At 52.9% G+C, this 52,500-nt stretch overlaps 3 protein-coding genes across 4 annotated transcripts; 1 reads left to right on the top strand and 2 right to left on the bottom strand.

Annotated features, from left to right (window-relative positions):
- Nucleotides 1-18,386: 18,386 nt before the first annotated feature.
- LOC117047624 (elongin-C-like) lies at nucleotides 18,387-19,102 on the bottom strand. The gene is given in 2 exon segments (XM_033150952.1): nucleotides 18,387-18,772; nucleotides 18,775-19,102. Coding segments are annotated over 2 exon segments (333 nt in total). The 5' UTR covers nucleotides 18,962-19,102; the 3' UTR covers nucleotides 18,387-18,626.
- A 4,425-nt stretch (nucleotides 19,103-23,527) lies between these two features.
- On the bottom strand, nucleotides 23,528-25,668 carry FAM43A (family with sequence similarity 43 member A). Its single transcript, XM_033150951.1, has one exon. It carries the CDS (start codon nucleotides 25,651-25,653, stop codon nucleotides 24,277-24,279), a length of 1,377 nt encoding a protein of 458 aa, XP_033006842.1. The 5' UTR covers nucleotides 25,654-25,668; the 3' UTR covers nucleotides 23,528-24,276.
- A 14,632-nt stretch (nucleotides 25,669-40,300) lies between these two features.
- On the top strand, nucleotides 40,301-51,265 carry LSG1 (large 60S subunit nuclear export GTPase 1). 2 transcript variants are annotated; one of them, XM_033150950.1, is made up of 14 exons: nucleotides 40,301-40,420; nucleotides 41,642-41,768; nucleotides 41,848-41,968; nucleotides 42,875-42,961; nucleotides 43,278-43,364; nucleotides 44,266-44,326; nucleotides 46,114-46,293; nucleotides 47,217-47,612; nucleotides 47,731-47,832; nucleotides 48,479-48,622; nucleotides 49,090-49,213; nucleotides 50,154-50,233; nucleotides 50,429-50,605; nucleotides 50,874-51,265. In XM_033150950.1, exons 1-14 carry the CDS (start codon nucleotides 40,325-40,327, stop codon nucleotides 51,042-51,044), a joined length of 1,953 nt encoding a protein of 650 aa, XP_033006841.1. In that variant the 5' UTR covers nucleotides 40,301-40,324; the 3' UTR covers nucleotides 51,045-51,265. The 2 variants fall into 2 exon arrangements, with proteins under 2 accessions (XP_033006841.1, XP_033006839.1); XM_033150948.1 differs by lacking the exon at nucleotides 40,301-40,420 and adding an exon at nucleotides 40,756-40,798.
- The last annotated feature ends 1,235 nt before the right edge of the window (nucleotides 51,266-52,500 follow it).

Here is a 52,500-nt window from a genome sequence, read left to right as displayed (position 1 = left end):
CTTGTTGACCATCTATCTCCCACTCCGAGTCAGCAAAGCCCTCAGCCAGAACCAGACAGCCTTTGTTGTGCTTTCAGATCAGGACTCTCCACGTTCTCTTTATTACGAAACTGTCATATGGAGGAAGAGATTAAACCCGGAGTTCCTTTGGAGAGGCCCCAGAGCCAGGATCAGGTGGGGCGAGGCAAAGGGGTGCATTCACCTCCCCCCCATCACTTGCAGAGCTTGTCCCTTGTGGGCTGTGGGTTATTCCTCTTCTCAGGTGTCCAGCACCCAGTTTTTGATCCTGGGGAGGCTCTGGCCAAGGGTTGAGAAGGCAAGGAGCAAGGCACCAGACCTTTTGGAAAAGCCCTCTCCTCCGAGACCATGGCAAGGTCTGTGGCCCTTTCCTGGAGTCGCAAAGGGCTGTAGTCCTATGGGGCAGGCAGGACTCGGTGCTGGAAATCCAGGCTCCTGGCCCACGGGGCTCTGCAGTCCAGAGGGGCAAGGAGGTCCTGGGTGTATCCACAGACCAAGCAAGAGGAAAGGGGTAGCGACATGCCCCTTGCTCCCCAGAACAGACAGGGAGAGTGGCTGTCATAGGGACAGAAGGAGAGCTTGCTGGATCAGCCAAAGGGGACCCATCTAGTCCAGCATCCTGTTCTCACAGTGGCCAACCAGACGCCCAGGATGAGAAACTTGCAAGCAGCTTCCAAGCACAAGAGCCCCCCCCCCATGTGGTTTCCAGAAAATAGTTTCCAGAAGCATCGCTGCCTCCAACTGGGTGATCCTGGCTAAGAGCCACCCAGAGCCATCAATAGCCCTCTCCTCCTCCTCCTCCTCCTCCTCCTCCTCCTCCTCCGCTCCTCTTTTATAGCCATCCAGGTTGGTGGCCATCCCTGCCTCCTGCAGAAGGGAGTTCCATAGTTTGACTGCAGGCCATGTGAAGAAACGTTTTCTTTTCTCTGTCCTGAATCTCCCAACATTCGGCTTCATTGGATGGTCCCGAGTTCTGGTATTACAAGAGTGGGAGAAATATTTTTCTCCTCCCGCTTTCTCCACCCTGCACATCATTTTACAAGCTCCTCTCCGTTGCCTTCCCCCTAAGCTAAAAGCCCCACATTTCTTCCCAGGAGAGTCGCTCTCCCACACCACCAGGACCCAGACCCCTGGGAAGGCCGAGGCGCTCTGCTGGGTGTCCTGCTCCCTGTTCTGCCCAGGCCTCTCCCTCCCTCTCCCTCTGCTCCCTGTGGAGCCAGAGATGAGCGTCTGGCCTTCCTGCAGGGATCACAGCGAGAAACTGGAGCGAAAACAGCCAGGCTTATGTAACCAGGCTCCCTGCCCTCGGAGAAGCAGCAGCAGCAGCAGCAGCCGCCTTGGCTGCTTAAATAGGGCAGACAGAGCAAGGACTTGAGCAGCGAGTTGGTTATTGAATACACACACACAAAGGAAATTGACATTCGACTCTTGCACAAGCCTCTCAAGAAATTTGGGGCAGGTAACATTTCATCGGTTGAAAGACATTTTTTTGATGTAATATAGAGCCTTTTATTCTCAGTCCTCCTTGGGCCTCTGGTGGTTTCAGTCACAGGTTTATGTTTCTTGCAAGACAGGTGTGCCTCACCTCTTGCTCTCGTTTCTTATGACGCTCCTCTCCACTTACCTGTCTGCATCTTAGCATGACTAAGCTAGCTCCATACATTTCAGTAGGTCTACTCTGAGCAAAATGTGGCTGGCTACCGCCCACAGAGGGTTGTTGTTGCTTCTGTGACGCACATTGCACATTCCTAAAGCGCAGGCTCCAATAGGAGGCAGCATGGCGTAGTGGTTAGAGTGAAAGACTAGGAGCTGGGAGCCTCGGGTTCAAATCCCCACTTGGCCACAAGGCTCACCGGGTGTGTGACCTTGGGGGGACAGTCACTGCCTCTCAGCCTAACCTGCCTCACAGGGTTGCTGTGCAGAATAAATGTGGAGGGGGAGAAGTCTGTTCACCACCTTGAGTGCCTGGGCGGGGGAATGGATATAAACGCCAATAAATAAATAAATAAGAGTCAAACCTGGTCTTGGATCCTGCCCCTTGCGTCCTGACAGCTCACACTTCTGAAACACAGAAAGCCACATCCTGAAGAGGGCTGGGAGGGGGCCGGGGGGCTCCATCCTGTGTTTTTTTGGCAGGGGGGCTTACTAATCTCCAAAAGTTTAAGTGGGTCTTCCTGTTTTGAGCACAAGGCAGCGCTTCCTGCCAGGAAAAGGCATCTGGCCGTGGAAAAAAAATGCTCAGGAAATCTCCTCTGGAAGATTTGAGAGAAGCTGGAGCAGATGCTGCCAGAAGGGGCTGAACCTGTAGGGAGCCCAGCAAGGATGGAGTTTGTGGGGAGGCAGGGGCTCTTCAGTGAGCCTCCAGCATCTCTTCCCCAACAGGACCAGCATTCTTTGCTGCACAATGGGGGAGAACATCCCATGGATGAGAGACGCAGTGGGGAGATGAGGCCCCCCAAGGCTTCTGGGCCGCTGAGGATAAAGGCATCAGGGCGCTGCAGGGAGACCCTGTGGCAGGAGAGGGGGAGGCAAGCAGAGCCTGCTCATGTCCTCCCTAGAATCATAGAACTGTAGGGATGGAACTTGGAAGGGACACCGAGGGTCATCTAGTCCAACCCCCTGCAATGCAGAAATCTCAGCTAGATCACACATGACAGAGGGCCACCCAACCTCTGCTTAAAAGGCTCCAGGGAAGGAGAGTCCACCACCTCCCGAGGAAGTCCGTTCCACTGCCAAACGGCTCTTACCATCAGAAAGTTCTTCCTGATGTTTGTTGAGTTGGAATCTTCTTTCTTGTAACTTGAAGCCATGGGTTCGAGTCCTACCCTCCGGAGCAAGAGAAAACAAGCATGCTCCCTCCTCCATGGGACAGTCCTTGAGATATTTGAAGGTGGCTCTCTTATCTCCTATCATTCTTCTCTTTTCCAGGCTAAACTGACCCAATTCCCTCAATGGTGGTTGTCCCAGGCATGCCAAGTTGTGCCCAACATGGGGGGGGGGAGGGCAATTGCCAGTGCATGACGTCACACACACAATGCCAACTCGGCCTGCCACCCCCCCCCCCCACCAGCCGCCTTACCTTTTGGAAAAGGATGCTTGGGGCGAAGCATCTTCACTCTGCACATCCCTGATAGAGATTGGCAGAGCACCTTCCAGGAGGGTTTTCTGGCCATCTTCCAAGAGATGCATGGGGCCCTCCACTCGTTCCAGCCCCCACCTGGCCCCTGGGCACTGCAGGGGATTGCAGCCCCTTCAATATGGGGGGGGCTCACCTTCTGCACCCTATACTTAGCACACCTGCCTGGGACTTGGGGGCCACTGGTGCTGCTGACCCCCTGGGGAGGCCCCCTCCCCCTCTCCCTCCCCCATATCCCTGATCCGAAGATCCCTCATCACCCACAGGCCTCATTAGTGGATCCTGTTCTTCCGGCTCTGCCTGAAATTAGCTCTGACCGACTCCCCAAGATCCCGGGGGTGGCTGTGGAGCAGTGACACGTCAGCCTCAAGAAGCCAGCCCTGGGATAGATGGGTCAAATGTCACTGTTTTGAAAAGCTCAGGGAGGCCTGCAGTGTAGCTCAGATGCAAGAGGGCAGGTGTCAGTCTTGATCCTGGGCGTGTCCAGACTTAACACTGTTTTTGGGTAGGATCCAGTCACATACCAGCAGCTTGTGCAATGGAAGCGGATTTGCAGCTCTTGTGCCCCAGAGCCCCTCCCTTGGAAGATCAGACTTATTTTTTTTTTGGCACAAGGACTGTGATGGGGAAATGCCCTGGGAAGTGTGTGTGTGTGGGGGGGGGAGTGTTGGCCTTGGTGCAAAGGTCATCTCGCCTCCATAGCCCAACGGCCAGCTTGGGTAGGGAGGGGGCTGACCTGGGCTGAGGCAAGTGAGTGGTTGGTAGCATCTGCATCTGCACAAACCTTGGCAAGCCACAGCTGCCAGCCAGCCAGTTCTTCCTGGGCCAGCTTGGCACTCTGGTGCACAAACCCAGGCTGAGCCGCTCAGGAGGAGAGGGCAGCAGCCAGATCCACCGGAGCTGCAGAGCCTGATGCAGAAGATCTTCATTCCTCCTTTGCTCCTGATGTAGATCTTCCCCTGGCCGTCTTCAGCAGAGGGATTCAGCTTGCCAGAGTGGAAGCCGCAGCAGCCTCCCTGTGCCTGGCCGTCCTTTTGCTGGCGTGGGGAACCGGTTGTGCTTCCATGCTGGGGGAAGAGGGTGGGGCAACCTACATACCAGCCAAAACGCGTCCCTCCCAGAGCCAGCTGGGCAGAGTGGGAGGCTTCATCCAGGGCTGCTGTGTCCCAGAAGAAGAGGCTGCTGGATCCAGCCAATGGCCCAGCCAGTCCGGCCTCCTGGTCTCACAGAGGCCAACCAGATGCCTCTAGTCTAGGGGGAAACCAGAAAGCAGGTTTGGAGTGCAAGAGCAACTCTCTCCTCCTGCGGTTTCCAGCACCTGGGATTCAGATGCTTTACTGCCTCCAACCCTGGAGGCAGAGGGTGGCTGCCCTGGCTGGTAGCCGCTGACCACCTTGTCTAATGCTCTTTAGAGTCATGCATGTCGGTGGCCCTTGTACTCTGCCCCTTTGAGGGCAGGCAGTCTTGTTCCCATCCAGAGAGGGAAAGGGATCCCATATCCCATTTGGCTGTGCTGTCTCACTTCCCCTCCCATCATGCTCTGCTACAGTCCCCCCTTCAGAGCTGCACGTTGGTTGTTTGTCTGGCTGCCTTGTGTCTCTTCCATGAGCCGGCAGAAGGAGGAACTGGGATTTCCTGTTTTGACAGAGACAGTCCCAGCTTTCCCTCTGTTATCGAGAGCGGGAGATAAAACCCAGGGCAGTCTGGAGACTCCATCCCATAGGAAATTCCATTCCTCACCCGCCGGCCTCTTTGCGGCTGCTCTGCTCCCCTGAGAGTTGCTCGTGGGGCAGGATCAGGGCGGGAGAGAGCAAGCAGCCGCTCTGAGCTGCGGAACTGAGCTCAGGGCTGGCCATGGGGCAGGCGGCCAAAGCCCAGCTGCAAGCGCCACCAGCGAAATGGGTCAAGGGCCGAGGGCTGCCTGTGGGGGAGAAGGCAGCAAGGGCGCTAGGGAAGAGAGCCCGGCAAGCGGCATTGGCACAACCCTGGCACAGCTTTGCCTTGACCGTGGCATTGGCGCTGGCTGGCGATGGGCATCCTTCCATTTTTTGGTTGCTGCCTGTGAAGACGGCCATGATCTTGGAAAACCCCCCACCCCCCCAATCTGTGAAGACAGCCATGATCTTGGACACCCACCCTCCCACCCATCTGTGAGGCCGCCTCCTCTTCCTTTGTAAGGCTCAATCTGGGGTTGGACGTATACCGTCCATATGAGAACCTCAGATGAGCCCGCTGGATCAGGCCGAAGGGACCCATCTAGTCCAGCCTCCTCTTCTCACAGGGGCCAGCTAGATGCCCAAAGGGAAACACGCAAGCAGGATTCGAACACAAGAGGACTGTCCCTGCCTGCGGTTTCCAGCAACTGGGATTCAGAAGCGTTTCTGCTTCCAGCCCGGGAGGCAGGGTAGAGCCATCCTGGCTAGCAGCCCTCCATAGCCCTCTCCTCCTCCATGAATCTCTCTAATCCTCTTTTAAAGCAATCCTAGCTGGTGACTCCGGTGGAAGGGAGTTCCACAGGTCACATCAAGGGTATCTGAGCAGGCTTCTCAGGGCAAGAGGCCCCCAGTTCAATGAGCTCCTTCTCCTCAGAGCTGCCCTTGGGTGAGGATGGAAAATGATCTTCCCAGCTGCCTGCCCAGGGCTGGCTTCCTCCCAGGATGAAGGGGGTTCATTCCTTTTGCTGCAGGTCAAGGCGGGGAGGGAGGCAAAAGTTCAGAGGTCAATGGAGCCAGCAGGAGGAGGAAGAGGAGAAGCAAGCTTGCTTAACAGGATCATCTCCAGAGAACAATTAACTCTGGAGGATCAAGGCCTAAGCTCATTACCCTTCCCAGGTGCCAAATTTAGCCCCAGGGTGTTTTTCTTCCTCTCTTGTCATCCCCCAAGGGATGCCGGTTGACAGGAAGAGATTCAGGACAGCCCAAAGGGCTGTTCCCAGCTGAGAGGGGGAGGAAGAGGGCACTGGGTTCCAGAACTTGACTTAGGGATGGGAGACATCAGAGGTCCATCAGAGGTGGCATGGAGCCTCCATGGCCAGAGGCACTCTACCGCTGAGAACCGAATGCCCCCCTAGGCACCAGTGGGCAGCACTTGCCTTTAGGCACCTGACCAGGAGCCGCCACTTGGTACCACGAGATGCACAGATGAGGAGCTTTAGCCTGGCCGTGTGAGATGGGTTCTCTTCTCCTTCATCCTCACCCCCCCCCCCATGGCCCGTCTTGGCCTTCTGCTCCCTGCTAAGCCAAGGGGCTGGCAGGGCAGGGGGCTGGCTGAGGGTGCTCCCTCCACCAGGGGCCCTCGCCTCACCTGCCAGGCTGCATGGGGACCACGTTATGCAAACTCCTCCTCTGCCGCCCCCCCCCCCGCTGTGTCACATACATACATGCATCCCCAGGAAGGCTAAGGAGATCAGAGGACTTAGAGGCGCTTTGTGGCAATGGATGCAAATGCCCTGTCAGGCCCTCTTCCGCCTCTGGAGACTCTGCTCAACTCACAGGGCGGCGGCTGGGGGGGCGGGAAGCAGAAGGCAGCACCTGCTTCCCAGCCGGGCATCAGAAGCATCGTGTTGGCTAGCTGCCAGGCACATTGATTCCTGCCCCACATCGCAGCCCACGGACTCCTGCCTGCAACTCAGGACTGCTTCAGGTGTTGTGTTTTCCTGCCCAGGAGCGGAAAACACTGGATTTTTCAAAATGGGTTTCTGGGTGAGAGAGATGCCAGCTGGGGCTCTCTGTTAGTGGTCTGAGTGGGTTTCCAGTGCCATGTTCCCTGCGTGGAATTTTTTTTGCATGGAATAACTGCAGCACCAAAAGCGACTCAAAGCTTCTGATAAGTGTGTGTGCCCCCCTCCCCCCGCCAGGATGTCCCTATCTGCCCCAGCTTCTCCTGACACCAATTCTCTGTTTACTCAGGAAACTCCCTTTTAGTCTTGTGTTGCACATTCCAGAACTGGAGTCACCAGCCGTGTGTCCTACTTTAGAGAGGCTGTTCCTTGGTTTGAAGGGTTGTGGCGATGGAGACACAGTCTTCTCTGCTAGGGGGAGATGTATTTAAATTGCAGCCGCTATTTCTGAATCTGTATCTCTGGATGCAAAGAGAGACTTGCAAATATTACGTAAGTCCGTGTCACCTCCTGTCCATTTTCCCTTTGGCCATCTGTCCTTGCCATCCCTATCCAGAGCCAAGTCCTCTGACACCCCCACCTCCCCACCAAGGCCAGTTCAGCACCTGCTTCCCCATCACATCGCCATGAATTTTCCTAATCGTGCATTCAAGCCATCCAAGTTGGCGGCCATCACTGCCCCCTGAGGGAGGGAGTTCCATAGGTTAACTCCGTGCTGCACGAAGAAGGACTTTCTTTCCTCTGTCCTGAATCTTCCAACATTCAGCTTCATTGAATGGCTCTTTTGGGATCTTGCACTATAACAGAGGGAGAAGCAGGTGGTTCTCACAGTGGCATCGTAAGATAGTTGGTTAGAGAAGACTGGAAGGATTTCGTCTTAAATCACACTGAGTCATGGGTTTGCCACACACATGGTTTGCCACTCTCCCCCCTTCATCAGGCTCACCCTCCCATTTGGGTAAGAATGTGGCACGGTTTTTATTTTTGGCAAATGTCCGTAACGTGTCTGTCACTTGCAGGACATGTTGCAGGATGAGGCTGAGCTTCAGATTTTCTCCTCTGAGGATCCTGAGCTTGCTGCCACCAACAAGCCTCCCGGGGGGTGTAGATTTTTATCCAGCCAGCCTTTATCTGCATTAGACTAGATATTGTATTTATACATATTATTATAGCTGGGATAAGCCCCCGGATGTTTCATAGAACCCAATTCATGAAGGGAAATAAATAAATAAAATTGCTCCTAGTTACATTTGCTCCATATTTATACCCCACATGTTCATGAAAGGGGCTTGAAGCACTGGCCCCCTCCCAGCTGATCTCTCCCCATCCATCAAAATCCCCACCCCAGTCCACTTGTTTCGGAAATTAGTTGTTTTTCCTGATGGGGGAATCAGCGCTTAGAAAGATTTTGTTGCTCTGCTTTTTCATCCAGCTTTGTTTTCCATTTATTGCTGTTTCGTTTCAGGTTGTATTATATTGTGTGTGTGTGTTTGTGTTTTAGCTTGTGATTCTGAAATTCATATGAAAAAGCGGCTTATCGCTGCCTAATGCCAGAACGTCCTGAGCCAGGAAGGGAAGTGTCTGCCTGAAAGAGCAGCTGCCAAAGGCAGGAGGGCAACTGATGCTGCTGCTGCCGCCTCCAGAGGAACACCCCATTCCCTCCCCAAGGCAACGTTTTTGTCTCTTATGGGAAGGGGGTGCCCGAAGGAGCCCCCATCTCCCTCCCTTGTCTCAGAAACAACTCAGTGCCTTGTGGCACCACCTGAAAAATGAGTGCATCTTTCCCTCACTGCGGTTCCCTCACTGCGAGAAGCAAACATACAGGGAACCAGGCAGAGGGCCTTCTCGGTGGTGGCGCCTGCCCTGTGGAATGCCCTCCCATCAGAGGTCAAAGAGATAAGCAACTACCTGACATTTAGAAAATACCTGAAGGCAGCCCTGTTTAGGGAAGTTTTTAATCTGTGATATTTTAATGTATTTTAATATTTGTTGGAAGCCACCCAGAGTTAAATTGTTGTTGTTGTTGTTGTTGTTGTTGTTGTTGTTGTTGTTGTTGTTGTTATTAGCAAATGTTCCTGCTCAGTCTTGAATGTGCTGCAAGATGGCTTTTACTAAAGCAAAGGTGTGACTATTGGAAAGGTTTCTTTAAGGCAGGCATGATGAGCCTCCATCTTGGCCCCCCACCAACGCAAATGGCCCCCCTGGCCTCTTCATGCAGCAGCCCACCCTCCCTGCCATGGGGCTCCGCTCATCAGGAGGGTCCAATGTTTGCCCAGCCCCCCATTGCAGTGTCTTTTGGAGAGGAGGGGAGAGAAGCCATGCTGTGAGGCAGATCAGCTTCTTTCCAGCCTGCCAGGGAGGGGGCTTAGTGCCCCCCATCACCTGTGCCAGGATGGAGATGCAAATCCTCCCTCTCAGCTGAGGACAGGGATTAGCGGAGGCCAGAGGGGGTGAGAGAAAGATCCTCTCTCTGGGTGCTGGCTGGGTCTGTGTGTGTCTCTCTTCCCCTGCTTCCAAGGGTCTTCAGGGCCACAGGATGGGACCCGGACCATTCCTCTTTCCTGCTGCTCAGCATTTCACCCAAAGCTGTCCTTGCCAGGCTCTTGCCCTGATTCTTCCGACAGCCACCCAGAGCCCTGGCCCCTTCCGGGGTCTTTCCTGCCATGGGGGTCCCTGGACTGTGCTCTTGTCCAGCCAGGGACCCCCACCCCTCTCCCTCCTCTGTCCAGCACTGAGCTGCAGTGACACTCGACTGAACTCAGTGACAAGTGTTGCTGCCGCCGCCACCGCCGCCGCCACCCCGGCCTCTCCTTCTGCCCCGCTGGCTGGCTTTGTTCCTATTTTTATCTCCTCTTTATCTGTTTCTTGTAGGTCTCACCCCTAAATCCCTCCTCCTGCTCTTGCTCTCAGCCGGTCTGATGCTGGCGAAAGCACAATCTCAGCCTGCACGTTATGAGCCCCCCCCCCCGGCCTTGGGGAGGCCAGAAATGTCCCAGGAGTCTTATTCCTCTGAGAATGACAGCTGTTATTTAGGCAATGCTGAGTGCTGCACACATAAATGTGACGGAAGCAAAACATAAATATGTGTGAACGCAGCAATAGAGAAAAGTATTCTGGAAAATCCAAGAAGGGTTCCTTCTTTGGGTGGCATATAGATCAAACAACAAGAACAACAACAACTCTATGGGAAGAGTTACAGGTGGGTAGCCGTGTTGGTCTGCCATAGTCAAAACAAAATCGAAAATTCTTTCTAGTAGCACCTTAGAGACCAACTGAGTTTGTTCCTGGTATGAGCTTTCGTGTGCATGCACACTTCTTCTTATCTGAAGAAGTGTGCATGCACACGAAAGCTCATACCAGGAACAAACTCAGTTGGTCTCTAAGGTGCCACTAGAAAGAATTTTCTATGGGAAGAGCTTCCTAGGACCGTTCTCTGAGCCCAAGGAAAGTCCAGGAAAGCCGCTCCCAAGGGGTGTCAGAAGAGCAGGGCCCCCATCTAGCCCAGCACCCTCTTTTCAGGGTGGGCACCCTGATGCCCCAAGGAGAAGCCCAACAGGAGCACCAAAGCCACACAGCTGCCCTCTTCCCCCTGTTATTTGGAGGCTTGCCGCCTCTCACAGGGGAGGCAGAGCGTGGCCTGCAGAGTTAGCAGCCTCCTATAGCCCTCTCTTCCCCCCAGAATTTGTCTCATCCTCTTCTAAAGCCATCCAAGTTGGTCACCATCCCTGCCTCCTATGGAAGAGAGTTCCATAGATTAACTCGGCGCTGCATGAAGGACTTTCTTTCATCTGTCCTGAATTGTGCAACATTCAGCTTCATTGGATCACAGATTCCTAGAATTGTAGAGCTGGAAGGGACCCTGTGGGTCATCTAGTCCAGTGTTTTTCAACCACTGTTCCGCGGCACACTAGTGTGCCGCGAGATGTTGCCTGGTGTGCCGTGGGAAAAATTGAAAAATTACTTTATATATCAGTGATGGCGAACCCGTGGCACGCAGAGCTCTCTCTGCCGGCACGCCAGGGGTGGGGAAATGGGGGGCGCCGCCGTGCTGCGCTGCACCGCGCCCGTGGCCCGCCTGCGCCCGTCCACTTCTCCAGCTGGCCGGCGGCCTCCGGAGGCTGAGGGCGCTGCTGCTGTGCTGCTGTGCTCATGCGTCGTGCCTCGTTTCTGCCAGCGCAGGCGCAGCAGCAGACAGCAGCAGTTTCCCTCCTTGGCGCCTGTCCCAGTGGTGTTTGCCTGCTGCTGCTGCTGGCGAGGATTCGACGCGAGGCGACGACGACGAGGTAATGGCAGCGGCGGGCGAGGGTGAGGGGGAAGCCCTTTTAAAAAAGGTTAAGGAAGCGTCGCCTGTGCCGCCCATGCTGGTCCCGGGCGGGCTGCGAGGCGGCCGCCCAGCCCCGTCTTTGAGCGCTGCGAGCGGGGGGGGGGGGGAGCCGCGCGGCCCCGCCGGCGATTCCATCCCTAAGTAAAACGGCAGTGCTATGCATGTTCGGGTGGAAGGAAGGATGGAAGGAGGCAAATGTGGAACTCTTTACTCAAACATGTGCACACAGGGTCGGTGCATTGGAGGAGTAGGCGGCCACCTCCACTTCCATCCGAGCGGTGTTTGGGATGGCGCGAAGAAAAGTCTCGCTAAGACCCTAGCAAGCCGCCCCATCAACAATGCATTGCAAATCATTGCATTGCGTTTCCCCCCTGGGCTTCCTTTAGTAAATAGGTAAATAAGTCGACTGGTGGAAATCAAGAGATTGTGTGCTGCATTTTAATTATGCCCCCCCCCCGAAACTCCTCCGAAACTTGCGCTGCTTGTTGCACACTTTCCTCACTGCGGTCTCATCGGCGGGGAACGCGCTCCGTCCCTGTCCAAAGAAACAGCGTCTCTCCCTTTCCAATTGCAGGCTCGCTCGCATTGCAACGCTTTTCTTTCTCTCTCTCTGCTCCCCACCCCGCTGGCTGCCGGATCTCTCGTCTGCTCTTTCCTACAGCCTTGTCAGCTTCCGCATCCTTTCTTCAGCCGACTGCCTTCCCTGCACGAGATATCCCCAGTGTTTGCAGGCTCCCCCCATCCTTCCAAGTATTCTCTCTCTCTCTCTCCTTGTCTCCAATTCTCTTCTCTGGGACTGCTCTTCGCGTGCGGTCCCTCTTTTTCTCTCCACCCGCTCTGCAATGCCTTCCTTGCGCAGGAGCGCAGCAACCTCCTTCCCACAGGGTTGTTGGCGCACATGGGCATACCCAGCGAGGGGCAGGGGGGAAGCTCCCCACCAGAAGCAAAAAATAAATAAATGCCCATGCCTCTGCGCCTTTCCTAACCCAAGCCACGGTGCCTTCCTTGTGAGAAAAAACCCCCTCCGCAGCTCCTCCGCTTGATCCAAAAGCTAAACTTAGTTGGAAAAAGTTAGCAGCGAAAAGGCCAGAAGGAAAGCGCGGGGCGGATTCCGCCGGGATCTGGTGCTGCTGCGTAAAGCCAGCAGCCAGACACATACGCACATCCAGAAGGGGTGGACTGTTCTCTCTTTTAAAAATAAAAATAAATGAGGTGTCCGATGTTTATTTAGGAGGTTGGGGTGTGTGCATTTTTAGCTGAGGTTCAATGCCAAGTCTTGCAGCAAATTAAACAAAACTAAAGCCTTAATGTAAGCATTTATTTGTTTAGAATCCTGTCCTCTATAGCAAACCTCACTTTGCTTGGAAAACCCTCTCAAAATGTGGCAAATCTTACGGGTATTTGGCTTTATCTAACTAAAAACCTTGATATTCAGGTTTAATTGCAGTGTTGGCACTTTGAAATAAAAAAGTTGGTTTTCCGCTGCAGTTTGGGCACTCGGGCTCAAAAAGGTTCGCCATCACTGTTATATATAGTCAATATAGGCACAGAGTTAATTTTTTTAACATTTTCTAATGGTGGTGTGCCTCGTGATTTTTTTCATGAAACAAGTGTGCCTTTGCCCAAAAAAGGTTGAAAAACACTGATCTAGTCCAACCCCCTGCAAGGTGGAAATAGGCAGCTGCCCCATATAGGGATCGAACCTGCAACCTTTGTGTGCATCACGCTCCAACCAACTGAGCTACGTCCACAAATTGTTATGAGAGAGGGAGAGAAAAAATGCTTTTCTCTCTCCACTTTCTCCTTGCCAGATATGATTTTATAAAGTTTTCTCATGTCACCTCTTACTTGTGTTTCTTCTAAACTGAAAAATCCTCAGCGCACTGCAACTGTTCCTCATAGGGGAGTTGCTCCACCCCTGGATCATGGGGGAGGGGGGGGGCTTTTCTGAAACTCTCCCAGCTCTGCAAATCCTTTTAGAGATGACCAGAACTGAACGCAGTATTCCCAGAGTCGTTTCACCATAGATTTGCATAGTATTTGCAGCTTTCGTTTCTGTCCCTGCTTCAAGGGCCTGGGCAAAGCTTCCTCCCAGCTGCTGTGCACCAGCTGCTCTGCTCGCCCTCCTCCCCCCACCCAGCTGCCTCTGCTGCTCCCAGGGTCAGCCTTCAGCTCTGACGACAGCCAGCCGTGTTCTTTCTCAGCCTTCCAAGGCTTCTCCGAGGTGCGAGCACCGAGAAGGATGCCAGGCAGGCCTGATTCCAAAGGCAGGCAGGGAGCTGGTTTCATGTTTCCTTCTGTTACTGTCCTCCCTTTGTTCCATCCAGAAATGTTAACCAGGGAGCTTAGGCATAACCCCGTGGCCAGTTCAAACTGGGCGAGCTGGATTGGTGCAGGGTTGCCCTGTGTCTGCTTCATTTGGAGTCCAGGGAGCCCAGGACGGTCTGTGCCAGCCTTTCCCAATCTAATGCCCTAACGATGTTATCGGACTACACTTCACATCAGCCTCTGGGGTCAGGGGAGTCCAACGCCTTTGGAGCTTTGTTTGGGTGCAGGTGGAAAATGGTTCCCTTACACCCACGGCTCCTCCAGAGAAACTCTATTCAGCAGCCAGCCCTGATTCGCTTGCATGAAGCGTGGGAGATGGTCAGACAAGCTCCAGTCTATGCTGAGTCGTCTTTGGCAGGACAACTAACATTTGTCCCGAGCTGCTTATGGGATGAGTATATGTCTCTCCATTAAGTCTTCATTCCTCCCACACTTTCAATGCATCCCCCTCTCACTTTCCTAACTGTAAAAAGTCATTTTTTAGAAAGTGGATTTGTTGTGCTGGGGCGGAAGAGGGCTTCGATCCATTTTAAATGTGTCAGCCTAAATTTCTGGGAGAGACAGCCAAACACACAAGAAAATCCCTACTTCCAATCAACTCGGCATTGTTTTATTACACATGCGACATTGACAGAACATGGTCATGGGCCATGGGAGTCTGGCTGCATTTTATTTCATGGGAGAGGGAGATGCTGGAATTCTCCTGCTGCCTCCATCACTGTAGTTCTCCCTGACACCTTCTGTGGACCTTGGAAAGCCTGCTGTGGAGGGGAAGGCCCTTCCTGGCTAAGAAGAACCCCTTCTTGTGATGTGTGTGTGTGTGTGGGGGGGGGAGATAACCAGCCTCAAATAACCAACATGCTTGTCTAATTAATGCATGAAAGAGTTAAGACCATAGATAGCTGTCCTGCCAGGCTTAGCTCACCTTGGGAGGGACTGGGTAATCAAGGTTCCCCTCCAGTCTCCCTGATGAATTCAGCATGCAAAGAGGCTAAGCTGGTTGCTCCAGCTCAGACCACATGGCTCTCACAAGCCACTCTTAAGTTCCCATACCAATAATTTAGGGACTTTTACCACTTTGAAAGTAAGCCAAGTGTTCCTGCCTGTGCAACCTTTCCTGAAGCACGTGAGCCTGACCTTGAGAGAGTTTGTAAGCAAGCAATTTTTAACTTATCACACATGTGGTCTTTCTCTGTGCTAGAGGAAGAGGGGAACTTTGAAACTCCCTGCAAAGGGCATTTTTAAAAGATCTACCAGTCTGTATTTCCACATTTTGCTTCACTATATATATTTTGACTTCAAATCTCTGCCAGAATTCTCTCACCAAAGAATATTCATTTGTTTGTTTGTTTTATTAAATATCTATACTGCCCGTCATCCAAGGATCACCGGGTGTGTGTGTTACAATATAAAAACACAAAAATACATAACATAGTAACAAACAAAAACAATATTTTCCTCCCCCACATAATTTTATGTTGTTTACTTGCCCCAAACTTGGATCTTGACATCGAGGAATTCTCTTCTTATACCTATTTTTTTTCCTTGAATCAATGGGGGCATGGTATCTACACACAGTATCCAGCATGGGAAACAGTCCGGTGTGACTCAGAAACTTGCCTTGGCTGTTGAAAGGACACTTGCAGCTGTGTCAGGAAACTGCTCCTCTGCCTTTTGTCATTTGGACACGGGTGTCGGGATGCCCCTCTTTCATTTGAGACCTTCCCTACACGCAAGAAATCTTCTTTCTCCCTTAGAACAGCCAGCCTGCAAATAAATCTCTGCCGGGCCCCACCGTGAAATTGGCCACATAGACATATACACCCTGCAAACTGGATTTCAACCCTGCAAGTCTGACCCGGTTTGGTACCCGCAGCCCCTGCCCACCTGCCTGGAGTCCCAGGAACAGACCATTATGGGCTCAGCAGTCCTGCAGCTGCCGCCATCCGTCTGTCCAAACGGATCAGATTTCCTTGCTGGAATGAGACTGTCTGAGGAGGGCGAGAGAGACACCTTCTCCCCCACCTCCCCACCTGAGCTGCCTGCAGGGAACCAGGGTGCTTGCAAGGGGGTGGGGTGGAGAGAGAGGGGGCGCTTTTGGGGGAAAGTGCAGGTTTTCAGTGCTTCTGCAAACTCTCCCCTTCCTTGGCCTGCACCTGCAGGGCCTCATCCTGCCTAGCACAGAAGACTCCATGGGGCCCCTCCAGAGCAGTCCCCCAGGAGCAGACATGAAACTATGAAACTGAGCACCCAGCCATGTGCTCAGGATGAGTCTGGCCCCCGAGGCAGCCACACTCTCTGCTCAACACCAGCTAGTCCACACCACACCACAGGCCAGGGCAGAGGGGCTGCCAGCAGGAGCTGGGGGGGCACTCGGATGTGGGGTGTCAGTGGGACACCCTCAACACTGTGGGAATGCGAGGGGGGTTGGCATCATGTTTCCCACGTCTGTCTCCTGCCTCACCCTTGAGTTCCTCTCTGTCTGTGTCTCAGGGATTTCTCCTCCGAAGCAGCTGTGCTCCTGATCCTTAAAACATCCAGGAGCATGAGAAGAACATCGGAAGAGCCTGCAGGAACAGCCCAGAGAGAGCCCTTCAAGCCAGCATCCTCCCAGTGCCTGCGGGAAACCAGCAAGCAGGATTCGAACACAAGAGCCCTCTCCCCTCCTGCGGCTTCCAGAAACTGGGATTCAGAAGAAGCACCCTCTGCTCCTCCGTGAATCTGCCTAATCCTCTTTTTAAAGCCACGCAGGTAGTGGAAGGAGAAATGCCTGCCTGTCTTTTCCTGCCTGGGCTGCTTCCTGACTCCTTCCAGGGGTGTTTCCTGTGAGCAGGCTGAGATCTGGCACCCTCCTCCTCCTCCTCCTCCTGTCCCAGCAGCTGCATTCTTGACTGGAAGAACATCTTGTTTTTGTTTTGAAAGGGCAGGGCTGGATCCTGCGCCCGGGGAGGCAGCAGCACCGTCATCCCAAATGCTCCCCAGCAGCACTTTCCAGCTGCAGGGCCAAAGCTCTCCGGTTTCACAGGGCCGGGAGGTGGATCTGCTAGCAACCCCACCCAGATGCGGCCTGCTGTTTTGCCTCTGGCGGATCCAGGGGGGAGGAGGACGGAGAGGAGCTCTGTGTCCCAGCATCCCCCTTCCTGCATCTGCTCCTAAGGCAGAGGAGATGCCTCCTTGGGCCTGCTTCCTAGGATCACAGCACCGTAGAGTTGGAATGGAACCCAAAGGCCATCCAATCTGACCCCCTGCAATGCAGGAATCACGGCTAAAGCATCCAAGATAGAGGGCCAGCACCTCTCATGGGAGACCCTTCCCCTGCCAAACGGCTCTTACTGTCAGAAAGTTCTTCCAGATGTTGAGTCAGAATCTCCTTTCTTGTAAGCTGCAGCCATGGGTTTGGGTCCTACCCTCTGGATCAGGAGAAAACAAGCTTGCTCCCTCTTCTTTCCCATTTGGGGCAGGGGGATCGGGCTCCTGCATTGCTGGGAGTGGGGCTAAATGACCCTTTAGGTCTCTTCCAGCTCCACCATTCTATGATTCCGTCATCGTTTGCGAAAGGTGCAGAGGGGCTGGGAAGATCAGGCAGTGATCCGGGGAAGCCAAGAAACGGCATGGCAATGGCTGCGGGCTCATGTTTCAGACACTGGGAATGGCCTTCCCCCAAGGTGACAGGAGGACTCCGCAGGGTGAAGGTTTTCTCAAAACCATTTCCCCATTTCCCCTCCTCCAGGAACAAGCACCAAGGAGGGCCGGGAAGCCGTTGCACAAGTTAGAAAGAGGAGTTGGCTGTGCATAGGGATGACTGGCAGGCACCAGAGAGGTCACTAACTCCCCAATTCCCAATGCAGGTTTTGTCTTGGGAAAAATAAGTTTAGAATTTTTGAGTAATATAGAAACAAACAGATGGATGGGTGCACATAAAGACTGGCAGATGAGCTTCTGCCACCACGAGTGCCTGCCGTTTTTCTGGGGAAGCCAGGCTCTGTCTGGCAGCGGATGGCTCTGCAGAGAGCACTCCTTCGATTCCTGCGTCTGCAACTGCCCAGTCAGAAAACTGCCAATGTGTGGCTAAACTGGACGACTTTAAAAGAGGATTAGACAGATCCATGGAGGAGGAGAGGGCGACTGACAGCTACCAGCCCCAAAGGCTATGCTGTGACACCACCCTCGGAGGCCGCAGTGCTTCTGCCAACTGCAGGAGGGGAGAGTGGGCTCTTGGGCTCAGGTCCTCCTGGCAGGTTCCCCAGAGGCCACTGTGGGAAGACGCTGGACTAGATGGGCCACTGGCCGGATCCACAAGATGTTCCTCCTATGTTCCTCTTGCCCAGACTTCCTCCCTAAGCTAAAACGAGGACTCACCCTCTTAAAAATGGAGGAGGAGGAAGGAAGGACCTGCCCAGAGCCCCTCTCCCCCCCCCCCCGGTCTTGTTTGTGCTCCTTCCTTGGCTAAATTTAACTCCCTCACCATCTCCAGAGCCTGGACTTGAGTGACACTTGTGGGCTGGCTCGTTTTCAGATGGGGCTTGCACACCCTTGCTCAACTTAGAACTCCTTAAAATAGAGGAGGCCTCGGCTATAAATGAAAGGCCAGACAGACAAAATGCAGGTTTTTAAATTCTGTCCTGGAGGGGGGGCCTTCGGATGAACCAACGGGGAAGAGCAGAAGAAGAGTCTGCTGGATCAGGCCAACGATATTGTTCTGGGGCTCAGAAAGAGCTGGGGGGGCACTTTGGAAGGACAGAGAGACAACTGAGAAAGGGTTTTCTATCTTGCAAGTGTTAGTTATCTTAAGAATCTACTTGTAATTCTGAATTGTTGCAGGGTTCCCTGAGTGGTGCAGAAGTGCCAGCAGAGCAAGGCAGAAATTTGGATATAAAAACAAATCTTTAAGCTGCGATTCCTGCATTGCAGGGGGTTGGACTAGATGACCCTTGGCATCCCTTCCAATTCTTCTCCCCCCCCCACTAAATTAGCATGTTTATTTGTCAGTTGGTAAGAAGTCTGTTACTTGTGTAAGCAGCAAAACAAAATCAGAGTATGAATGATTCCTATGCAAAATCACTGTGAGCAATAGACTCTGCAGTGACCATTACACTTTTTAACCAAACATACAGAACATGCCATATGAAAAAGTTACTAACTGAACTACGTGCATTAAATATTGGGAGGAAAAAAGGTTTACATTTTTATTATAATTTACTTTAACAATCTAAGAAGTTTGCGGCCATCAGCTGTTCCAGTGCAATTTCAGGTGAAATTTGAAATTCAGGGATCTCTGTAGAGCTGTTAGTGTAGCGAACCTTATAGGTGAAATACATGCATACTTTGGATAGGACGTGGGAAGGAATCTGAAATTCACTTCATTTGTTTCATTTTCGGCAAATTGTCCTGGACCACTCAACATAGCCTTTATTGTTCCTGATGTGAGTGCATGCTCTCTTTTAACAATGAACTCATGGCCATCTGAGGATATCAATTTCACATACATAGCATCAGGGCCTTCACAGCCCCCACATGTCTTCTCTTCTCCATCCATCTCTTCTTATCAGATGGTTGGTTCTTTGCCCCTAGAGCCTTTGCAATAATATCTCTGTCCTGCCAGCGCCCAAAAGATATTCGCTGAGTAGCTTCTCAGGCCCCTCACGGTTCCAGCCGGGACAACCGCCCCCCTCCGCCCGAAACCCATCCTTTCCAATTCTGCAGTTCAGATGTCAAGGAAATAAACAACTATCTGACTTTTAGAAGACACCTAAAGGCAGCCCTGTTTAGGGATGTTTTTAATGTTTGAAGTTTTATTCTGTTTTTAGTTCCAGTTACAGGTACGTAGCCGTGTTGGTCTGCCATAGTCAAAACAAAATAAAAAATAAAAAAATCCTTCCAGTGGCACCTTAGAGACCAACTAAGTTTGTTCTTGGTATGAGCTTTCGTGTGCATGCACACTTCCTTCAGATACCACTGTTTTTAGTGTTCTGTTGGGAGCAGCCCAGAGTGGCTGGGGAAACCCAGCAAGATGGGTGGAGTATAATAATAATAATAATAATAATAATAATAATAATAATAATAATACCACAACTGTGGGTATCAGAGGCAGAGAGCAGTGTAGGGTGTGGAAGGAGTGTGGTGGAGTCTCCTTCTTTGGAGGTCTTTAAGCAGAGGCTTGACAGCCATCTGTCAGGAATGCTTTGATGGTGTTTCCTGCTTGGCAGGGGGTTGGACTGGATGGCCCTTGGGGTTTCTTCCAACTCGATGATTCTATGATTCCCTTACTGGGCAGGCTGCCTGGGCAGAGAAGAGGGTAGCCAGGTGGCCTCCTTTATGGAGGAGAGTCCTCTACCTAAAGGGCCACCCAGTTTAAAGAGGGAGACCACCAGAAGGGGGTGGCTCTGCCATGGCTGGGGGGAGGCACTTGAAGTTGCCCATCCTCCCTGGGCAGCATTTTGCCCACCACTCCCCCCCCCCCCGTCGGCCTTTTCTCTGGCTTAAAGCATGGGTCAGAGGCAGTTGGGGGCATAGGCTTTACTTATATGCACAGACAGATAAATCCTAAAAAGAAGCACACCAAGATTAAGCGGGGATAATCTCTTTGCTCCTCGCCATCTCAGAGAAAGGGGTCAGGAAGGGAGCACAGCCCTTGTTTGGCTCCTCTGGCTGGCGCCCGGCTCAGAGGAGGGCACAATTCCCCACCTAAGAATTGCCCTCTGGATCAGAGCAATGGCTCATCTGCCCCAGCCTCCTGTTCTCACAGGGGCCGAACGGATGCCCCAGCTGCGGAAACCTGCAAGGAGGATTCGAGCGCAAGAGCCAGCTCTCCCCTGCCTACTGCTTGACTGTGGTGAAATCTTTACAAGAGGTTTACAACAAATATTAAAATTGCCACCCTACCTCACAGGGTTGTTGTGAAGATGAGAACCATGGACAGCCCCAGAGGAAAGGTGGGATTTAAATAAATGGAAATTAGAGCAGATTCTTTGCAGGGCCCCAGCTGTCTTTCCTTTGAACCCGGCGCCTCCTCCCACCCTTCCTGGGAGCAACAAGGGGGCCGCCTCTTCCAGCCACCTGCTTCTGAGGCTTCTCCCGTGTGGCATCACAGCAGGCAGCAGACAAGGCAGGGCCATCGCTGGGCTCTTTGGGGGCAGGAAGAAGGAAGGCAGAGCAGCAGCTGACACTTGTTCCAGCTTCCCTCCCTCAGTGCAGAAAACTTGCCATCTACTGAATCCAGACCAATGGGCCCATCTTGCTCAATATTGCCTACACTGACCGGCAGCAGTGGCTCTCCAGGATTGCAGCCAGGAGTGCTCTGCACAGAGATGTCAGCAGGGGTTGAGGCTGGGACCTTCTCAGCTCTGCCACGGAGCTACAGCCCCTCCCTGGAAGCCAGAGGTGTGGGTGCCAAGTGGGGCTCGCCAGGACTCACTCTGGTGACACAGTTACAGGTGGGTAGTCGTGTTGGTCTGCCATAGTTGAAACAAAATAGGAAATTCTTTCCAGTAGCACCTTAGAGACCGACTGAGTTTGTTCTTGGTATGAGCTCATACCAAGTTGCTTGACATGCAAGCTCATACCAAGAACAAACTCAGTTGGTCTCTAAGGTGCTACTGGAAAGAATTTCCTATCTGGTGACACAGGCCTTGTGGCTGCCGCCTCTGTGCTTTTCCTCCAAGAGGCACCCATGGCTCTGGGGGGCTTAGGGAGTAGTTTCTTGCTGGTGGCCTGGGTGAAGCCCAGGTGAGCTGATGAACTTGCCCTGCTCACGAGGAGGCTCACCACACATAACCAGCTGGTGGGAGTCTCTGCCACATGCAGGCAAGAGCAGAAGAAGAGCTCAGGGAGATGGATACACGTAGCCACCGCAGAGCCCCTCTCCCCACAGGGCTGCCACCAGAGTGAGTCCTGGCCTCCATGGAGGGCCATAATATTTAGTTTGAGTCACTGGTGGAAGGCGGAACTGCAAGGATGGAAAGCCAGGGACCCCAATTCCTGCCATTTCCACTCTCCAGTCTCACGCCAAGAGCTGCCTGTTCCCCACTTCTGTTACCTGATGAGAGGCAAGGAGGCAGCCCAAAGGGGGGGGGGAGGCAAAAGGGAGGGAGGGACGTTTGCTTCTTGGGCAGGTGCCAAAAGAGACAGGAGCCCGTTCAGGGGGGAAATGGCTACCCAGTGACTTTCTCTACCAACTCACCAGCCCCAGAGGATCCCTGCAACACCCTCCCCCTTGCCTGGTATATTATAGCTAAGGAATCTGCTTGGCGGAGGGGGAGAAAGGGGTTGCTCTCCCCACTAAGAGCTGCTGTCCACGGCAAGCCCCATAGAGCAAGAGGAACTGGGAAGGAGTCCCCCTTCCCTGGATCTATTATATTGGGGGGGGGGTGCTCCACAAAAGCCCCTCCTGCCTGCTGCTGTCCCCCTTGTTGCACTTTGAACATGTTCCTGCCAGAGCTTTGAGGCGGCAGCCGTAATCCCACAGGACTGGAATCTTGAATTAATCATGGGCTTTTGTCACCAGAGCTGCTTTGCCTGCAAAGGGAGCATTTCTCGCTTCAGGTGACTTTCTGAGCGACTTTCGTATGAAATTTAAAACTTTCAGCTCCTGATTCTGCACCCCTCCTGCAGTGTAGGCCCTAAACCTTGAGGCTGTGTGCTTGGGAGGAAGTTGAGCCCTGGCCTTATGTGGGGGACGCCTGGCCCCCACCCTCTCTCTTGGAAGCGGAGAGGGCCTTGCAGGACACCTTCCCCCGGGACTCTGTGCAATGGAGGCTGCCTGGGTCCAGGCCTGAAGAGCTCCGGCAAGGGAGAGGCCACCACTTCCACTGTTTAGATTGCTGCTCTTCCCCTTACAGAGCTGATCACTCTTCTCCTGCAAAGGAAGCCCACCAGGCCCAGCCCGGCATTCTGCTTCTGCAACAAAAGCAAGCCAAGGAAACTACCTCTCAGCCTGGTCTACCTCACAGGGTTGTTGTGAGAACAAAATGGGTTGGAGGCGAAAACCCTGAATGCGACCCTCAGCTCCTTGGAAGAGGACGGTGGAATGGGAGTGCAAGTGAGTGGATAAATCAGTCCCAGCTGTTGCTGGAGATGCACACTGAATGATCCTCACGTGGAACCAGGTCAATTCAGGGCTGGCCACCGAACCTGCAACACCAGACTGAACCAGGCCTGGTGGAGGAGACTGCAAGGCCTGGGAGAGGGGAGCAGCCAGGCTGCCCAAGAGCCCAGCGGCGGCAGGGGGGAGGTGGTGGCACCATTCCCAGGGGGCCAGAAAGTGAGGCACCTCATGAACTCTTTCTTGTAGCATCACGGAGGAGGAAGCGGAAGCGGAAGCAGCAGCAGCAGCAACAACAACAACAACAACAGTGAGATAGGCAGGTATGTCAATGAGCAGCCAAAAAGCCCCATGGCCCTGGGCTAGAGAGTGTGCAAAGGTGCTCTACTGCTCCAGAGGGCGGCTGGGAGGGCCAGTGCCTGCAGACATCTCTCCCCTGCTGCTGCTGCAAGCATCTTCCAAGAGGACAGGGCTCTTGGAGCCAAGCCTGGGACTCTCCGTGGTGGGCAGGTTGCTTTGCAAATGGGGAGGGGGTGGGGAACCCAGCCACCACTTTCAGCTGCTGTTGAACCAGCTGAGGAAGGAAGGGCAGGTGAAATCCTGGCACCTGCTTCTCTCTGTCTGCCCTGCCAGCACCAAGAGGAGGTTCCGGAGAGCAGGCTTCTCACCCCTCCTAGTGCAATTATAAGCACAGACACCCACCTGCTTTTGGATGTCAAGAGAAGGGTGCTGGGGGGGGCAGTGGTGAATCTCCCCATCTAGTTGGGCCCAGAGATCCTTGTTTGGCTGGAGATTGGAAGGTGGGGAGGGCTGAGCCATAAAGAGCCTGTTGCCCCTTCCCAAATCTATCTTCACCCCCCCCCAGGATACCAAAGAATGTCAAGCAACTCTAGCCAGAGAAGATGTGACTATGCTGGGGGGGGCACAAAGTGCTTGACCAGCACCATGCAGGCCTGGGGGAGAGCCAATGGGGGAGAGCTTCCACTGAGAACATCCCCAAATACGGGGAGCAAAACCAACCAAGGAGGCCAGGCTCCTGCTCCAGAAATTAAGAAAAATAACAACAACAACAGCAACTAAATGTATTAGATATACATTTGTGTTTTCCATGGGTTGAAGTGAACATCCACATGTACAGTTTCCTTTTGCACAGCAAAAGATATAATTATAATATATCTATACATATCTATAGAAACACTGAGAATGGAGAAGAAAATGGATTTGTGGAAAATAAAAATAATATTTGTCAAACCTCATAATTTAAAAAAAACCCAAAAAAGTCTCCATGATCTTCACCACAGTGCAAAAGAAAAAAAAATCTCTTAACACAGCATGGAATGGAAGGAACCATGGAGGGGGGAGACACATTTTTTTCCAAAAAAAGGAAGGAGAGAAGGAGAGAGTCAGGCAGGGAAGGAGGGATGAAGACCCCTCTCCCCCTTCGGGATCTGTAAACAAGACACACCCTTCCCCCACCCCCAGGGTTACGGAAAAGCATTTGGCAAGTCTGGGGGGTCCCAAGAAGCTGGGGCGTCATCACACCATTCGGGAGCGGGGAGCGGTGTGGTCCTACCGGCGAGCGGGCAGCCGGACTGGGCTCCTTCTTCGAAGACCGGCCGCCGGGCCGAGGAGGAAATGTGCCGGGGGCGCGCGCGCTCCTTCTGCGGTTTCTGCCTCGAGGGGGAGACTCCCGTGGTGGCCCCGGGGGGCAAGAGAGGCTCCCACCTGGAGGGAAGCGTGGCCCGTCGTCCCTGCGGCTTGGCGCCTCGGCGGACCCTCCCCTGCTGCCTCCCGCCCCTCCGACGGCTCCGTCAGCCGCAGTCTCCGGGCTCGGGGCTGTCTGGTCCGCGGCACGGCTGGAGCGGCGGCGGCGGCGACCCTCCGTCGTGGCCGTTGCTCTCGATGGACGACTCGCTGCCGGTGCTCTCGCCCGAGAGGAGCCGCGTGACGCGCAGGTCGGCGCGCAGCAGCGCCACGTCGTTGCCGATGGCCAGCTCGCCCAGGCCGCAGATGAGCTGCCCCAGGCTGGGCGCCGCGTCCGCGCCGTCGTCGTCGTCGTCGTCCAGTGGCGCCAGCAGCTCGTCGTCGTCGCAGTCGCCCTCCTCGTCGTCCCCCTCGTCGTCGGGGCCGCCTCCGTTGGCGAGGCCTCCTGCGCGCAAGCCGGCGGCGCGCTCCTCCAGCTCCTCGCCTAGCGCGTCCTCGGTGATGGAGCCCAGCTTGGGCGCGCTGCGGCTGCGCTCGACGGGTGGCTTGTAGCAGCAGCCCGAGCCGTGCAGGAGCAGCTTGCGCAGCGGCACGAGCGGGATGGCGCCGTCGGCCGCCGCGCCCGCCTGCTGCAGCTGCTGGTGCCGCGCGTCGGCGCGCTTCTTCAGGCGGCGGAACTCGGCCAGCGCCGCCGCCGACGTCTGGTAGAGGAGCAGCGCCATGGCGCGCGCCTTCTCGGCCTTGGACACGAGCACGGCGTGGCAGCGCAGCAGCACGGCCTTGTGCTTCACCTCGTGCCGGTAGATCCAAGCGAAGAGGCGCGGCAGGCGCGGGTCAGCCACGCAGTAGGTGACACGGTGCAGCAGGTACAGGTGGCCCGGGCGAGAGGCCGCCTCGGACGGCGCGGCAGGCGCCATGCGGATGCCCTGCGGCCCGATGGTCAGTTTCATCTTGGTGCCGTGGCGCCCGGCCTCGCTCTTGGCCCAGATCTTGCCCACCGCCACGTCCGTGCAGCCGTCGCCCTTGGCCTGCAGCGTGGTGGCGTTGCCCAGGTAGAGCACCGTGTACGTGGGCGCCTCGCTGCTCACGCGGAACTTCTTGCGCTTGCAGCGGAACAGGTTGCCCATCCTGCTGAGGGCGCCCTCGGGCGGGCACGCGCGAGCCAACGAGCCCAGCGCCGCCGAACAGTGCAGGCTCCCCGCGCCAGCAGCGCAGCAACTGCCCTTGCCCTTCCCCGACGGCGGGCCCGGCGCAGTTGGCGGAGGAGGCGGCGGCGGCGGAGGAGGATGCCGCCGGTGCTTCTGCTGCGACTTCTTGTGCTGCTGCGTCAGCTGCTCGTCGTCCACGGCCAGCAGCTCGAACTTGTGCCTCTTCCAGGGCAGCATGGCGTCGCCACCCGACGGCGCGGCCGGCCCGGGGCGCTGCTGCTGCTGCTGCTGCTCCTCAGCTGGAGGCGCCCGCCGCAGCCCCGGCCGCCCGCGCATCCCGACGGCGCCCGAAGGGGACAGCCGGGCACGGGCCCCCCGCCTGCCACCGCCGCATCGGCGCGCGCACCCGCCGCCCCTCGCTGCGCCGCCGCCGCTGCCCGACCCGCCGCCGCTCCGTCTCCATCGCCGCCGCCGCTGCCGCCGCGCGCTTCACATCCCGTCCGCAGCCGCTGCTCGGGGGCTCCGCGCGGGCGGCCGCGCCGCTAAATATAGGCCGGCGGCGCCCAGCAGCCCCGCCGGGGAGGAGCGGAGGCGGCGCCGACGGAAGCGGAGGGAGGGACCGAGCGGAGGCAGGAGGAGCCCCGTCGCCGTCGCCGCTGCCCTCCTCCTTTCCCGGCCGGGGAGCGCGCTCGGGAGGGAGGGAGGGAGGCACGGGCCTCTGGCGGGGAGATGCGCGCGCGGCTCCGGATCGACGCCCCGGCGGAAAAGGGGGCGCTCAAGCAGGAGGGAGCGACGCCCCTCAGAGGAAAGGCGACCCCCGGGGCGCGGGGGGGAGGCTTCGCTGTCGTTCCCGGCTGCGTTTGCGTGCTGCTTCCTCTCCGCCCCTGCCCCCCCCCCCCCGCCGGTCGCATCCTCTGCTAGGCAGCCGGAGAAACGGCAAGGACGGGGCGCAGTGGGGAAGCAGAGGCACAAAAGAACCGCGTTGCAAAAGGGCGAATTCGGGCAAAATCCCAGCGGGGGTGCGAGGGAGCCGGAGGACGGGGCGCAATACGGAAACGGGGAGAAACGGGATAGCAAACAGAACACACCCACACACACCCCATCTCTAACCATGCTAGGAAAGAGAGCTATTTCTTTATTTCCATGTTACTGCATTTATGTCCCAGTTTCCCCCCCCCCTCCAAGGGTCTCTCTCTTCTGGTTTTATCCTGACAACAACAGGCCCTGTGAGGGAGCTTTGGCTGAGAGGCAGGGACTGGCTCCCAAGGTCAGGCAGGAGAGTTTCATGGAAGAAGTGGCCACTTGAACCCGGGTCCCCCAGATCCTAGTAGTCTGACACTGTAACCACTATTCCACACTGTCTTTTTATGCCTTTGATGTGTGAAAAAGAATGCTGCATTTCCCTGGCCAAAGGGTCCAGCCAGGGAGCATCCCCGCATCTTGACTCTGACAAGGTGTATTTGCCATCTCCCACAAGCAGGAGTCCCCTCTGGCTGCTGCTCCCCTTGCCAGGGCTGACTAAGGGGTAGACTGCTTTGGAATATGGAGGTTGCACAGAGCAGTCCCAATGATTACTGCCCCTCCCCTTTTAAGCCACCAAGGCCAATGGTCAGAAGAGCATTGTCTGGTACGGCTTCACATTTAGATGATGTGTCAAGGGGCATTTTGTTCTGTTAGGCCTGCTGGCCACTCAATGGCAGAACACCTGCTTGGCATGCAGAAGGTCAGTGGTTCCATCCCTGGCAGCCTCCTCAGGGAGGACTTGAAAAAGACTCTGGCCTGAAACCCTGAGGAGCTGCTTCCCAGCATGGATTCCAGACTGCCTCCCCCAGTTCCTTGGTTTCACGGATCTCTCCCCCACAGCTCCAGGACCCCTCTCCCAGTCACCTGCTGCCAACGCGGACCTTTTCCATGCATATCTGAGGTCAGGATTCTTTGCCTCCATGGGCATCACTTGACACTTATCATTTCTTAAATATGTATCGTGGTGGCGCTGTGGTCTAAACCACAGAGCCTAGGGCTTGCTGATTAGAAGGTTGGCGGTTCAAATCCCTGCGATAGGGTGAGCTCCCGTTGCTCGGTCCCAGCTCCTGCCCACCTAGCAGTTCGAAAGCACATCAAGGTGCAAGTAGATAAATCGGTACCGCTCTGGCGGGAAGGTAAACGCCGTTTTCGTGCTCTGCTCTGGTTCGCCAGAAGCGGCTGTCATGCTAGCCACATGACCCGGAAGCTGTCTGTGGACAAACGTCGGCTCCCTCGGCCTTTCGTTGTTCCTGCAAGGGGACAATGACAATAAAGATTTGTTCTATTCTATTCTGTTTTGTAGAGCGAGATGAGCGCGCAAGCCCTGAGTCGTCAGCGACTGGACCTAATGGTCAGGGGTCCCTTTACCTTTACCTTTACCCTTCATCCAAAGATCTCAGGGTTAGGGCACAGCACAAAATACACATAAATAAAGCCACAAAGTACGTAATGAAAACAAGAACAAAAGCAAAGCAAACCAAGAACCCACCCAATAACTGCCTTGGCCATTTACAGGTAGGGAGCCGTGTTGGTCTGCCATAGTAAAATAATAATAATAATAATAATAATCCTTCCAGTAGCACCTTAGAGACCAACTAAGTTTGTTCTTGGTTTGAGTTTTCATGTCCAAGAAGTGTGCATGCACACGAAAGCTCATACCAAGAACAAACTTAGTTGGTCTCTAAGGTGCTACTGGATGGAATTTATTTTTTATTTTTTGCCTTGGCCATGTTGTTGCCCATTCACCCAATTTGGAGAACTCCTTACAATCTGCTCAAGTTTTTGCTGCCCCAAATACTGAGTTTTTCCCTTATACCATCCTGGCACGGGCAGTGCAGAAATAATCCCCCATAATTTGGTGTTACGCAGATGTGAGCAGCAGGCCTTTGTAATGTGCCATTACTCACTTCCCTCCATTGTTTGGGGCCTGTTTACTCCTCCTCCCTTTCTCTCTCTGCCTCCGGTTGTTTAACTGACAACAGTCCCCAAGAGTTCCTGTCTGTCTTTGTCTGCCATGACTGCTAAGTTTTCGGGGGAGGGGGGAGGTACTGTGGAGTTGGAAGAAGGTTCAGAAAAGGGCAACCAAAGAGCCCCCTACAAATAAAATCTGCAGCATTTGGGACATTTTCGTTTAGAGAAAAGTCGAGGCTCAGCCACGCCTTCCCTTAAGCCCATACCTCTTTGCCCCATTTCCCCTTTGGTCTGGGGCACAGAGAGCCAGAGAATCAGAAAAACCAGAAAATCGGATTATCAGAAAACCAGGTTTTCAGAAACCTGAATAATCAGACAATCATTCAACATAGACAAAAGGAGATCCTCCCAACATGTTTTGCACATACAGTATACTGTTTGCTTGTGATTTTTGTAAGAATGCTAAAGAGAGAAAAGTAAAATCAAAATTAAAAATTAAGCATGCAAACTTGAAGAGTGCTGCTGGAGAGAAGCTGCAGAGACAACTGAAAAATTATCTTGCCAGGGTAGGCAGGGAGAGAAGGAAAGAAAGTGGGAGCAGACAGCCCCCAACATCGCTTCCAGGAAAGCACAGGAAATCTCATTCAGGAGCTATTTTAGGACTGCTTCAGAAGAGGGACAAATTTTCCTGTGGGTTTTTCACAGCTTGATGTTTGTTCCAACTCAGCAGTAAACACGGGGTTTTTCCAGGGTAAGTGGTGGGCCCAAAAGACAAAAACAAAACCATCTTGGACCCCTAATGACAGATCAATACAGAATACTAGAAGGGCTTGAGTGTTCATTTTGTGCCTTGGTTTCCTTCCTTGAAGCCTGCGTTGAGGTATAATCTCGATGGCCATCGTGGAATATATTAGTTGGTGATCTGTCCAGCAGTCGTTGGCAAAGATCACCAGTGTTGAAGCAATGATTCTTCAACATCAACTTCGTTGGACTGGTCCTGTTGTTTGGATGCCTGATGATCGTCTTCCAAAGCAACTACTCTATTCCAAACTTTAAAATGGAAACTGTAATGCTGGTGGCCAACAAAAGAGGTTTAAAGACTCTATCAAGGCAAATCTAAAAAAAATGTAGTGTAAACACCAACAATTGGGAAACACAGGCCTGAGAGTGCTCCAATTGGAGAACAGCCTTTACCAAAGGTGCTATTGGCTTTGAAGACGCTCGAACTCGGGACAAAAGGGAGAAATGTGCTAAGAGGAAAGCATGCTTGGCAAACCCTCACCTTGATCAACTCCTGCCCGGAAACCAAAGTCCCCCCTGTGGAAGGACGTGTGGATCCAGAATTGGCCTCCACAGTCACTTACGGACTCACTGTTAAAGCCATGTTTATGGAAGACAATCTTACTCGGCTACGAGGGATCGCCAAAGAAGAAGAAGATCAGAATACTAGCAATCATAGGATAAGCAGTAGTTACGGCTGTACCCTGAAGGTGACATGATAGAAGTTGATAAAATTATGCCAGGCAGAGAGAAAGTTACAGGTAGGTAGCCGTGTTGGTCTGCCGTAGTCAAAACAAAATAAAAAATAAAAAAATTCCTTCCAGTAGCACCTTAGAGACCAACTAAGTTTGTTCTTGGTATGAGCTTTCGTGTGCATGCACACTTCTTCAGATACAAAGAGAAAGTGGAGAAGCGGACACGGACCAATGGATTCAAACTACAAGAAAGAAGATTCCACCTAAACATTAGGAAGAACTTCCTGACAGTGAGAGCTGTTCGGCAGTGGAATTTGCTGCCAAGTAGCGTGGTGGAGTCTCCTTCTTTGGAGGTCTTTAAGCGGAGGCTTGACAGCCATCTGTCAGGAATGCTTTGATGGCGTTTCCTGCTTGGCAGGGGGTTGGACTGGATGGCCCTTGTGGTCTCTTCCAACTCTAGGATTCTATGAATGGGGAAATATCTTTCCCTCTCTTCTGACAGTAGGATTTTTGGGCATCCAATGAAGCTGAACCTTGCAAGATTCAGGACCACACAGGGCAAAAACTCCAGTTGGTAAAAGTAGACAACAAGGAGAGCTAAATACTTTACAAGATAGCAATGTTTAAAAGTCTGGGAAAACTATAAGTGTTTCTTGGCAGCACAAGGATAGCAAAGCAGCTGCTAGGTGAGATTCCCGGGGTGTTGGGAAGGGTGTTCCATGTGCAGGAGCTGCCACCCAAAAGACTCCACCTGCTTGCCACCTGCTGTCCTTCCAGTGGCCAGGATAATTGTCTCCAGTGTCGATCTCAGGACGTGGGGGAAAGGATATGGGGCAACACTAGAATTAGGCCAAAAAGCTGGCAATTGCCTGGTTCTCAGCCCACTTCCTAGATCTCTTTAGAGAAGTAAAGGAGTTGTTGTTACTGAAGTATTGTTCTTGTTGAGACTATAATTAAAAGTATTAAAATTCTTTATTATTATTATTATCCTTCTCACCATCTTCATTTCAATTCATCTGTTGCCTGAGGAAGGCCCTATGCAACATACCCACAATAATATATATATTTTTAACCTATAAAATGTTGTTGTGTCCCAGACAGATTTTTGTAATACTGTGCATGTATTTGTAAGGAGAGTCTCTATCCGACAGTAAGAGACATCTGACAAGGGAATGGGCTGCCTTGGAAAGAGGTGGACTCTCCTTTGTTGGGGTTTGCTCAACAGAGGTCAGGTGGCCATCCATCAGGGATGCTTGCTTCCTGCATTGCAGGGGGTTGGGATAGATGACCCTTGGTGGCCCTCGCAACTCTTAATTCTGTTTCACATATGAGGTATTTATGAATGGCCTGGTGTCCACCTGGACATGGCTATTGATTCAATTTGTCATTTATCCCCAGAACTTCCTCTCGTGTTACTTCCATCTGACCCAAAACAAACTCGGTCACCAGTGTGAGTTTCTGAAGACAATCTTTCATAGTAAAGACCAATGTAGATGATTAATTCAGCTTCTCTGCACCCTTTGTTAAAAACATTTCCAGTAATCTGTTCATTCTTTTGTCACCTCAACAGCTTTATCTTCTTCCTTCCTGGTTGCCTTCCTGCTTCTGATTTTTTCTTTCTTTTCAAAAATAACACTTGTATCATTTTTAGTGATACCCAGCTCAATGTTTTCTTTTGGCCAGAGGGTGTGCTCACTTTGTTCCTCTCATTTTGGTTAGATTTTCAGTTTGCAAGAAAAGCCTTTGGTTGGCCACTGTAAAAGCAGGACTTTGAAGTACACTTGTCTTTTATAGCTTCCCTGACTCTGCTCCTTAACCATGCTGGCATCCACTTGAAGAAGAAGAAGAGTTTGGATTTGATATCCCGCTTTTCACTACCCGAAGGAGTCTCAAAGCGGCTAACATTCTCCTTTCCCTTCCTCCCCAACAACAAACACTCTGTGAGGTGAGCGGGGCTGAGAGACTTCAGAGAAGTGTGACTAGCCCAAGGTCACCCAGCAGCTGCATGTGGAGGAGTGCAGACACGAACCCGGTTCCCCAGATTACGAGTCTGCCGCTCCTAACCACTACACCAAACTGGCTCTCACTTGGAGTTGAGGATGCCTTCTCTAATCTGTGGTCTGCGTTATCCAAAATGAGTGAAGGGGGAGCAGGCCAATGGGGGCCCAGCTAGTTCATCCTCCTGTTCTCCCAGCAGCAAAGCAGTTCCCCAAAGGGAAACCCGCAAGCAGCATTCGAACGCAAGAGCAACTCCTCCCCCCCCCAAACCGTGGCTTCTGGTAACTGGCGTTCAGAAGCGTGGCTGACTCCCACTGTGGATGCCATGCAGAGCCATCCTGGCTAGGAGTCACTAAATTGGTCTAACCTCTTTTAAAATCATTCAAAATAAAACATTTGCTCCATCTCCTTGATCATTTGGGTTGCCCTCTTCTGAATCTTTTTGAAATCTACAGTATCTTTTGGGGGGTGAGGAGACTAGAATAGGGCACAGCATTCAAAACTCAGCTGCACCATAAATCTGTTTAATGCCCCCATGATTACCGGCAGTTTTATTTTCAGAATCATCAGCTCACTGCTAATTCTAGATAATATATGAAAAAAAGTTTAGAAACCCAGATCTCAATATAGGAACTCCCCCCCCCCAGGCATCTGGTCAGCCACTGTGAGAACAGGATGCTGGACTAGATGAGCCACTGCGATTTTAAATAGCCTCCAACTGTCCTGAAGAGATTGTCTGATCCTCCTTACTTTCCCTTTCATCTAATACTCTCATCATGAGATGTTTCCTCTTTTGTTAGCAAATGTGGTGACCAGACTTGGCTATTCAAGCAATGGTCCAATTAGTTATCCAGCACAGGAATAACTTTCTAATGGTAAGAGCCATTCAACGGAGGAACAGGCTCCTTTGGAAGGTGATGGGCTCTCCTTCACTAGAGGTTTTAAAGTGGATGTTGGATGGCTGCCTGTCAGGGAGTCCTTAGCCAGGACTCTTGCATTGCGGGGGGTTGGACTAGATGGTCCTTGGGGTCCCTTCCAACTCTGCAGCTTTTGTCCAGCTGCTTTGATTCCATCTTGCACTAGATTCAGAGGGGATCTCTGGCAACCTCTGCTCTAGTCAGTTTCGTGGCTATCTCTTCTAAGGCAACATCATTTGGGGGATCTGCCCAGTTGGCTCTGTTGCAAGGGCACTGCTCAGGCAATCAGGGGGAAGTTAGAGTCACCAAGTATTGCAGCACTTGGTTTCTGGGCTCTCTATCTCTCCCCCGGTTTCATTTACATTTGCAGAAGTTTTCATGGCTACATTCAGAGCCCCCTTTGCCAGGTGCACAAAGTGTTCTCGCTTGGTGGCAGCATGTAAATGAAGCCGCTCAGAGACACGGCCGGTGCTGGATTTACGTATTAGCTAAACAAGCTATGGCTTAGGGCCCCCACTCTCTTGTGCCCCCCCCATTTAAAGGAAAAAACAATTGGATGTACATTTCTAAATTATAAGATAAAAAACAAATAAAATAAAACCTACACACAGCAACAGTGTATTGTGTTGTGTAGGCTCCTATGATGTAAGTAATGGGCCCCGCCTGCTAGCCCGCTCCCTAAAATATCACTGGTTTGCTCATTTCTATATATAGGGTGCCTACATTCAGCACAGCCTTTGCATTCTGCATGGGCTTTTCAACAATTACTTTGATAAATACATATTTTGTTATGTGCAAATGGCTTTAGATACCTGTTAGGTCCATAAATTACCATAGAGCATATATTCAACACAAAAAACAGTGACAATTTGTTGTTGACAAAGGACAGCTGGACATATAAACGGCCCCATTACCTTCAGTAGCTTAGGGCCTCATCAAACCTAAATTTGGCCCTGGACGCAGCCCTGGCGAGCCTTGAGAAGCTGCACATCACTGAGCTGCTCTGTAGTATGCTCAAGGCCAAACAACGTGCGTCACTTAGAAGCATAGCTGTCAACCTTTCCCTTTTTTGCAGTAAATTCCCTTATTATAGCATTGGGAAACAGCAGGGAGGGTTGATAGCTATGCTTAGAAGTTATGTAAAACTTTTTGCAGCTGCAAACAGAAGTTGTGTGTGCCTGTGACCAAGACTGGAGCCACCGGGTGTGGCCCTTTATCTCCTCCTCCATCCTGAAGAAAATCTGTCTGTAATTCTTGCTCAAAAGGAAGGCACATTCATTTAAGTAATTTACTAAACCCACATGCAATGCTCTGACACATGATGTGGTTCTGTGCTAGAACCTCAGTCTTTGGCCAGAGGTCAATATGGCTTTGGAAACTGTTGTTATTATTATTATTATTATTATTATTATTATTATTATTATTAATATGCCACCTGTCTGACTGGTTTGTCCCAGCCACTCTGGGCAGCTCCCCACAAAAAAAATAGTAAAAACACAATACATGCTTTGATGGTGTTTCCTGCTTGGCAGGGGGTTGGACTGGATGGCCCTTGTGGTCTCTTCCAACTCTATGATTCTATCAGACACTAAAAACTTCCCTGAACAGGGCTGCCTTCAGATGTCTTTTTTAAAAAAGCTGTTTATCTGTTGACATCTTCTGGGAGGGCGTTCCAGGGGGCGGGGGCGACTACTGAAATTGGCATTTACAGGTGTTGATGTTGTACTGAATTATTCACCCATGTTTTAGAACCTGGTAGACCAAACTGCGGGAGGCAGTGAAAGACAGGCGTGCCTGGCGTGCTCTGGTCCATGGGGTCACGAAGAGTCGGACACGACTGAACGACTGAACAACAAGAGGAACAATTTAACTGGCTTCTAAGGAAACACACAGTGGCTACACTTCTCAATTCAGCGGTTCTCAAAGTGGGTGGTTCTGCCCCCTGAGGGTTGTGGTGCCTCACCTAGGTGTGTGTGTGTGTGCAGGAGAGCACTGGAGGTATAAATGACTACCAGATATTGAAAAGCTCATATTACTGGATCAAGATAATGAGTTTTGTTGAACTAATTGAACGGAATAGTTTAAACTGGATTTTTTTTGGGGGGGGAAGTGCAATTAAATGTTACTGTTCTGACTTTTACTTAGTGGCCATGCAAACTGCTATTCTGGATAATGCTTTCTATAGGGTGGGGGCACTGGAATAACCAGATGCACAAATATAGGATGGGGGACACCTGGCTTATACTAGCAGGACATATGAAAAGGATCTCAGAATCTTAGCAGACCACAAGCTGAACATGAGTCAACAGTGTGATGCAGCAGCAAAAATAGTTAATGCTATTCTAGGCTGCATCAGCAGAAGTCTAGCCGCCCAGAGTGGCTGGGGAAACCCAGCCAGGTGGGCGGGGTGCAGATAATAATAAATAATAATTATTATAATTATTATAGTGTCCAGATCAAGGGAAGTCAGACCACACTTTAAACACTGCGTCCAATTCTGGGCACCACAATTTAAGAAGGATGTTCAAAAGCTGGAACATGTCCAGAGGAGGGCAACCAAGATGATCCAGGGTCTGGAATCCAAGCTTTATGAAGAATGGTTGAAGGAGCTGGATATGTTTAGCCTGGAAAAGAGGAGACTGAGAGGAGAGAAGATATCCATGATCTCAAAGCTACCAACATGAGTCTGACCAAACCGTCGTGGGGATTCAAACCGCTGACCTTCTGATCAGCAAGCCCAAGAGGCTCAGTATTTTAGTGGGACGCAGGTGGCGCTGTAGGACAGTGGAGGTGCTGGGCTCTCCTTCCTTGAGATACAGGTGTGTAGCCGTGTTGGTCTTGTTACGGAAATTATGGGGGAGGGGTCACCTAAGCAAAGTCTCCTCCTGAGTAAACTCATTTGGGGTATAATATATAATAATAATATAATATTTATTATTTGTACCCCGCCCATCTGGCTGGATTTCCCCAGCCACTCTGGGCGGCTTCCAACAGAAACCAAATACAACAATATCAAACATTAAAAACTTCCCTAAAAAGGGCTGCCTTCAGGTTTTTTCTGAATGTCAGGTAGTTGTTTATTTCCCTGACCTGTGATGGGAGGGCGTTCCACAGGGCGGGCGCCACTACCGAGAAGGCCCTCTGCCTGGTTCCCTGTAGTTTTGCTTCTCGCAGTGAGGGAACCAACAGAAGGCCCTCGGCGCTGGATCTCAGTGTCCGGGCTGAATGATGGGGGTGGAGACGCTCCTTCAGGTATACTGGACCGAGGCCGTTTAGGGCTTTAAAGGTCAGCACCAACACTTTGAATTGTGCTCGGAAACGTACTGGGAGCCAATGCAGATCTCTCAGGACCGGTGTTATGTGGTCCCGGCGGCCACTCCCAGTCACCAGTCTAGCTGCCGCATTTTGGATTAATTGCAGTTTCCGGGTCACCTTCAAAGGTAGCCCCACATAGAGCGCATTGCAGTAGTCCAAGCGGGAGATAACCAGAGCATGCACCACTCTGACAAGACAGTCCGCGGGCAGGTAGGGTCTCAGCCTGCGTACCAGGTGGAGCTGGTAGACAGCTGCCCTGGATACAGAATTAACCTGCGCTTCCATGGACAGCTGTGAGTCCAAAATGACTCCCAGGCTGCGCACCTGGTCCTTCAGGGGCACAGTTACCCCATTCAGGACCAGGGAATCCTCCACACCTGCCCTCCTCCTGTCCCCCAAAAACAGTACTTCTGTCTTGTCAGGATTCAACCTCAATCTGTTAGCCGCCATCCATCCTCCAACCGCCTCCAGGCACTCACACAGGACCTTCACGGCCTTCACTGGTTCTGATTTGAAAGAGAGGTAGAGCTGGGTGTCATCTGCATACTGATGAACACCCAGCCCAAACCCCCTGATGATCTCTCCCAGCGGCTTCATATAGATATTAAAAAGCATGGGGGAGAGGACAGAACCCTGAGGCACCCCACAAGTGAGAGCCCAGGGGTCTGAACACTCATCCCCCACCACCACTTTCTGAACACGGCCCAGGAGGAAGGAGCGGAACCACTGTATAACAGTGCCTCCAGCTCCCAACCCCTCTAGCCGGTCTAGAAGGATGTTATGGTCGATGGTGTCAAAGGCCGCTGAGAGATCCAGCAGAACTAGGAAACAGCTCTCACCTTTGTCCCTAGCCCGCCGGAGATCATCGACCAGCGCGACCAAGGCGGTTTCAGTCCCATGGTGAGGCCTAAATCCCGATTGGAAGGGATCCAAATGGTCCGCTTCTTCCAGGCGTGCCTGGAGTTGTTCAGCAACCACCCGCTCAATCACCTTGCCCAAGAATGGTAGATTTGAGACTGGGCGATAGTTGGCCATATTGGCCGGGTCTAAAGATGTTTTTTTAAGAAGCGGTTTAATGACCGCCTCTTTCAGCGGGGCTGGGAAGGCTCCCTCACAGAGGGAAGCATTCACCACCCCGCGCAGCCCATCGCCCAGCCCCAGCCCCTCCCGGCTAGCTTTTATAAGCCAGGATGGGCAAGGATCAAGGAGACAGGTGGTTGGTTTCACTCGTCCAAGCAGCCTGTCCACATCCTCGGAGGTAACAGACTGAAATTGATCCCATGCAACTGGACTAGACAGGACTCTGGCACTCTCCCGCCCTGGCCCTGCTCCCACGGTGGAGTCTATCTCTTTCCGAATCTGAGCGATTTTATCCGCAAAAAACTTTGCAAACGCATTGCAGGAGATCTTGGGGTCCCTACCAGGCCCCGATGACGAAGGTGGCTCTGATAGATTCCGAACCACCTGAAAGAGTCTCCTGCTGCTATTTTCCGCAGATGCAATAGAGGCGGTAAAGAAAGTCTTCTTTGCCGTCGCTATCGCCACTTGGTAGGCTCGACGTTGAGCTCTAACCTGTGTTCGGTCGGATTCAGAATGGGTTTTCTGCCACCGGCGCTCTAGCCGTCTCAACGATTGAGGGGCTGTCCGGGCTCCATGCAACCGGAGAGGGCGCTTCGGAGCCAAACAGTCAATAGCCCTGGTTAGCTCCACATTCCAGCGGGCCACCAGGGAATCGGCTGAAAGGCCATCAACATGGGATAAAGTATCCCCTACCACTCTCTGGAAACCATTTGGATCCATTAAGTGGCGGGGGCGGACCATCCGAATTGGTCCCACCTCCCTGCAGAGGGGAAGGGTTGCGGAGAAGTCCAGTTGCACCAGGAAGTGATCTGACCATGGCACTTCTTTAGTTTCACTTTTTTTTAATGTCAGATCACCAACATCCATAGAGGTGAATACCAGGTCTAAGGCATGTCCTCGGCTATGAGTTGGACCAGACTTATTCAGGATCAGCCCCATGGAGGCCATGCTTTCCACGAAGTCCCGAGCGGCCCCTTGTAAGGTCGTGTCGGCATGGATGTTAAAATCCCCTAGGACGACCAAACTAGGTGACTCCAGGAGAACACCCGCCACGACCTGAAGCAGCTTGGGCAGGGAATCCTTGGTGCAGCGGGGAGGTCGGTACACCAAAAGGAATCCTGTACTGCCCCTATTGCCCAACTTCCAGAACATGCACTCAGAGAACTGGGTCTTCCCAATAGGACGCCTGGTGCAAACTAATGACTTCCTAAAAATCACTGCAACCCCCCCTCCCCGCCCACAAGGCCTGGGTTGCTGTGCGTAAGAGAAACCTGGTGGACAAGCAGCGGCAAGGACAGGCCCATCTGCCTCGTCCAACCAAGTCTCTGTTACACATGCCAGGTCAAGTCCACCATCCACAATCAAGTCATGGATGGCAGTGGTTTTATTCAACATTGACCTGGCATTGCACAGCAGCATCTTCAGGTCATGTGGGTATCCCTTGCTGAATCCAGTATCCGTCCGGTCAGGACCAGACCCGGAGGCAGGAATAGTCCTCAGACAACGACTAAACCTGCCTCCTCGGCAATGACATGGTCTGGTCTTAGCGTAACTCCTCCTCCTGCCCGTGATCACTGAGATCGGTTGTCCCAGTGCATCCCACCCCGTGGAACCTGCCCCAGCCATTTTGTTGGCCGGGACCCCCTCCCAGGCAGCCCTGACCCCACCCCTTAAGAACAAAATTAAACCTATATAAAAACAGAAAACAAAACACAATAATACAAACCAAAAACTATAAAAATTACAAGTAACCAAAATTAAACAAAACTCAAAACCCCACTAAACATCTATCCCACCCCCACAACAATAAAACTTAAAAAGATGAAAAGAAATAATAATAATAGAAACATTTTAAAACATTAAAAAGAAGAAAAAGAAAAAAGAGAAAAAAGAAAAAAGAAAAAAAAGAGCTGGACAGCAGCAGCACTCAGGCACTCAGGCAGGGGAGTCCTCCTGGGCAGCAGCACCCAGCAGCAAAGCAGAGGCAGCAGCAGTCCTTTTAAAGCCTTTTCAGGCCCCGCCCTGGGCCAGGTGGTGAGTGGCAGGAACGGGGCCCTCAGGCACTCAGGCAGGGGAGTCCTCCTGGGCAGCAGCACCCAGGTATGGAGTGATGCCCTTAAGGGGACCCATCTCTCTGCCATGATCCAGTAGGCGAGAGACCACATACACAGGGAAATGCCTCAGCAGGTAATCTCTGGGTGCTTCAGGCTAATATCCCTCAACCAGAATCCCATTGTTCTCTCCCATATACCGGGTAAGTGCTCAAGGTATCCTTGCCAATACTTAACACCAATTCACATTGGCCCAGGGCTATCTCCCTGATATTGCTCCATTTTCCCCATATGCAAATCTTGTCTTTCCTATATGTCAATCATGTATAACCCTTCCCTTTCGTGATGTAGTGATGATGTAGTAATGATGTTTCCAAACTGTATTCTGGGATATGATAGGGGTTTTTAAAAGTTCTTGCAACACTGTTCTGGGTGTGCAGTTTGACTGTAACCTATTGCGCAATAAACCCTGTCTTGTCCTTGCTCCAGTGGCTGGACTTCTTTTATTTAACTCCGCAGAAACCAGTGGGCTTACCCCTAAGGGCCAGGTGGCTGGGCAGTTCCACACCTGGGATTGTTTTCCGTTACAGTCTGCCATAGTCAAAACAAAATAAAAAATTCTTTCCAGTAGCACCTTAGAGACCAGCTAAGTTTGTTCTTGGTATGAGCTTTCGTGTGCATGCACACTTCTTCAGGTATCTCATACCAAGAACAAACTTAGCTGGTCTCTAAGGTGCTACTGGAATGAATTTTTTATTTTGTTCTTCCTTGAGATGTTTAAGCAGAGGCTGGCTGGCCCCCTGTCCTGGATGTTTCCATCGGCATCCCTGCCCTGCAGGGGGTTGGACTAGATGACCCTGGAGGTCCCCCTAGGATCCTGTGCTGCAATGGTGCACGTTGCCCGCCCCCTTCCCATTGCCAAGGGCGCCGCTTCTTCCCGGAGCGACTGGGCCACGTGCGCAGCCCGGACCCGGCCAGGGGGAGGTCACGTGGCCCCTCGCCCTCCCCGCCGCCTTTTCCCCGCGGCTCTGACGCCCCCTGGCGGCGCGCGGAGGAAGCCGCCCGGAACCGCAGGTGGCCGCGAGAGGTTCCCGCCGGAGCCTCCTCCGCGACGCGCACAGCCGCGCCCTCCTACTCGCTGAGCCCGGCCACGTGACGCGGAAGGAGTCCCGCGAATCGCAGTTCCCTTCCGGTTGGTGGCCGAGGGGCCCCGACCAGAGGCGGCGGCGGAGGCGGCATGGGCAAGAAGAAGGCGGCGTCGGTGGGGCTGGGCCGGGCGCTCATCCGGGAGCGCAGCCAGGGGCGCGGGGGCCGCCGGGCGGCAGAGGGATGGGTGAGTGTGGGGAGGGGGCTCTTTCCTGCGTTTCCCCCTCAGAAGTGGCGCGCGCGCGGCTCTTGCCCCGGGAGCTGCGATTCCTGTCCAGCAGGGGGCTCGACTAGATGACCCTGGGGGACCCCTTCCGACTCTGTGAGTTCTGTGACTCCGTGGCGAACAAGCACAACAACCCTGCGAGGTGGGCCGAGGCTGCCGTGAGCTAAGCTGCGCCCGGGTTGGGCTGCGGCAGAGGTAGACTGCGCCTGAGCAGGGAGGCTCCGCTGGGAGTGATCGCCGGCCTCCCTTGAAGCTCACCTGTACTAGGAGCCTGAGAAAGTCAAAGTCTGTACAAAGTCTATGTAAAAGAACATTGTCAAAATGTTAATCGCTTGGCAGGTACTGATTGAACTTCCCTATGCAAATAGGACAATTTTATAAAATATGAAGTAAGTTAAATAGTATGGAGAAAATCAAGTTAAGTGCGTATTCAAGAAATCCAATTTGAGAACATAATGGGAAGATTGGAGGTCATGTTAGAAATACCGGTAGCTTCAAAATGATGTATAAAGCAAATACAGTATCAATTTAGGAAAGATTGATTTTTTATTTTTATTCTTTATTTTGTTTTTAACAATTACTGCTTATTTCTTTTATACAATTTTTCAACTAATAAAGCATAAAAAAGAGAAAGTCTCTCCTCCCCCCTTTCCTTTCCTTTCCCTTCCCTTCCTCCTGCTCCCTGCAGCTCAGCCATGAGGGGTGGAGGCTTGAGGAGGAGGTGGGGATGCCAGCCCTGCTTGCCCCTCTCACCCCCCTTGCCACTCCCAGGTCCCCTTCTCTGTTCCTGGGCCACGTGGGCTTCCAAGGCTCCTTCATATGCAGACCGCCCCAGGCTCAGCCCCCAGCAGCATCTCCAGGTAGGGTGTCCCCCGCCCCCATCTGAAACACTGGGGAGCTGCTGCTGCCGGCCCTTCTCAGTGGGAGGCAGCTTCCCGCGTCTGGAAGGCAGCTAAAGCAGAACCTCCTTGTGCCAAGGCAGTCTGCCGTTGGCTACTCAGCACTGGATAACAGGCGGCAGTAGCCATCTTGCCCTGCTCAGAAGCTTCCTGGAAACATCTGGTCAGGTCCTTCTGGAAACATGATGCTGGCCTAGGTGGGCCCTGCAGCTGGCCTGGCAAGGGGGTTCATATGCTCTGCTCCGATGACAACTCAAAGAAGTCCTGGGCTTTTTCCTCACAGCTGCACACCAGCGAATTGAACGACGGATACGACTGGGGACGACTAAACCTTCAGTCCGTCACTGAGCAGAACTCGCTGGAGGAGTTCTTGGCTACCGCTGAGCTGGCAGGAACCGAATTTGTGGCAGGTGAGTCCTTGGCGAGGATGTTCCTGTGCTCCAAATCCAGACACTTTTGCTGCTCTTGACAACTTCTGTCGCTCTGCAGAGAAGCTGAACATCAAGATTGTTCCTCCTGAGGCTCAGACTGGTTTGTTGACAACGGAAGAGACTCGGAAAATCCAAGAGTTGCATGAGCAGAACAAGCACTTCTTGTGCATCCCGAGAAGGTGAGTCTGTCACAGAGTTCAGGGTGCTGGGGAGCTTTCATGTTCTGTGCTGCCACCCATGTCCCCTGTGTTTTTTGCAGCCTGAGGGGTGCTGCCAGTTTAGTAGCCACATAAAACATGAGAGTGGAAAGTCCAAGAACCAGAGAGACACAACGTAGAGTGTGGTTGTAATGGCAAGAGATCTCTCTGGTTTGAAAATGGTGTTTGTTGTCAAAGCTGTAAAAGAGAACATAATATTCATAGCTTTTGATATTTCTGTGCTAATGAGCAGAGTATGGAAAATGTGAGCTTGAACACTTACTACAAGAAAGTAAAATGTGGCTTGCTAAGCTAAGCTCAGGCTTGGTGGGATGACTCATGATTGGGATGTAGGAATTGAATCCTGTGACTTGATCAAAAAGAATGGATGCGATAGAAAGGGCGACAAGGAAAGAGTGACTTAATTAACATTTGTTTGTTTATTACCAGCCCTTCACACTTCGGTTGCAGGGTGGGGTACAGCTTTATAAACAATATTAAAAACAACTTAAAACTATAGAAATATAAGATGGGTCTTAAAAACATGCACCTGTGCAGACAGACTTCTGAGAGAGTGAACATGATAGTTATGTGGAGAGCAGTTGGCTAAATATAGAAGCAAAAGTAAAAATACACAAAGAATATTGTGTCTGGAGTCTACCACAGACCACCAAACTAGGGTGTGTGTGCTGCTGTCCTGAAACAAACTGCAGATGCTTGAGGGAAGCAAAAATTTATGGTAACGTGGAATTCCACTATCCTGATATCCACTGGGAGACAAGCTCTGCAAAGCATGAAATCTCTTTTCTTCCACCCCCCCCCCATATACAAATAAAACCCCCATAATCTGCCTTTGCTGATGACTTCCCCTGTGACTGGTGAGAGCAGGCCACGTTGGGACAAGCGGACCAGTCCTGAGATGCTGAACCAAGCAGAAAGAGACAGCTTCCTGGAGTGGAGGAGGCGTCTCGCTCGGTAAGTGCCTCGTGCTGCTGCTTCCTCTTGCGGGCCGGGGCCTCGGGGCTTGCATTTCCCCTGACGCCACCTGGGAGCACAACACCTCGGGTTTCTTTCTGTCGAGGATTTTCACAGGGTGGAGCCATGAGCCAGTGTGGGCAGGGATCAAGAAGCCCACCAGGGGCAACAGCAATATTCAACAGACGGTTCAGTACGCCTCACTCTCGAATGCTGTTACCTCAGTTAGAAAGCTGTTAGTGCGGATCAGAAGCCTGTGGAATCCTCCTGGCCTCTAACACTCTCCTGCTTCCTCCTTTCCCGCCTTTCCTTCCAGTCTGGAGGAAGAACAGAAACTCATTTTGACCCCATTTGAGCGGAATTTGGATTTTTGGCGTCAGCTGTGGCGAGTCCTTGAAAGAAGGTAAAGCTGGTCCTTGTCCCGAGGCTCTCCCTGGCTTGGAAGCCACTTGCTGGTGCTGGTGGTGGGAATGGGTTAGAATCCTGTTACAGAGACATGTAAAAAGGTTAAAGAATATTGGGAAATGATTTATAATGAGTTGAAAAGCATGTTTAAAACAACATTCCCAAAAAGTCCAGAGGCCTTTCTGTTATGAATAGTTCAGACTGAAGTTCCCAGGTGTCAGAAAAAATTAATTATGTATGCAACAACGGCGGCTCGAGTTTTGTTAGCCCAAAGATGGAAAGTGAGGGAGGTCCCAAGTATGGAGGACTGGCAGCTTAAGATGATAGAATTTGCAGAATGAGCAGGTTTAAAAGATAGAATAAGAGGGCAAGAAAAACATCTGTTTGAAGTGGCAAATCTTTGCTGAGTACTTGGAAAATAACTGCACAGCTGAAGACGCTGGCAGCATTAAGATAAATTCACAGTGTGGTTAATGTTTCAATGAAGTAAATTGGAGAATTGACTGAAATGGTTACAGTAAAATATGCAGGAATGATAGATAAGTAAAATGAACCATGGAAGGAGAAGGAGAGAAGTCATTGGATATATGGTATTCTGTAAAATGTTTAGTTTGAGATGTATAAATTGAAAATTTAATAAAAAAGCTATTAAAAAGAAAAAGAATCCCATTCCAGAGACCTCAGTGTGAAGGCAGCCAAGGTGCCTTCTGGCCGCAAAAGGCCTTGCCAGGGGCTGCTGTGTGAAAGTGCCTGAATTGCAGGAGCTGGGATTCCCCCATCTGAATAGCTACATGCTATTGCTATGGTTGTCTCTCCAACCTGGGCTGCTCCTCCCTGATTGAGGCGAGGGGGGAGCTAGTGGCCAGTGAAGCAGCTGCCCCTTCCCTTTCCTCTTGCAGTGACGTTGTGGTTCAGATTGTGGATGCCAGAAACCCCCTTCTCTTCCGGTGCCGCGATCTGGTAGGTGAAGCGAGCAGGGAAGCAGGATTTATTGGGCAGCTGCTCTGGGGTGGGGGGTGGGTCATGTTCGCTGCTGTTGGGTCCTTGCTCTGTGCCGCAGCTCAGCCTTGCAAGCAGATGATCCCAGGTTAAGTTGCTGATGGCATCTCCCGGGAGGGCTGGGAGAGAGTCCGCTGCCTGGAAGGCTGGAGAGCCACTGCTGCCAGTCAGTGCAGGAAATACTGAGTTAGATGGACCAAGAGTGTGAATCGGGATAAGGCAGCTTCCTATGCTGCTGTGTGCCAAGCAAACCCAGACTCTGTCCAGACTCTTCAGGAGCACAGGAGGCTGTTTTATCCTGGGTGAGACCCTTGGTCCATCTAGCTCAGTGCTGTCTATACTGACTGGCAGCAGTGGCTCTCCAGGCTTCCCAGCAGGGGGCAGTCCCAGTTCTTATACTGGAGGAGACCATTGGGACCTGGGAACTCCTGGTTGCAAAGCAAGTGCTCTGCCTCTGAGCTTCTGTCCTTTCCCAGCATCTGGGGGTAGGGGGACGTGAGCATTCTGGACCTGAGAAGCCCATCTAGGCCAGCCCCTCTTCCCACCCCAGGAAAGGAGAATCTTCCAAACACCCTTAAGTAGCGCAAAGCACCCTCCAGGATGGACAGGGGTGCCTGCCTGTCAATTGCTGGGTGGCCCAAGGATGCCTATACTTTATACTCACTGTATCACATGTTTACAGTGAGATTAAACAACACTCCCCCAATCTCTCAGTCCTTGTCACACTCTGTGTGCTGCCATACTACCACCAACCCCAAACATCAGCTGCAATGTTGCTGTCTTTCATTCAACAGCCTCACGGCCCATGGGTAGAAACTTATTTAACCTGTTGGTGCGGCTTATCATGTTTCTATATCTCCTGCCCGAGGGCAGGAGATCAAAAAGGTGCTGGCCAGGGTGTGAGTCATCCCTGAGAATGTTTCTCGCTCTTATGAGGCAACAGTCTCTCGCGATAACTTCTAGCGGACTCAAGGGACAGCCCACGATTTCCTGTACTGTCTTCTCCACCCTCTGTAGGGACTCTCTGTCCATGGCTGTCAAGCCAGCATACCACACCGTAATGCAGTATGAGAGAACACTTTCTATCGTGGACCGATAGAAGGAAATCATCAGTTGCTGTTCAGCATGGTTCTTTTGCAAGATCCTTAGGAAATGAAGTCTCTCTTGGGCCTTCCTAACCACCTGGGTTGTATTGACCTTCCAATTTAGGTCTTCACTAAGATGGACTCCCAGGTATTTAAAGGAAGAGACTCTCTCCACACAGCCCCCCGATGTACAACAGGGCTAGCTCCCCCTCTCTTCCTCCGAAAGTCCAACACCATCTCCTTTGTCTTGCCAATGTTTAGGTGCAGATTGTTCTCAGAGCACCATGTGGATACCTTTTGAACCCCCTCCCTGCACGCAGATTCGTCACTGCCTGTAATTAAACCCATTATGGTGGTGTCATCAGCAAACTTAATAATTGCAGTAGATGGATAGATGAAATGCAATCATATGTATATGGCATGGCGCTGTGTGTGGGCGTTCCCTGCATCTCTCCCATGGGCCCAGCTGTTGGCGGGTGTGGGGCGGGTGTCGCTTGGCCATGCAAGGAGGCCTCAGGAGGCCCATGGGACGCAGGTCACCCATCGCAGGGAGAGGGGACCCCCTACCCACAGGACTCTCCTCCCTCTGCTTTTCTTCGCTGGCGTTCTTGTGTGAGTCCAGAGGGTGATTGTGCTGCCTCCCTGCCTTGCCTCTCCTTCCAGGAATGTTACGCCAAAGAGATCAGCCCCGAGAAGGAGAATCTCGTCCTGCTCAACAAGGCTGACCTGCTGAGTGAGGAGCAGCGCTGCGCCTGGGCCCGCTTCTTCCAGGACGAAGGGGTCCGAGTGGTCTTCTGGTCTGCCCTGGAGGAGGCGAGGCGCCTGGCAGAGGACAGCTCTCAGGTAGCAGACGTCTTGGGGGCTGGCGGTTGGGGCGGAGGGAGCAGCTTCCGCAGGGGCAGCGCTCAGTGCTTTGGGTTTTCAGAATGTTCCTTTTTCTAAAGAACCTTCCTGCCCCTGGGCACGCAGGGTACTTCCCTTGCAAATACTCGCAGGATCAAAACACTTTCTGTGGAAGAGAAGTGCTCAGGCTCTTAGAAAGGGACCTAGACATCCTGCAACACAAGAGAAGCTCAGCCTTCCACTTTAACCTCCATGGGGTATAAGCAGTGAGCCTGTTCTGTAACAGCCGCCCTCCAGCCCAGCATCCAGAAGATTTCGAGGGCACCAGGTTGGGGGAGGTGGCTCTGTAGCCTCCCGTTCTTCTCCCTTCCAAGTTGGGCTTCATGTACCTGTGGATTTTCCAGAGGGAGGGGATCAGGCAGGCATTAGTTGGTATTTGATAGAATCATAGAGTTGAAAGAGAGGGACCCCAGGAACCATCTTGTCCAGCCCCCTGCAATGCAGAAATCTCAGCTGAAGCACCCCAGACTGATGGGCACCCAAGCTCTGCTTAAAAACCTCCAATGGAGGAAAGTCCACCACCTCCCAAGGGAGACCGTTCCACTGTCAAGTGGCTCTTGCCACCAGAAAGTTCTTCCTGACGTTGAGTCGGAATCTCCTATTTTGCCGTTTGAATCCATTGATTCGGGTCCCACCCTCTAGAACAGCAGGAAACAAGCTAGCTGCACCTTCCAGGTAAAAGCCATTCTGTGTTTTGTGCTTCTACATTCTAAATGTTTAATTCTGATAGCCAACCTTTTTGCTGCTGCTGCTGCAAGAGGTGCGATTCCAGACATGTTTAATGAAAACCAGTGCCGGGTGGCTTTGTTCTGCTGAGCCTGCAGGCAGAGACCCCTGCCCTGAATTCTGTCCCATTTGCTCAGGGGTCAGAAGCTGCGCAAGAACCAGGCCTGGACGAGGACCATTGCAGCGAGGAGGAGATGCAGACCTCAAGCTGCCACGCTCTCTCTTGGCCTCTTGGGAACAAAGAGCCCGGCAGCGGTGAAGAGGAAGACAGCGACGTCTATGAGGACTGTGAGGAGGAAGAGGAGGAGGAGGCCTGGCTGACCTGCTCTGAAGACGGGGAGAGCAGAGCCCCTGTTGGGTCTGTGGGGCAAAGCAGGACTGATTCCCCCGAGAGCCAGAGTGCAGCAGGACCCTCTCAGGGCCAGCCGCTCAGAAACAGCAGCCGCTTAGTGCAAAGGGAGGAACTCCTGGAGATCCTGAGGACGTTTCACTCTGGGAGGAAGGTCAGGGAAGGCGAAGTCACTGTTGGGCTGGTGAGTTGGGGGACTGACTTGGAGCAGGGCTGCTTTTCCCTCCTCTGGTGCTGCAGGGAGGAGCTGGTGCGCCAGGCCTGCCTCTGTGCCAGCCGCTTCCTCCTTTCCTCCTCCCTAGGTGGGCTACCCCAACGTCGGGAAGAGTTCGACCATCAACACCATCCTGGGCAAGAAGAAGGTCTCTGTGTCGGCCACGCCGGGTCACACCAAGCACTTCCAGGTACTGCCTGGGCGGGCGGCTGTGGAGAACATGCTGCCAGGCTGCTGCCAGGCCGTGAGGTGTAGGGGTGAGGGCTGGATCAGTCCTGCAGGGCCCCCCGCTTCCATGGGAGGAAGTTCTCTGCACCTTCCAGGGCAGCTCCCTCACCTTTGGGGAAATTCCAGCTGTGGCAGAGTAGACGTGGCCACAGCCACCTCTTTGGCACCAGCCCCATAGGCCTCCTCATCTACTATGAGCCCCCTAGACTTGGAGGCCCCAGCAGGTTGGGAGGGCAGTGGTTTGGGGTGGGGTGGGCTCCCGAGTCTCTGCTCTTGCCTCCTTCCTGGACTCCTGCGCTTGTGCCCCCTCCTGCAAGGAGTCCTGCGGGTGTCTCCTGCTGGCCTTGCCCTCCTCCTTGCTTGCTGCCAGGGCACCCTCCAGTTTTTGCTTTTACCTCCGAGAAGCAGAGCAGGAGCTGGAGTGGCGGGCGCAGCAGGGGAGCAGGGCCAGGAGCTTCTGGCTGCCCCAGCTGCTCTCGCCCTGCTTGGCACTGGACCGCCATAGCTGCCTACTCTGCTCAGCGGAGGCAGCTTGGGCTCGGGGGGGGGGAGCTGGTACCTGAGGGGAGCCAGAGCTGAGTGCCTCTGTTGTTCCCGCCCCCTTGTAGACGCTGTATGTGGATCCGGCCCTCTGCCTCTGTGACTGCCCTGGCCTGGTGATGCCCTCCTTTGTCTCCACCAAGGCGGAAATGATCTGCAGCGGGATCTTGCCCATTGACCAGATGAGGGACCACGTTCCCCCCGTCTCTCTCATATCCTTTCCTTTTTTCTGGGGGGTGGGGGTGGGTGGGAATAAACTCAGTCAGTTCTCCACCTGCGGAGCAGCCAAGGCTGGCCAGGGGTGCTCAGCATCAGCCCTGCCCAGGCAGGAGTTGGCTATATTGGGGTGGGGGCTTCCTAGTCGCCTTGAGTTCCCATCAGTTGCCTTTGGGTAACTTTGCTGGGAAGGGCAGTTGTTCAAACTGAGACGGGCAGGAGATGGGCGGCTGCACCTGCTCCACCCCACACAGATAGGGCATCTCCTCATTCACTGCTGTTTCGGGAAAATGAACCTCCAAATGCAGCAGAGGGGTAGGGCAGAGAGAGGTCGCCTGAATTGCAAGGAGAAGAGTTGTCTCGGGAGGTGGGGAGGGCAGCTGCCGAGGTGGGGGGGGGGGCCTGGTCTCGCTTTGGGCACCCTTCTGCACCCTCCCCACCGGTTGCTCCTTTACTGGCCCACGTCTGCCAGCGCATCCCCCGGGCAGCCCTGGAGGCCACCTACGGGATCAACATCATCCGGCCTCGAGAGGACGAGCCCCCCGATCGGCCGCCCACGGCTGAGGAGCTGCTGACGGCCTATGGATGTGAGTTGCCACCCTGCGAGGGGCTGCGCGCTGGGGTTTGGGCTCCCTCCGAGGGGCCCAGGAAGGGCTGGCTTGATTATGGATTTAGAAAAATGACTTATGTATAGCGTTGTCTCAACAAAACATAAAAGAGAATACTAAAAATCCTATTAAAAAGTTCACAACGGGATGTCTGCCGCCTGCATTGGCCTGGTGAAAGAGAACCGTTTTCAGCAGCGGTTGGGGGTTGGCACAGAATCTCTTGGCCGCCAAGAGCCCTTCGTCTGCCAGAGCTGCTCCGGCTCATTTCTGTGGCGCCTGCCCTGTCCTCCCCATACATACATCAGAAGAGCCTGCAGCTGGACCCGTCTCACCCATCAGCCTCTTCTCCCAGGGGCCACCCAGATGCCCACAATGGGGAGCCAGGGAGCAGAGCGTGAGCATAATAATAATAATAATAATAATAATAATAATAATAATAATAATAATAATAATAATTTATTATTTATACCCCGCCCATCTGGCCGGGTCTCCCCAGCCACACAAGAGCAGCAGCAGCTGGTATTCAGAAGCATGGCTGCCTTCAGCCATGGACGTGGCACGTAACGGCTGTGACTAGGAGCCTTCGATAGGCATCTCCTCCATGAATTCATCGAATCCTCTTGTAAAGCTGTCCAAGTGGGTGGTCATCGCTGCCTCCTGCAGCAGGGAGTTCCAGGGTTTCACTCTGTGTTGCGTGAAGAAGGAGATTGTTTTACCGTTCCTGAGCTGTCCTTTCAGTTTCATGGGATGCCCCTGAGTTCTAGTGTTAGGAGAGAGGGAGGAACCTTTTCTCTATCTGTGTTCTGTATGCCATGCCTAATTTTATAGATTTCTATCATGTCGCCTGATACTTGCCTTTTCTCTAAGCTAAAAAGTTCCTTGTCTCTTTCCTCCCTCCCTTCCTTCCGCCTGGATCAAGACATGAGAGGCTTCATGACAGATCATGGGCAGCCGGATCAGCCCCGCTCGGCTCGCTATGTGCTGAAGGACTACGTCAGTGTAAGTGCTGGGGACTGCTGAGCCCCACCTCAAGGTGGGGGCAGCACTCGGCTCTAGGGAGGAAAGGGTGCGTGCTGGAAATTGAGTAAATAAATGTCATGGTGCGGGGATGGAATTCTTACCTTCTCCATGTCTTGACATTCATTTCTCCCTCTCCTGCTGCCTGCCTCCCCCCCCCCCCCAATTTTCTCACAGGGCAAGCTGCTCTACTGCCACCCGCCTCCTGGAACTGACCCCCAGGACTTCCAGTTGTGTCACGAAAGATGCCCCTTGCAGAGCAAGGCTGGGCAGCATGAGACCGGGGGGCTGCCTGGCAGGACCCCCAGAGCAAAGCAGATCGAGAACGTGGTGGACTCTGCCTTCTTCCACCAGGTGAGGGGCTGTGTGTGTGCATGCATGCAGCGGGGGGGGGGGGGAGCACACCAGGCACCCGCTCTGCTCCTCTGATGCCTGCTTGGGTGAAATATAGTGCACCTGGCCAAATCCTGCTTGGCTTCTGGGTCTGCCCCCTGCCTTCCTCTTTGCCCACACAACTTGGCCTCTTGGCTCCCCAGGTGGGCCTGTGCCCCTCTGAACAGTGCTGGCCCCCCCCAAGACACCTGGAGGCTTCCTCTTGACACGGCCTGCCTCTTTCTCTCAGGAGAATGTCCGGGCCCTGACCAGAGGTAGCCAGTGCCTGATGGGCAACCGAGCGGGAGGCCCCTCTTCCGTGACCGGTGCCGAGGACGCCCGAGGCAAACCCTGGAAGAAGCACGGCAACAGGAACAAGAAGGAGAAGATCCGCCGCGTCACCAAACACCTGGAGGCTTGACTCCGTGCGCCTCTGCGCCTCCACCTCCACCAGAGAAGAGAGGCAAGAAGAGGCGCCCAGCTCCTGTGGCTGAGCCAAGGAGAGGCGCTCTGGCCCTGTGAGGCTCTCTGGTCAAAAGGCCTGGAAGAGGAGGAGCTGCTTTGCACCCACTTCATCTTGTGGCCCAAGCCTGGAGCAGGAGGCCATTCTCCACTTGCTGGCAATAAATTTTTCTTACCTTTGCCATCATTGTCTTTCTGCAAGTGTGGCAGGCAGATCAAGATGCGACCCTGTCCTGTCCTGATCATTCAGGTGCACTTTCTGACACCTTCCCCCCCCCCTCGCAGCCGCTGTTTCTGGAACCCGTGACAAACGGCAGCTCCAAGGTTTCTCGGAGGGAAGCTCTGATTCTGCTTGGCCAGCCTGAAAGGGCTCCTTCTGGGCAGGACTTCAAGTTCTTTGTTTTTGACATGAGAAAAGGGCCCCCTCTGTCACCCAGCCTTTCCCCCCAGGATGTTTTGCAACCTGACAGGGGTCCTGGGCCCTCCTCAGGGGCAGGCAAAGCAGCTCCTTGAAGCAAGTCTTGGCAGAGGGGCACCTCCAGAGCCAGATTGTTTTCTACCAACGGATTCCAATGGCAAAAAAAGGAAATTCCCACTAAACACCTGGAAGAATCATAGAATCATAGAGCTGGAAGAGACCACAAGGGCCATCCAGTCCAACCCCATGCCAAGCAGGAAACACCATCAAAGCATTCTGACAGATGGCTGTCAAGCCTCCGCTTAAAGACCTCCAAGGAAGGAGACTCCACCACATTCCTTGGCAGCAAATTCCAATGTCGGACAGCTCTTACTGTCAGGAAGTTCTTCCTAATGTTTAGGTGGAATCTTCTTTCTTGTAGTTTGAATCCATTGCTCCATGTCCGCTTCTCTGGAGCAGCAGAAAACAACCTTTCACCCTCCTCTATATGACATCCTTTGATATATTTGAACATGGCTATCATATCACCCCTTAACCTTCTCTTCTCCAGGCTAAACATACCCAGCTCCCTAAGCCATTCCTCATAAGGCATCGTTTCCAGGCCTTTGACCATTTTGGTTGCCCTCTTCTGGACACGTTCCAGCTTGTCAAGAAATTTCTGATGGTGAGAGCTGCTCAACAGGAGAACTGTCTCTCTCAGGAGGTGGTGGGCTCTCGTTCCTTGGAGGTTTTGAAGCAGAAGTTGGATGGCCCTCTGTCAGGGATTCTTTAGCTGGGATTCCTACATTGCAGGGGGCTGCACTAGATGACCGTTGGGGTCCAACTCTGCAATTCTGGGATGATGGGTGCTTTGGGCAGCAGCGAAGAAAGAGGACCGATCCATCTCTCTGCAGCTCGAGCAGACTAAGCCCTTCTCTTGCAGGAGAGGGTGCTGAAGCCTGAGGCTTCTGTAGTGGGGGGACTTTGGGTGCACAAACAATCCTTCCAGCCCTGCTCA

This window comes from Lacerta agilis, chromosome 5 (genome assembly GCF_009819535.1).
Source record: "Lacerta agilis isolate rLacAgi1 chromosome 5, rLacAgi1.pri, whole genome shotgun sequence".
Classification (NCBI taxonomy): Eukaryota; Metazoa; Chordata; class Lepidosauria; order Squamata; family Lacertidae; genus Lacerta; species Lacerta agilis.
The sequence above is the reverse complement of the archived record's forward strand: the minus strand, read 5'-3'. Positions and strand labels throughout refer to the sequence as shown.

Bases quoted from the DNA above. Each gene is read 5' to 3' on its own strand.
- LSG1 (XM_033150950.1), top strand. From the start codon at position 40,325: ATGGGCAAGAAGAAGGCGGCGTCGGTGGGGCTGGGCCGGGCGCTCATC. The intron at 41,969-42,874 runs GTGAGTCTGTCA...TGGTGAGAGCAG, and splicing joins TTCTTGTGCATCCCGAGAAG to GCCACGTTGGGACAAGCGGA. The intron at 46,294-47,216 runs GTAGCAGACGTC...CCATTTGCTCAG, and splicing joins TGGCAGAGGACAGCTCTCAG to GGGTCAGAAGCTGCGCAAGA.
- FAM43A (XM_033150951.1), bottom strand. From the start codon at position 25,653: ATGCGCGGGCGGCCGGGGCTGCGGCGGGCGCCTCCAGCTGAGGAGCAG.